General features: G+C 44.0%; 1 protein-coding gene and 1 long non-coding RNA gene across 3 annotated transcripts; one reads left to right on the top strand and one right to left on the bottom strand.

Moving 5' to 3' along the window:
• Positions 1 to 31,361: 31,361 nt before the first annotated feature.
• LOC311115052 lies at positions 31,362 to 38,659 on the top strand. Its single transcript, XR_014611190.1, has 3 exons — positions 31,362 to 31,715; positions 37,721 to 37,815; positions 37,955 to 38,659. It is a non-coding gene; the product is annotated as an uncharacterized lncRNA (long non-coding RNA).
• Positions 38,660 to 44,982: 6,323 nt separating this feature from the next.
• On the bottom strand, positions 44,983 to 59,317 carry LOC311115047 (dnaJ homolog subfamily A member 3, mitochondrial-like). 2 transcript variants are annotated; one of them, XM_084190259.1, is made up of 12 exons: positions 59,087 to 59,297; positions 58,473 to 58,612; positions 58,147 to 58,230; positions 57,636 to 57,851; positions 57,157 to 57,309; positions 56,625 to 56,772; positions 53,743 to 53,807; positions 53,080 to 53,208; positions 52,105 to 52,220; positions 46,835 to 46,932; positions 46,425 to 46,560; positions 44,983 to 45,789 (listed from the first exon to the last, which is right to left on the bottom strand). In XM_084190259.1, exons 1-11 carry the CDS (start codon positions 59,289 to 59,291, stop codon positions 46,439 to 46,441), a joined length of 1,476 nt encoding a protein of 491 aa, XP_084046385.1. In that variant the 5' UTR covers positions 59,292 to 59,297; the 3' UTR covers positions 44,983 to 45,789; positions 46,425 to 46,438. The 2 variants fall into 2 exon arrangements, with proteins under 2 accessions (XP_084046385.1, XP_084046386.1); XM_084190260.1 differs by lacking the exon at positions 46,425 to 46,560 and having other exon boundaries at positions 59,087 to 59,317.
• Between the last annotated feature and the right edge of the window lie 12,772 nt (positions 59,318 to 72,089).

Here is a 72,089-nt window from a genome sequence, read left to right as displayed (position 1 = left end):
ACCCCTACCTTAAATGACGTTTGGAACAACTTCGAAATTTGACTTTAAAAAAAACCATAGTTGAACATCTAATTCGTACGTGAGACTGTGAGAGATTGTTGAGGCTACTACCTTGGCTTTGTACCTAATAGGCTCAACTGTGATAAATAGATACTAGTGCATATGCCTACTCCTGACATTTCCTAGGATCCATAAGGTAATGGTGATTAGCAAACTGAACAAAGTTTCCTAACCAATTTTTGCACCAGTTCTGTCACACCAATTTTGGAGAAAAAAAGTACACTTGTTAGTAATTTATTTGACTTCTATCACATTCATGTTTTTTTCTTCCTTGATGGTCCCACTAGCTCTGGGAGCTGTTGGTCATCCTACTAACAGAACAACCCAAAGGAGGAGCAGTATCGAATTGAATCCCCCTGAAAGTAAGAACACATGATGTCATATTACAAGTGTATCTTGTCCACAGCTTATTTGATGCAAGTGGCCAATCATGACTGAATTACTGTACACACATAATTTCTCACTCACCTGTAACACTCTAATCCTCTATAGACTGCTAAAAATGCTAACTATTACATAAAGTAACAAAGGAGATCCATCATCACTTGTGGTGATTAAGAGATTCACAGTAGGCTACACTGCACTAAATCTTTCACCACTCACGATCTACTGTCTGCTCTGAAGTTACTTCATGCTATTCCCTCTTTGTCCACCAGGTGATGACCCTTGGCCACACATAAATGGTTTAGGGCGTGGTTTTGTTTTAACTGCATGTGGAGAATATAGAAAAGAAAGGCGGGGAACGCGGTAGCTATGTATTCAGTAGGAAGTGGGGATTGGCACGTCATGACTGGTGGGGGTTGCTACGTCATGACTGGGGCGTGTGATTTGCTAAAGCATATACATGTCGGCTCGTGGATAGCGCTTCACATCGCAGACTGAAAGTCTCATCCGGTGAAACTAACACAAAGTAGCCCTTTCATCGCTCTGATATTGACTGAAATAGCCGACAATGAAGACGACTATATTTTGCTTCTTTCTTTAAGTCTCAGATGAAAGTTATAGACCCAGTCAACATTGATCTTACTGAACTGGGCTTCCCAAAGCCTTCCTAGCTAATGGAGTAGGATACAGGACGAGGTAGCGTGTTATTATGCTTTGCAATGTTAATGGTTTCGTGATCTACTAGTGGCACGCGTGACAATTTTAATCACGCGTTTTGCGAGTGTCTACTTGACAGGAGTAGGTTTCAACGTGAAATTGACAATGGGCTGCATATCAACTGCAATCATTTATGTAATCAGCGCTGTGCCTCTGGCCCTTATCGCACTGCAGCTCAATTCCACCTTTGCATTTCATCGCCTTACTTTTACATTTTAGTCATTTAGCAGATGCTCTTATCCAGAACGATTTACAGGAGCAATTAGGGTTAAGTGCCTTGCTCAAGGGCACATCGACGGATTTTTCACCTAGTCGGCTCGGGGATTAGAACCAGAGACCTTTCGGTTACTGGCACAACGCTCTTAACCACTAAGCTACCTGCCGCCATCTCATTTAACTTCTAAGTAAGTAGCCTATTGCCATACAGGACTTCGCTGCTGTTGCTTCCCTGTCTCACTCTCTGTCATTTTTCAAACCGTTAACGACGATTACCTGCGGAGCACTTCACTTTATATCCGTGGGAAATAAATGTCAAAGATCTCCTAACGTTACAGCATTGTTGCATTAGGTATTAATTACATTTTTTTCTCTCCCCCTGTATGATGATGATGATGATGATGATCGGGGTCTGTTAGGGGTAGTTTTGTGGTAACTACTGTGATTTTTTTTTTCCCGCTATGGACTTTTTCAAAATGTCAAAGATACCAATGTAATTTAAAGTTAAAAATTTCACACCCCTACCTTAAATGACGTTTGGAACAACTTCGAAATTTGACTTTAAAAAAACCCATAGTTGAACATCTAATTCGTACGTGAGATTGTTGAGGCTACTACCTTGGCTTTGTACCTAATAGGCTCAACTGTGATAAATAGATACTAGTGCATATGCCTACTCCTGACATTTCCTAGGATCCATAAGGTAATGGTGATTAGCAAACTGAACAAAGTTTCCTAACCAATTTTTGCACCAGTTCTGTCACACCAATTTTGGAGAAAAAAAGTACACTTGTTAGTAATTTATTTGACTTCTATCACATTCATGTTTTTTTCTTCCTTGATGGTCCCACTAGCTCTGGGAGCTGTTGGAGGTCATCCTACTAACAGGACAAACCAAAGGAGGAGCAGTATCGTATTGAATCCCCCTGAAAGTAAGAACACATGATGTCATATTACAAGTGTATCTTGTCCACAGCTTCTTTGATGCAAGTGGCCAATCATGACTGAATTACTGTACACACAGAATTTCTCACTCACCTGTAACACTCTAATCCTCTATAGACTGCTAAAAATGCTAACTATTACATAAAGTAACAAAGGAGATCCATCATCACGTGTGATGATTAAGAGATTCACAGTAGGCTACACTGCACTAAATCTTGCTTCTACCTTTTGTCACAGTGAGATCAGAGCAGACAGAGATCGGTCAGAGTGATCAACCTTGTGGCCCCCTCGGCACTGTGATGCACTGGAGGACGACTTTGACAAAGTCGATGATTATCAACTTTATTGTGATGTTCGACCAGGTTCTACATTGGATATACCATTTATTTAAAAAATGAGAAGCTGAGTTTATCAGTTTTTCTGCCGGAATCACTGAATCACTGGACCTTTAACTCCGGATTCATCGCTACCAGCTAGCTTCAACTAAATGGACGCTGTGGTCTGGCTAATCATCCTGAGCTAGGCCCATCTCCCGGCTATCTACCTCTCTGTCAACCGGACGGGACCACCTAGTGTTGACACGGAGCCCCGCCGATCCTACACGACTGGTCTGCCAACGAAATCGTCTGATGTGGTTACGACGACGTCGATCACGAAGATTCCATCTGCTAGCCCCGGCCCGCTAGCACACGCTAGCCATGGCCTCTTACCTGCTAGTGCTTTAGCAGCCTCCGAACTATCCTATTGCTGTTCACCTGTACAGCTGATGTCTGCTGGACTGTTCCTTTTTACGGTACTACATCCTGTATGTTTAGCCTCAGCCCAAACATGGTTAGCTTATTGTTGTTTCGGTTATTTCTAATTGTACTATTTCACTGTAGATCCCCCAGCCCAGCTAAACCTGCCTTAGATAGCTCCTTTGTCCCACCCCCTATACACGCAGAGATCGACTCAATTGGTGCCTCTAGTGATACTATCTCTTTCATTGTTACCCAACGCTTAGGTTTACCCCCACTTTACTCATATCCTTCCATATCCTTGTCTGTACATAATGCCCTGAATCTTTTCTACAACACCCGGAAATCTGCCCCCTTTATTCTATGTACCCAACGCACTAGAAGACCAGTTCTTAAAGCCTTTAGCCGTATCCTTATTCTAGTCCTCCTCTGTTCCTCTGGTGATGTAGAGGCTAACCCAGGCCCTGCAGCCCTCAGTATCACTCCTACTCCCCAGGTGCTATCATTTGCTGACTTCTGTAATCGCAAAAGTCTTGGTTTCTTGCACGTAAACATCAGAAGTCTACTTCCTAAGTTTGAGTATTCACTGCGTTAGCACACTCCGCCAACCCTGATGTTCTAGCAGTGTCTGAATCCTGGCTCAGGAAGGCCACCAAAAAATCTGAAATTTCCATCCCCAACTATAACATTTTCCGTCTAGATAGAACTGCCAAAGGGGGTGGAGTTAGCCTGCAGAGCTCTATCATACTATCCAGGTCTGTGCCCAAACAGTTTGAGCTTCTACTTCTAAAAATCCACCTTTCCAGAAATAAGTCTCTCACTGTTGCCGCTTGCTACAGACCCCCCTCAGCCCCCAGATGTGCCCTGGACACCATATGTGAATTGATTGCCCCCCATTTATCCTCAGAGTTTGTACTGCTTGGTGACCTAAATTGGGATCTGCTTAATACCCCGGCCATCCTACAATCCAAACTAGATGCCCTCAACCTCACGCAAATTATCAACGAACCTACCAGGTACAACCCTAAATCCGTAAACATGGGTACCCTCATAGATATCATCCTGACTAACATACCCTCTAAATACACCTCAGCTGTCTTCAACCAGGATCTCAGCGATCACTGCCTTATTGCCTGCGTCCGTAACGGGTCCGCGGTCAAACGACCACCCCTCATCACTGTCAAACGCTCCCTAAAACACTTTAGCGAGCAGGCCTTCCTAATTGACCTGGCCCAGGTATCCTGGATGGATATAGATCTCATTCCGTCAGTAGAGGATGCCTGGTTGTTCCTTAAAAGTAATTTCCTCTCAAAAAAATACAGAACTAAGAACCGCTATAGCCCCTGGTTCTCCTCAGACTTGACTGCCCTTGACCAGCACAAAAACATCCTGTGGCGTACTGCATTAGCATCAAATAGCCCCCGCGATATGCAACTTTTCAGGGAAGTTAGGAACCAATATACACAAGCAGTCAGGAAAGCAAAGGCTAACTTTTTCAAACAGAAATTTGCATCCTGTAGCACTAACTCCAAAAAGTTTTGGGACACTGTAAAGTCCATGGAGAATAAGAGCACTTCCTCCCAGTTGCCCACTGCACTGAGGCTAGGAAACACTATCACCACCGATAAATCTACAATAATCGAGAATTTCAACAAGCATTTTGCTACAGCTGGCCATGCTTTCCATCTGGCTACCACTACCCCGGCCACCAACTCTGCACCCTCCACTGAAACTTGCCCATGCCCCCCCCGCTTCTCCTTCACACAAATTCAGACAGCTGACGTTTTGAAAGAGCTGAAAAATCTGGACCCCTACAAATCAGCTGGGCTAGACAATCTGGACCCTTTTCTTTCTAAAACTAGCCGCCGAAATTGTCGCAACCCCTATTACTAGTCTGTTCAACCTCTCTTTCATAACGTCTGAGATCCCCAGAGATTGGAAAGCTGCCGCGGTCATCCCCCTCTTCAAAGGGGGTGACACTCTAGATCCAAACTGCTACAGACCTATATCCATCCTGCCCTGCCTTTCGAAAGTATTTGAAAGCCAAGTTAACAAACAGATCACCGACCATTTCGAATACCACCGTACCTTCTCCGCTATGCAATCCGGTTTCCGAGCTGGTCATGGGTGCACTTCAGCCACGCTCAAGGTCCTAAACGATATTATAACCGCGATTGATAATAGACAGTACTGTGCAGCCGTCTTCATCGACCTGGCCAAGGCTTTCGACTCTGTCAACCACCGCATTCTTATTGGCAGACTAAATAGCCTTGGTTTCTCAAATGACTGCCTCGCCTGGTTCACCAACTACTTCTCAGATCGAGTTCAGTGTGTCAAATCGGAGGGCCTGTTGTCTGGACCTATGGCAGTCTCTATGGGGGTGCCACAGGGTTCAATTCTTGGGCCGACACTTTTCTCTGTGTATATCAATGATGTCGCTCTTGCTGCTGGTGACTCTCAGATCCACCTCTACGCAGACAACACCATTTTGTATACATCTGGCCCTTCATTGGACACTGTGTTAACAAACCTCCAAACGAGCTTCAATGCCATACAACACTCCTTCAGTAGCCTCCAACTGGTCTTAAACACTAGTAAAACTAAATGCATGCTCTTCAATCGAACGCTGCTTGCACCCGCCCACCCGACTAGAATCACCACTCTTGACGGGTCTGACCTAGAGTATGTGGACAACTACAAATACCTAGGTGTCTGGTTAGACTGTAAACTCTCCTTCCAGACTCACATAAAGAATCTCCAATCCAAAGTTAAATCTAGAATCGGCTTCCTATTTCGCAACAAAGCCTCCTTCACTCATGCTGCCAAACATGCCCTCGTAAAACTGACTATCCTACCGATCCTTGACTTCGGCGATGTCATTTACAAAATAGCCTCCAACACTCTACTCAGCAAATTGGATGTAGTCTATCACAGTGCCATCCGTTTTGTCTCCAAAGCCCCATACGCTACCCACCACTGTGACCTGTACGCTCTTGTTGGCTGGTCCTCACTACATGTTCGTCGTCAAACCCACTGGCTCCAGGCCATCTATAAATCACTGCTAGGCAAATCCCCGCCTTATCTTAGCTCATTGGTCACCATAGCAGCACCCACCCGTAGTCTGCGCTCCAGCAGGTATATCTCACTGGTCATTCCCAAAGCCAACACCTCCTTTGGCCGCCATTCCTTCCAGTTCTCTGCTGCCAATGACTGGAACGAATTGCAAAAATATCTGAAGCTGGAGACGCTTATCTCCCTCACTAACTTTAAGCGTCAGTTGTCAGAGCACCTTACCGATCACTGCCGCTGTACACAGCCCATCTGAAATTAGCCCGCCCAACTACCTCATCCCTATATTGTTATTTATTTTGCTCTTTTGCACCCCAGTATCTCTATTTGCACATAATCTCTGGCACATCTAGCATTCCAGTGTTAATACTATTGTAATTATTTTGCACTATAGCCTATTTATTGCCTTACCTCCATAACTTGCTACATTTGCACACACTGTATATATATTTTCTGTTGTATTTTTGACTATGTTTTTTACCCCATATGTAACTCTGTTGTTTTTATCGCAATGCTTTGCTTTATCTTGGCCAGGTCGCAGTTGTAAATGAGAACTTTATATAAAGGTGAAATAAATAAAAATAAAATAGAGAACTTCTTGATTTGGAGCCTCGCAGTCCTGTGATTCGCTAAGATCAAATAATGAAAAAAGTCACACACAAAAAACATGTACAGTCTATTGCAATGCACTGGTTGTCTGGAACCAACAGAACCCTGATCAGCTTCTACCCCCAAGCCATAAGACTGCTAAATAGTTAATCAAATAGCTACCAGACTATCTGCACTGACCCTTTTAACTCTACCCACACACTCATACTGACATTCCAACACATATACACACACGTACACACAAGCATTGATAGATTAATTTGTGTATTAAAAATAATGACTAAAGGATTTCACCCCAAATACAGTAGAAATGTGTATACGATATTCGAATTATCATGTAGTGTCAACCCACTAACAGAGGGGGTACTAAACATTCAAGGGTAAAGGAGGAGGCGGGAACTGTTTAAGAAAGCCACCTAAAGGTGGGAGGAGCATAGTGCCTTTGTTTGTCAAGAAGTATAAAAACAGTATGTATGTGTTTTTAGCGCCAGAGCTCTCTCCATGAATAAAAATACAGATATGAGTTGTGGACCGTGAATCATTGATGATTAAAACCAGAGCCTTACAACCTCTGGTAATGATTCAAGCTTAGGTTGAATTAGAGATAGAAATTCACTTGACAAGCATACTGTCGAAACACATACTTAACCACTCATCACATACTGTACGCTGCTGCTACTATTTAAATAGTCAAATTATCGTTACTCATTATGTATTTAATCCTTGTTACTATTTTTCTATTATAATTTTGTATTCTCTACGTTGATGGGAAGGGCCCGTAAGCATTTGATTTGAATGGAAGGAGAAGGTTCAGAGAAAAGTGATTGTGACAGGAGATCGCATGGGAAACCTACAAAATAGTTATTATTTTTGTGTATATAGAAATTGATTTGTGGTGTTATTGTATATATTGTGGTGTTATTGTTGTAGATGTGTTAACGTATATGTACTATATACAGTGGGGGAAAAAAGTATTTAGTCAGCCACCAACTGTGCAAGTTCTCCCACTTAAAAAGATGAGAGGCCTGTAATTTTGATCATAGGTACACGTCAACTATGACAGACAAAATGAGAAAAAGAATTCAAGAAAATCACATTGTAGGACTTTTAATGAATTTATTTGCAAATTATGGTGGAAAATAAGTATTTGGTCAATAACAAAAGTTTCTCAATACTTTGTTATATACCGTTTGTTGGCAATGACACAGGTCAAACGTTTTCTGTAAGTCTTCACAAGGTTTTCACACACTGTTGCTGGTATTTTGGCCCATTCCTCCATGCAGATCTCCTCTAGAGCAGTGATGTTTTGGGGCTGTCGCTGGGCAACACGGACTTTCAACTCCCTCCAAAGATTTTCTATGGGGTTGAGATCTGGAGACTGGCTAGGCCACTCCAGGACCTTGAAATGCTTCTTACGAAGCCACTCCTTCGTTGCCCGGGCGGTGTGTTTGGGATCATTGTCATGCTGAAAGACCCAGCCACATTTTATCTTCAATGCCCTTGCTGATGGAAGGAGGTTTTCACTCAAAATCTCACGATACATGGCCCCATTCATTATTTCCTTTACACGGATCAGTCGTCCTGGTCCCTTTGCAGAAAAACAGCCCCAAAGCATGATGTTTCCACCCCCATGCTTCACAGTAGGTATGGTGTTCTTTGGATGCAACTCAGCATTCTTTGTCCTCCAAACACGACGAGTTGAGTTTTTACCAAAAAGTTCTATTTTGGTTTCATCTGACCATATGACATTCTCCCAATCCTCTTCTGGATCATCCAAATGCACTCTAGCAAACTTCAGACGGGCCTGGACATGTACTGGCTTAAGCAGGGGGACACGTCTGGCACCGCAGGATTTGAGTCCCTGGCGGCGTAGTGTGTTACTGATGGTAGGCTTTGTTACTTTGGTCCCAGCTCTCTGCAGGTCATTCACTAGGTCCCCCTGTGTGGTTCTGGGATTTTTGCTCACCGTTCTTGTGATCATTTTGACCCCACGGGGTGAGATCTTGCGTGGAGCACCAGATCGAGGGAGATTATCAGTGGTCTTGTATGTCTTCCATTTCCTAATAATTGCTCCCACAGTTGATTTCTTCAAACCAAGGTGCTTACCTATTGCAGATTCAGTTTTCCCAGCCTGGTGCAGGTCTACAATTTTGTTTCTGGTGTCCTTTGATAGTTCTTTGGTTTTGGCCATAGTGGAGTTTGGAGTGTGACTGTTTGAGGTTGTGGACAGGTGTCTTTTATACTGATAACAAGTTCAAACAGGTGCCATTAATACAGGTAACAAGTGGAGGACAGAGGAGCCTCTTAAAGAAGAAGTTACAGGTCTGTGAGAGCCAGAAATCTTGCTTGTTTGTAGGTGACCAAATACTTATTTTCCACCATAATTTGCAAATAAATTCATTAAAAATCCTACAATGTGATTTTCTGGAGAATTTTTTTCTCTCAATTTGTCTGTCATAGTGGACGTGTACCTATGATGAAAATTACAGGCCTCTCTCATCTTTTTAAGTGGGAGAACTTGCACAATTGGTGGCTGACTAAATACTTTTTCCCCCACTGTATCCTCCAAACACCGGCTTCGAGGGCATTATCAATTTTATACAAGGGGTTACCAACATATTCAAATAATGATTGACATATTTTCATTAAAAACATTATTTTGATTAATTTATTCATACTATTTATCCTTCCACAAGAGTAGTCCCGACACAAATCTTGGGTTAATACATGGCTGTTCATTCTAATTGTATAACCTGGTTATTAATCTGTTATAACCGCACCTCTGCTGTTGAAGTCTCCCAACCCTCGTGCTCCATTTCAAACAAGCGCGCGCTCCCTTTCTCCCGGATTCGCATTTTCTTTATTTTTTTTATCACGTGGTCAAAATCACGCTCAACACCAATCTGCGTGGCTTTAAGGGTTTCTCCGTTTCTACTAGGGGTGGTTTTGACCAAAGTTTGGCGTGGATAAAAAGGACGCATCACTGACCTGGCGAAACCAGCACACTTTCATCGCTCTGATATTGACTGAAATAGCCGACAATGAAGACTGATGAAGGTGACTATATTTTGCTTCTTTCTTTAAGTCTCAGATGAAAGTTATAGACCCAGTCAACATTGATCTTACTGAACTGGGCTTCCCAAAGCCTTCCTAGCTAATGGAGTAGGATACAGGACGAGGTAGCGTGTTATTATGCTTTGCAATGTTAATGGTTTCGTGATCTACTAGTGGCACGCGTGACAATTTTAATCACAATGGATTAGTCATCTTCTAGTGGCACGCGTGACAAAATGTTTACTAACCATTTTTTTTTGGTGTGCAAATTGAATTAGGATCCCTTACGTTTCACTGTAATATACAGTAAACTGGTATTTTCCCAATCTTTTAGCAGACGGTGACAAACGGTGCCAACAAACTGTTAGGGCCTACATAAAGCTGTCCCAACATCTTACTACTACTACTGTGGTCCTCTGTAGCTCAGCTGGTAGAGCACGGCGCTTGTAACGCCAAGGTAGTGGGTTCGATCCCCGGGACCACCCATACACAAAAATGTATGCACGCATGACTGTAAGTCGCTTTGGATAAAAGCGTCTGCTAAATGGCATATTATATTATATTATTACTACCACTGCTCCAGCTGGCTATCAACGAAGCCTTGTCTGGCAGCGAAACAGTTCATTCAGCCTCATTTACTGCCTTTAAAAAATATATAGCTGATATGGCTGACTTGCTTAAACAAATGTTGTTTCTACTGACAATTGAGATGTACAAACTATGGCATAAGGGGACGACGACTGGATAAGGGGCCATCCGTAATTTCGATTAAGACATTAATGAGCGAGCTAGGACGGACATAGTCAATATAACTATTTGTTCAGGACTTTTGAAATGTACAGCGACAGAATTCAGAACATGGGCCGTTCTTACAGTGTTCTCCCTGTACACCAAGTCAGAACTGTAGGATAAATAAAGGGGGCATATAAGCAGACAATGAAAGCTCTTACAATATTCAATGATTATATTTCTCTAAAACAGGCAATAGGCTACACGTGCACCACCAAGTCAGAACAGTAGGCGAAATTGGGAGGGGAAACGGGACCAAATTATTAGGGTGAGGCACATGGGCTACTAACAGCCTACTACACAACATACACTTAGTATTACTTTCTTAGCTACAGTATACATATCTCCCTGGCATATTACATCATTTAGGCAGCAGCATACAATAAATTTTTGGACTCACATTGTTGTGCTGTGCTCACAACTAGAGGACATTACCAACCCATACGCTCCGTATTTTCCGCTGGCTGCCCCACCACCACATAAATCACTGAGCTAGGCTGAAACACCTGCATTTGGAGCTGCCTTACTCAAAAAAGACTCCCAATGTTAGGGGCGGAGAGACAGGCACATCAATACTCTTTGAGCGGAATCAGTTTCCAGAAAACACGCGAGACCGTAAAATGTTGTGTGTTCCGGAGGAAACGGAAGAGCGGCTGGCTTGACCGCGTTTTGCGAGTGCCTACTTGACCGGAGTACGTTTACCCCGTGCTATTGATTTCAACGTGAAATTGACAATGAGCTGCATATCAACTGCAGTTGAAGTCGGAAGTTTACATACACCTTAGCCAAATACATTTAAACTCAGTTTTTCACAATTCCTGACATTTAATCCTAGTAAAAATTCCCTGTTTTAGGTCAGTTAGGATCACCACTATATTTTAAGAATGTGAAAGTTCAGAATAATATTAGAGTGATTTATTTCAGCATTTATTTCTTTCATCACATTCTCAGTGGGTCAGAAGTTTAAATACGCTCAATTAGTATTTGGTAGCATTGCCTTTAAATTGTTTAACTTGGGTCAAACGTTTCAGGTAGCCTTCCACAAGCTTCCCACAATAAGTTTGTTGAATTTTGGCCCATTCCTCCTGACAGAGCTGGTGTAACTGAGTCAGGTTTGTAGGCCTCCTTGCTCGCACACGCTTTTTCAGTTCTGCCCACACATTTTCTATAGGATTGAGGTCAGGGCTTTGTGATGGCCACTCTAATACCTTGACTTTGTTGTCCTTAAGCCATTTTGCCACAACTTTGGAAGTATGCTTGGGGTCATTGTCCATTTGGAAGACCCATTTGCGACCAAGCTTTAACTTCCTGACTGATGTCTTGAGATGTTGCTTCAATATATCCACATAATTTTGGGGGAAGTTAAATGAGGACGGCTCATATGGAACGGTATCATACAAACAATATTTGGAAACCACACTCCATTTACTCCACTGGGGTGTGTGTGTGTGTTTGTGTGTGTGTGTGAGAGAGAAAGAGCGAGAGAGAGAGAGACAGAGACAGAGTATGTTCAGGTCTCAGTATTTCTATGTACAGTATTTATGTGACAATACATGTGACCAAGGTATGTGACTAAGTGTTAGATTCCGCATCACTATGACTTGAGGCCAGTCTTACCTATTTTTCACAGGGATCTCTCTGTACTGTGAGTACGCACTCTCAGGCCTGTGGTTGGTTAGTGTGGGGCAGAGCTAAGGGAGGGATTTTAGCCCTGTTTGTACCTGCTTTATGGCAGTTTTTTCTGGAGCCACACTAGCTGGTCGGTGCTGTGGTGGTGGAGGGGGACCCTGGGCTTGTCAAGAGGGCCTAAAGCCTCTTCATCTCTGGGCTGAGGTTGGAGATGAGGCCTGGGAGAGAAGGAGATGGACGGATGGATGAGATGGGGGGATGAGATGAATGGAGGAGTAATCGCACCAGTCAATGAATCATAAGCAGCATCAAGCCCCGTGTAGCTCAGTTGGTAGAGCATGGCGCTTGCAACGCCAGGGTTGTGGGTTCGATTCCCACGGGGGGCCAGTATGAAAAATAAAAAATAATGTATGCACTCCCTAACTGTAAGTGGCTCTGGATAAGAGCATCTGCTAAATGACTAAAATGTAAATGTAGGCCAGGCTGGTTGACAGTCAGAGAGACTATACTACAGAAGCACCCAAAGCCATAATCACCGGGAACCAAGATACAGGCCTGTTAAATGAGCTTTACTGCTGATCTAGTAATCATTGGCCATTATGAGGGAAGTGAGGGTGGAGAAGTGTGTGTGTGACTTGGTTGGATTATTCACAGTTTAGCAGCGCCACCTACTGTGTACATAAGGTGTAGGCCTACCGACGTCATTGACTTTTAGTAAGGGTCAATTCAATAAAATAATTGTTACAAAGACCAAATATGTGTTTTAATAAAGGTTATAATATTTTTAAATGTGTTTTGGGACACGACACCATAATGCAAAAGCAGTGGGTTTATAAGCATGTCTTTTTTTTGCAAACTCACTCAACGCTGTTTTCACTTTCACCATGTTGGTGTTTATGATATGGCATAAGGAATCTAATCTGTCACATAAAGACCAATGGTACTAAAGTCCAGACTCTATTGTGAACCTCTGGATCAGAATCTCTACAGCACTGGATCAAGTGTCGGCACTTAAAAACACCAAAACATTTAATGCGGTCGCACAGCAATTGTCTGAATCACCATGGAGACCCCTTTCCTTTTCACTCTCTCCTTTTATTCTACGCTTACAATAGTCTTACCTAGAACAGATCAGAGTAGTAGACTATACTTGGGAGAGGCGCAAGCAACAGTCAAGTCCGCAATGAAGAAGTAGGCCTATGTACATACAACAGTGTTAGATACTGGAGCTTTGCAGTGATCAAGCTTGTGACTCTACAAACTTGTTGGATGCATTTGTTGTTTGTTTTCATGTGTTTTGCCCAATAGGAACTGAATGGTGAATAATGGATTGGGTAATTTGGAGTCACTTCTATTGTAAGTAAGAATGAAAATATGTTTCTGAACACTTCTATTCATGTTGATGCTAATATGAATATGAATAATCATGATGATAATTTGTTGTAGTCTCTGTAACCTCACTAATCATTATGAATGTTTTGTTGTAGTCTCTGTAACCTCACTAATCATTATGAATGTTTTGTTGTAGTCTCTGTAACCTCACTAATCATTATGAATGTTTTGTTGTAGTCTCTGTAACCTCACTAAGCATTATGAATGTTTTGTTGTAGTCTCTGTAACCTCACTAATCATTATGAATGTTTTGTTGTAGTCTCTGTAACCTCACTAATCATTATGAATGTTTTGTTGTAGTCTCTGTAACCTCACTAATCATTATGAATGTTTTGTTGTAGTCTCTGTAACCTCACTAATCATTATGAATGTTTTTTCTTCATGGCATTATTTTTAATTTTACAAGTGTCCAGAAACATCTTATTAACTCACTTAGTTCATTTTGGGCAAAACATAGCCCGAAACACAACCAAAACAAACTGCAAATGCATCCAAAAAGTTCCCAGAGTAACAAGCTTGATGTAGTCATTGCGTGCCACGAATATGGGACCAAATACTAAACTTTTGACTTCTTTAATAGACATATCCTCCTGAGACCCAGCAATTCATTGTTGTCCTCTCTAGTGGACATCAGTTCTTGGTCTGTATCTCTGAGGCCATACAAGCCACTGTGTTAAGTCCTGTTGTCTATTTGAGAGGACATTCTGGGCTTTTCAGTGATATCATAGGTGGGGGTGTGACCTTGACTTGATCTTCCTGGTTCTTAAAAATAATTGTGCCATCAAAATGGGGGGGTCTCAGGAGGATATAAGTGAATTTGTCCCAATACTTTTGGTCCCCTAAAATGGAAGGACTATGTACAAAAGTGCTGTAATTTCGAAACAGTTCCCCCAATATGGATGAAAATACCCTCAAAATAAAGCTGACAGTCTGCACTTTAACCTCGTAGTCATTATATCATTTCAAATCAAAAGTGCTGGAGTAGAGAGCCAAAACAACAACAACATTGTCTCCTGAGTGGCGCAGTGGTCTAAGGCACTGCATGACAGTGCTAGCTGTGCCACTAGAGATCCTGGTTCAAATCCAGGCTCTGTTGTAGCCGGCCGCAACCGGGAGACCCATGGGGCGGTGCACAATTCGTCAAGTGTAAGGGAGGGAATGGCCGGCAGGGATGTAGCTCAGTTGGTAGAGCATGGCATTTGCAACGCCAGGGTTGTGGGTTCAATTCCCACGGGGGGACAGTATAAAAAAATTAATAATAATGTATGCACTCACTAACTGTAAGTTGCTCTGGATAAGAGCATCTGCTAAATGACTAAAATGTAAACATTGTCACTGTCCCAATACTTTTGGAGCTCACTGTACACTAACAGTGTAGTGTAGAACCAGAAACCTTGAAAATGATATTTGCTTAATACAATCTGTGCATTTGTGCTTTAAACATTTTTATCCTTCATAATCCCACTAGCTGAGGTGGTGTTCCTGGAGGATGGGGCTGATGTTCCTACTGAGGGGCCTATCCAACGTAGAAGTTATGATTATGATACCCCTAATAGTAAGAACATTTAATCCATATGCCATAAGGATATAGTGTACAGTGCATTTGGAAAGTATTCAGACCCCTTGACTATTTCCACATTTTGTTACGTTACAGCCTTATTCTAAAAAGAAATATTTTTATTTTTTATGTCCTCATCAATATACACACAATACCCCATAATGACATCCAAAAACAGGTTTTTAGAAATTTTTGCAAAGGTATTAAAAACAAAAAACTGAAATATCACATTTACATAAGTATTCAGACCCTTTACTCAGTACTGTGTTGAAGCACCTTTGGCAGCGATTACAGCCTTGAGTCTTCTTGGGTATGACGTTACAAGCTTGGCACACCTGTGTTTGGGGAGTTTATCCCATTCTTCTTTGCAGATCCTCTCAAGCTCTGTCAGGTTGGATGGGGAGTGTCTGCACAGCTATTTTCAGGTCTCTCCAGAGATCTTTGATCGGGTTCAAGTCCGGGCTCTAGCTGGGCCACTCAAGGACATTGAGACTTGTCCCGAAGCCACTCCTGCATTGTCTTGGCTGTGTGCTTAGGGTCATTGTCCTGTTGGAAGGTGAACCTTCGCCCCAGTCTGAGGTCCTGAGCGCTCTGGAGCAGGTTTTCATCAAGGATCTCTCTGTACTTTGCTCCGTTCATCTTTCCCTCTATTCTGACTAGTCTCCCAGTCCCTGCCACTGAAAAACATCCCCACAGCACGATGCTGCCACCACCATGCTTCACCGTATGGATGGTGCCAGGTTTCTTCCAGGCATTGAGGACAAAGAGTTCAATCTTGGTTTTATCAGACCAGAGAATCTTGGTTCTCATGGTCTGAGTCTTTAGGTGCCTTTTGGCAAACTTCAAGCGGGCTGTCATGTGCCTTTTACTGAAGAGTGGCTTCCGTCTGGCCACTCTACCATAAAGGCCTGATTGGCAGAGTGCTGCAGAGATGGTTGTCCTTCTGGAAGGTTCTCCCATCTCCACAGAGGAACTCTGGAGCTCTGTCAGAGTGACCATCGGGTTCTTGGTCACCTCCCTGACCAAGGCCCTTCTCCCCCGATTGCTCAGTTTGGCCAGGCGGCCAGCTCTAGGAAGAGTCTTGGTGGTTCCAAACTTCTTCCATTTAAGAATGATGGAGGCCACTGTTTTCTTGGGGACCTTCAATGCTGCAGACATTCAAAACTTCGATTCGTCTGTCCATAACACTTTTTTCCAATCTTCCTCTGTCCAGTGTCTGTGTTCTTTTGCCCATCTTAATCTTTTATTTTTATTGGCCAGTCTGAGATATGGCTTTTTCTTTGCAACTCTCCCTAGAAGGTCAGCATCCCAGAGTCGCATCTTCACTGTTGATGTTGAGACTGGTGTTTTGCGGGTACTATTTAATGAAGCTGCCAGTTGAGGACCTGTGAGGCGTCTGTTTCTCAAACTAGACACTCTAATGTATTTGTCCTCTTACTCAGTTGTGCACCGGGGCCTCTCACTCCTCTTTCTTGTCACGTTCGTTTATAGACGGGACGGACCAAGGCGGAGCGTGATATGCGTACATGTTTATTTCAATGAATAAACAACCGACAAAACAATAAACAAACTAAACGTGAAGTCCAAGGCAGCACAACACAACATACCTTAACTGGAACAAGATCCCACAACTAACTAGTGCCAAATGGCTGCCTAAGTATGGTCCCCAATCAGAGACAACGAGCGACAGCTGCCTCTGATTGGGAACCACACCGGCCAACATAGATCTAGACATACTAGAATGTACAACATGGACAAACACAACAAGGAATATACACACCCTGACTCAACATATAAGCGTCCTCTGAGTCAGGGCGTGACAGTACCCCCCCCCCCAAAGGTGCGGACTCCGACCGCGCAACATAAACATAACAGGGTAGGGGCCGGGTGGGCATTCCGCCTCGGAGGCGGATCCGGCTCCGGGCGTGACCACCACCTATTCTCCGCCTCCCTGTTGCGCCCCTGGTCTGGTCTGGACCTCGGCGCGCTGCTTCCCCTCTCCTTCCTCCCACGAAGTACCAAGCCCTGTCTGGACCCTGGTGTGGGAGACCCCGATCCTGGAGAGGGGCTGACGTCTGGGTCTGGACTGGAACCGCTGACTGGAGCTGGACCCGACGACGGTGGAGCGAACTGCTCTGGCTCCGGAGTGGAGCCGCTGACCGGAGCTGGATCAGGCACCGGTGGAGCGGACTGCTCTGGCTCCGGAGTGGAGCCGCTGACCGGAGCTGGACTGGACCCCGGTTGAGCAGATTGCTCTGGCTCCAGAGTGGAGCAGCTGACCGGAGCTGAACTGGGCACCGGTGGAGCGGACTACTCTGGCTCCGGAGTAGATCCGCTGACCGGAGCTGGACTGGACCCCGGTGGAGCGGACTGCTCAGGCTCCGGACTGGAGCCACTGACCGGATCTGGACTGGACCCCGGTGGAGCGGACTGCTCTGGCTCCGGAGTGGAGCAGCTGACCGGAGCTGGATCAGGCACCGGTGGAGCGGACTGCCCTGGCTCCGGAGTGGAGCAGCTGACCGGAGATGGATCAGGCACCGGTGGAGCGGACTGCTCTGGCTCCGGAGTGGAGCCGCTGACCGGAGCTGGACTGGACCCCGGTGAAGCGGATTGCTCTGGCTCCGGAGTGGAGCCGCTGACCGGAGCTGGACTGGACCCCGGTGGAGCGAACTGCTCTGGCTCCGGAGTGGAGCCGCTGACCGGAGCTGGATCAGGCACCGGTGGAGCGGACTGCTCTGGCTCCGGAGTGGAGCCGCTGACCGGAGCTGGACTGGACCCCGGTGGAGCGGATTGCTCTGGCTCCGGAGTGGAGCAGCTGACCGGATCTGGACTGGACCCCGGTGGAGCGGACTGCTCTGGCTCCGGAGTGGAGCCGCTGACCGGAGCTGGATCAGGCACCGGTGGAGCGGACTGCCCTGGCTCCGGAGTGGAGCAGCTGACCGGAGCTGGATCAGGCACCGGTGGAGCGGACTGCTCTGGCTCCGGAGTGGAGCCGCTGACCGGAGCTGGACTGGACCCCGGTGAAGCGGATTGCTCTGGCTCCGGAGTGGAGCCGCTGACCGGAGCTGGACTGGACCCCGGTGGAGCGAACTGCTCTGGCTCCGGAGTGGAGCCGCTGACCGGAGCTGGATCAGGCACCGTTGGAGCGGACTGCTCTGGCTCCGGAGTGGAGCCGCTGACCGGAGCTGGACTGGACCCCGGTGGAGAGGATTGCTCTGGCTCCGGAGTGGAGCAGCTGACCGGTGCCGGACCAGGCACCGGTGGAACAGGCACGGGCCGTGCCGGACTGGACACACGCACCACTGGCTTGGTGCGAGGGGCAGGAACAGGCCTTGCCGGGCTGGCGACGCGCACCACTGGCTTGGTGCGAGGGACAGGAACAGGCCGGGCCGGGCTGGCGACGCGCACCACTGGCTTGGTGCGAGGGGCAGGAACAGGCCGGGCTGGCGACGCGCACCACTGGCTTGGTGCGAGGGGCAGGAACAGACCGGACCGGGCTGGCGACGCGCACCACTGGCTTGGTGCGAGGGACAGCAACAGGCCGGGCCTGGCTGCGAAGGCAGACTGGAGGTCTGGAGCGGAGAGCTCGCACAACCCATCCTGGCTGGCTGCCCACTTTCGCACTACACGTGCGGGGCGCTGGCACAGGCCGCACTGGGCTGTGCACGCCCCCTGCGATACAGCTCGTAGAACTGGCGCAGGATATGCGGGACCAAGGAGGCGTACTGGAGACCAGGAGCGTTGAGCCGGCACACCCCGTCCTGGCTGGATGCCCATCTTCGCACGGCACGTGCGTGGTGCAAGCACAGGACGTACAGGACTGTGCCGGCGCACTGGCGACACAGTACGTAGCTCCGCATAACATGGAGCTTGCCCAGTCATACGCCTTCTCGCGTGAGTACGGGGAGTTGGCTCTGCTCTAACCCTAGGCTCCGCCAACCACCCTCTTAGTCCCCCCCCAAAATGTTCTTAGGGCTGTCTCTCGGGCTTCTTCCTCGACCGGCCTCCTCTGTGCTGCCGTTGCTCCTCTCCTGCCTGGGCATCTACCTTTGCCCATGGCTCTTTCCCCGCAAATATCTCCTCCCATGACCACCATTTGCCCACCTGTGACATGGCAATTCGCTCTTCCTGGGCACGCTGCTTGGTCCTCGTTTGGTGGGATCTTCTGTCACGTTCGTTTATAGACGGGACGGACCAAGGCGCAGCGTGATATGCATACATGTTTATTTCAATGAATAAACAACCGACAAAACAATAAACAAACGAAACGTGAAGTCCAAGGCAGCACAACACAACATACCTTAACTGGAACAAGATCCCACAACTAACTAGTGCCAAATGGCTGCCTAAGTATGGTCCCCAATCAGAGACAACGAGCGACAGCTGCCTCTGATTGGGAACCACACCGGCCAACATAGATCTAGACATACTAGAATGTACAACATGGACAAACACAACAAGGAATATACACACCCTGACTCAACATATAAGCGTCTTCTGAGTCAGGGCGTGACATTTCTATTCTGGTTAGAGCCAGTTTGCGCTGTTCTGTGAAGGGAGTAGTACACAGCGTTGTAAGAGATTTTCAGTTTCTTGGCAATTTCTCGCATGGAATAGCCTTCATTTCTCAGAACAAGAATAGACTGACGAGTTTCAGAAGAAAGTTATTTGTTTCTGGCCATTTTGATCCTGTAATCAAACCCACAATTGCTGATGCTCCAGATACTCAACTAGTCTAAAGAAGGCCAGTTTTATTGCTTCTTTAATCAGCACAACAGTTTTCAGCTGTTCTAATTCTAATTATCAATTAGCCTTTTAAAATGATCAACTTGGATTAGCAAACACAATGTGCCATTGGAACACAGGACTGATGGTTGCTGATAATGGGCCTCTGTACGCCTATGTAGATATTCCATTACAAATCAGCCGTTTCCAGCTACAATAGCCATTTACAACATTAACAATGTCTACACTGTTTTTCCCCTGTCTGGGGTAGGCCATCTCAAATAGTCAACAGATGAAGGTAAATGTATAATCAATCACTGAACTACATATTTTTATTGCAGTGAGTTTGGAGCAGTGAGAGGCTCTGGATTGAAGAGAACATTCCTGCTGCAGTAAACACTGACCAGAAACATGAGGCGGAGGAGATTGAAATATTGATCCATGTAACTAATCTTCTTGTCTTATTCTAGACTTCTTGTCTTATTACAGACGTATTGTCTTATTCTAGACTAATTGTCTTATGTATTTGGACCGTAGTCACTTATTTTCACTTTCATGGCAATTAAGTATCTGATACCGCTGGGGCAGTCATACATGCAGAAAACAATGAAGTGTAGAGAATGATTGTACCATTTGAACTCTCTGTAAACCCTGATGCTTGTCTATTGTAAGATCCATAAAATAACTTGTGGAGCATCTACGACCACCACTGTGCTGGAGTTTTTTTCCTCTTCATATACCCTACTGTTTTTCCCCATGCCCCTGCATTATTGATGAGCCCATAACACAGGCCAACCTTACAATTGGTGCTTGTTGCCTCCATTCATTACCTACTAAACTCAGCAAAAAAAGAAACGTCCCTTTTTCAGGACCCTGTCTTTCAAAGATAATTTGTAAAATTCCAAATAACTTCACAGATCTTCATTGTAAAGGGTTTAAACACTGTTTCCCATGCTTGTTCAATGAACCATAAACAATTAATGAACATGCACCTGTGGAACGGTTGTTAAGACACTAACAGCTTACAGACAGTAGGCAATTAAGGTCACAGTTATGAAAACTTAGGACAGTAAAGAGGCCTTTCTACGGACTCTGAAAAACACCAAAAGAAAGATGCCCAGGGTCCCTGCTCATCTGCGTGAACGTGCCTTGCATGCTGCAAGGAGGCATGAGGACTGCAGATGTGGCCAGGGCAATAAATTGCAATGTCCATACTGTGAGACGCCTAAGACAGCGCTACAGGGAGACAGGACGGACAGCTGATCCTCCTCGCAGTGGCAGACCACGTGTAACAACACCTGCACAGGATCGGTACATCCGAACATCACACCTGCGGGACAGGTACAGGATGGCAACAACAACTGCCCGAGTTACACCAGGAACGCACAATCCCTCCATCAGGGCTCAGACTGTCCGCAATAGGCTGAGAGAGGCTGGACTGAGGGCTTGTAGGCCTGTTGTAAGGCAGGTCCTCACCAGACATCACCGGCAACAACGTCGCCTATGGGCACAAACCCACCGTCGCTGGACCAGACAGAACTGGCACAAAGTGCTCTTCACTGACGAGTCGCGGTTTTGTCTCACCAGGGGTGATGGTCGGATTTGGGTTTATCGTCGAAGGAATGAGCGTTACACCGAGGCCTGTACTCTGGAGCGAGATCGATTTGGAGGTGGAGGGTCCGTCATGGTCTGGGGCGGTGTGTCACAGCATCATCGGACTGAGCTTGTTGTCATTGCAGGCAATCTCAACGTTGTGCGATACAGGGAAGACATCCTCCTCCCTCATGTGGTACCCTTCCTGCAGGCTCATCCTGACATGACCCTCCAGCATGACAATGCCACCAGCCTACTGCTCGTTCTGTGCGTGATTTCCTGCAAGACAGGAATGTCAGTATTCTGCCATGGCCAGCGAAGAGCCCGGATCTCAATCCCATTGAGCACGTCTGGGACCTGTTGGATCGGAGGGTGAGGGCTAGGGCCATTCCCCCCAGAAATGTCTGGGAACTTGCAGGTGCCTTGGTGGAAGAGTGGGGTAACATCTCACAGTAAGAACGGGCAAATCTGGTGCAGTCCATGAGGAAGAGATGCCCTGCAGTACTTAATGCAGCTGGTGGCCACACCAGATACTGACTGTTACGTTTGATTTTGACCTCCCCTTTGTTCAGGGACACATTATTCAATATATGTTAGTCACATGTCTGTGGAATTGTTCAGTTTATGTCTCAGTTGTTGAATCTTGTTATGTTCATACAAATATTTACACATATTATGTTTGCTGAAAATAAACGCAGTTGACAGTGAAAGACTCCAGCCACCCTAGTCATAGACTTTTCTCTCTGCTACCGCACGGCAAGCGGCACCGGAGTGCCAAGTCTAGGTCCAAAAGACTTCTCAACAGCTTCTACCCCCAAGCCATAAGACTCCTGAACAGCTTATCATGGCTACCCGGACTATTTGCACTGCCCCCCTCCACCCCATCTTTTTACGCTGCTGCTACTCTGTTAATTATTTATGCATAGTCACTTTAACTCTACCCACATGTACATATTACTTCAACTACCTCAACTAGCCGGTGCCCCCGCACATTGACTCTGCACCGGTACCCCCCTGTATATATAGCCTCCCTACTGTTATTTTATTTTACTTCTGCTCTTTTTTTCTCAACACTTTTTTGTTGTTGTTTTATTTTACTTTTTTATTAAAAATAAATGCACTGTTGGTTAAGGGCTGTAAGTAAGCATTTCACTGTAATGTCTGCACCTGTTGTATTCGGTATTCGGCGCATGTGGCCAATAAAATGTGATTTGATTTGATTTGATGAGGACGTTTCTTTTTTTGCTGAGTTTATTATCATTTGGAGTAAATTGTATTTTTAATGACAAAAACATCTAAACAACAATGTCAATTTAAATGCACCTGTACAATTGACTTTTTCCCTCCAAAACATCAACATGGTACAATATTTTTATTTAACCTTTATTTAACTTTATCTTACAGTATCCTCTATCTCCTAGATGGCGGACAGAAGACAGGGTGGTGCGGCAGGTGCCGCTTCTCATTCGAATGCTGTAATTTTATCTAAACCATCAGGTGTACGCCGACCCCAGCTAAGTAACTCATGCAAAGAGTTAAAGCGCAATTATGTGTTTTGTCTCCAGTACTCTGCCATGATTGTCAGTTATGTAGCTGCTCTACTGATAATCTCAGTGCGTCCTTGCTGGGATGACACAATCAGTCTACTACCGGAGAATATTAACACCAAACACAAACACATTGGTTCACCGTTCCACGGGAGCGGACAGTACACAGCATACCATAATGTTCTGAATAATGGCCAAGTCTACCTCGCTCCTTATTCTACTGAACCGCTTAGGAGCAACAAACACAAGTCCAACATTTATCGGAAACTGTTAAACTACCTGTTCGCTACCCTCCTGCTCTCCGGGGATGTGCAACTCAATCCTGGGCCCAACATCACCGAGCCAGCGATACGCACCGGAGTGGAGGGCGGTGGATGGCCTCGTCCACTGATCGTCGCCGCTGTGGAGGTGGGTGAGTGCTATGGTCCTGTGGTTTCTCTCGACTCACCTGGCTCCAGGATGGATTTTGACTCTTCAAACATACCAAAGTCGCTATATGCGATCCCTGACTCTGCTTCTGGTATGCAAGCTGTTGTAATTAGTTCCCCGTATCCAGTGCAGGCGGGAGGGATTGTTAATTGCGCTACCGAGCTGCCCCTAATCAAAACGAAACAAAACGGCCTAAACCCAGCCGTCAGAAAACACCGAAAATTTAACTTTTTTCAATGTGTCAATCACTCTCGAGTCATCTGGGACCCACGAGCTAAGCCCAAAGGACTACTAGGGGGGCACTTGAACATTCGTAGTGTCATTCCAAAAAGTGATCAAATTCAACATCTACTCACAGACTCCAACCTTGACTTTCTCTGCCTCTCAGAGACATGGCTCCATAGAAACTCTCCATCTGCTGCTTTGATTGTGCCTGGCTACAATGTTTTCAGGAGAGACAGGACTGAAGGAAGAGGAGGGGGTGTGATGATTTATATTAAAGAACATATCCGATGTAAACAAATTGAGTGGTCATGTGATAATGAACTAGAATGTATTGGTCTGAACATTACACTGTCTCCCCAAATGTCTTTTACCCTCATTGGAATGTATAGGCCACCTTCCACCAAAAGTGTGTTTTTTGATCAGTTTAATAACATGCTTAGGGAATGTGATTTTGGGAAAGAGGTCATCTTAATGGGAGATTTTAACATTAATTATGAAGACAAGTGTTGTAGGAAAACCCTCAAACGGATCACTAATACCTTTGACCTTACACAGCTAGTTAAAGGGCCAACCAGGGTGACTTGTTGCTCTAAAACACAGATTGATTTGGTGTTCAGTAATAAACCAGAGAGAGTGACTAAATCATTCAATATGGTTACTGGGCTATCTGATCATAATCTGACACTTATAGCCAGAAAGCTGTCTAAGAGCAGGTTTAACCTCTCTACTGTTAGAAAGCCTGATCAACTAAGAATACCTAAGAGTGAATTAAGCTATTTTGAAAATGCAATTAAGGGAATTAACTGGAATGATCTCTTGTCCTATGCAGACGTGGAAGCTGATAGTCAAGTTTTTCTATCCACAATCCAGACTACATTAAATGGTTTCCTAAAGAAAATCAAATCCAAACCTGGCCAAAAGAGCACTCTTCCTTGGCTAAATGGAGAAATCTGGAAATTGATGAAAGAACGAGATTATTATCTAAAAATAGCCCTAAGATCCAAATTAGAGCATGACAGACGTAGGTTTACCATGTTGAGAAATAAGGTGATGAAAGAAATCAGACAGGCCAAGGCAAACTTTTTTATTAACATAATTGGTGAAGCAAAGGGAAATTCTAAACTGATCTGGGAGAATCTAAAAAAGTTAACAGGGAAAGACCATAGTAACACTGCAAAAAGACTAGAAATCATGGTGAATAACAATCTAACACAGGATGCAGTCGAAATAGCAATAGCCTTCAATTCCTACTTTATTGACTCTGTCAGGGTACTGACACAGAACCCCTCCACTGGTTTCTTGGGCTCAGTGCTAGTAAATGATGCTCAACCTGTCTTCATCATAAGGGAGGTTTCTGAGTCAAAGGTAGACAAGGTGATTAGCTCACTAAAGAACTCTAAAGCCAAAGATGTGTTTGGGATGGACTCTACCTTTCTTAAAAACTACAAAGAGTCACTCATTGGCCCCATTACTAAGGTCACCAACACATCTATTGGTCTCGGGGTGTTTCCAAGGGTATGGAAGTCGGCCATAATAACGGCCATCTTTAAATCAGGCGACCCTGCTGACGTGAGTAACTACAGGCCCATTAGTATACTACCTGTGGTGTCAAAGGTTGTTGAAAAGTGTGTAGCAGAACAACTGATTGCCCACCTCAACAACAGCCCCTTCACATTACATTCCATGCAGTTTGGCTTCAGAGCGAAACACTCCACAGAAATGGCCAACTGCTTTTTTCTGGAAAATGTGAAGTCCAAGATGGACAAAGGGGGCGTTGTTGGGGCTGTGTTTCTGGACCTAAGGAAGGCTTTTGATACTGTTAACCATGAGATTCTCATCACAAAATTGTCCAAGTTCAACTTTTCCCCCGATGCCTTGAGATGGATGAAATCATACCTTGAAGGCAGAACTCAGTGTGTCAGAGTGAGCAATGAGCTATCGCCCACTCTTAGCTATGATGTGGTTGTGCCCCAAGGGTCAATACTGGGGCCCCTCCTGTTCAGCCTGTACATTAATGATCTGCCTTCTGTCTGTACTGGGTCTGAAGTTCAAATGTATGCAGATGATACAGTGATATATGTGCATGCAAAGAGCAAACAACAAGCTGCACAAGAACTCACTACTGTAATGGTCCAGGTTACAAAGTGGCTCAGTGACTCGTGTTTGCATCTCAATGTGAAAAAAACTGTTTGCATGTTCTTCACAAAGAGGGCAACAGATGCTACTGAGCCAGAAGTCTATGTGTCAGGGGAGAAGCTCCAGGGGGTATCTGATTTTAAGTACCTTGGCATCATACTTGATTCCAACCTCTCTTTTAAAAAGCATGTTAAAAAGGTAATTCAAATAACCAAATTCAACCTAGCTAATTTCCGATTTATACGAAATTGTTTGACTACAGAGGTAGCAAAACTGTACTTCAAATCTATGATACTCCCCCACTTAACATACTGCTTGACTAGTTGGGCCCAAGCTTGCTGTACAACAGTAAGACCTATTCAGTCTGTCTACAAACAGGCTCTCAAAGTGCTTGATAGGAAGCCCAATAGCCATCATCACTGTCACATCCTTAGAAAGCATGAGCTCCTGAGTTGGGAAAATCTTGTGCAATACACCGATGCATGTCTTGTATTCAAGATCCTAAATGGCTTGGCTCCCCCTCCACTCAGTATTTTTGTTAAACAGAAAACCCAAACATATGGCAGCAGATCCACAAGGTCTGCCATGAGAGGTGACTGTGTAGTTCCCCTAAGGAAAAGCACCTTTAGTAAATCTGCTTTTTCTGTGAGAGCTTCCCATGTCTGGAATACACTGCCATCAGACACACACAACTGCACCACATATCACACTTTCACAAAATGCTTGAAGACATGGCTAAAGGTCAATCAGATTTGTGAACATGGTTCCTAGCTGTGTGTTGCCGCTTTCCATGTCTGTTGTCTGTAACTTGTGAGGTGTGGAAACATTTTGTTGCTTTTTATGAATTTTGTCTTGCTGCTTTTTGTTCTATGTTGCTCGGTCTGTATGCTACGTCTTGCTTGTCCTATGTTGCTATGTCTGTATGCTATGTCTTGTTCTATGTTGTTATTGTCTATATTGTAATTGTTTTTAATAACCTGCCCAGGGACTGCGGTTGAAAATTAGCCGGCTGGCTAAAACCGGCACTTTTACTGAAACGTTGATTAATGTGCACTGTCCCTGTAAAAATAAACTCAAACTCAAACTAGGCAAGTCAGTTAAGAACAAATTCTTATTTACAATGACGGCCTACACCGGCCAAACCCGGACGACGCTGGGCCAATTGTGGGACTCCCAATCACGGCCGGTTGTGATACAGCCTGGAATTGAACCAGGGGGTCTGTAGTGACGCCTCAAGCACTGAGATGCAGTGCCTTAGACCGCTGCGCCATTCGAGAGCCACTAATTAAAATAATTAAAAAAGTACAATTAAAAAAGGATGGATATAAAGGGTGTTCCATGCTGAAACTCTCATTTTAAACAGCTTTAAGATATGAATGGTTGATAGGTTATATTCAGGATAACGCTTTTGAGCTTTACATCTGTAAAGTTCTAGAAGTAAATCTGAGTAGTCCATCCTCACTGCATTGTAACATTTAGTTATTGCATTGCATCTGTCATTTATTTTTCTCCTCTACAGTATGATGGTCCCACAAGCTCTGGGGGCTGGAGGAGGAGATCCTGTCATGGGGCCAATCAGAAGAAGGAGTTTCTCACATATTCCCCCTCATAGTAAGAACACATGATTTCATCCATAACATTTCATTCTACACTATACATAACATTTATTAACAAAACAGAAACCTTTTTTACCCGTACTTTAACAGCTACTCTAGAGACATTCTCATACAGCACTTAATCCTCCCATCTTTTGTCACAGTGAGTTCGGAGCAGACAGTTATGGCCATCAACAACCCTACAGCTGTGTCATGGGGGACTCTGGGGCGTGCCATAAGGCTCTGAATATGACTAGTACAGTTTCAGTTACAGTGTCCCTCCCTGCAGTAACCACCACCCACAGACAGCAGGTGCTACAGCAGAAGATCGACTCCATTTTGGCTCAAAGCACAGACCACTCCTCCACCATGGCGATGAACCAGTATGTTTTAATGGAATTAGTGGAAATGATTAAGGAGATTCTGCGTAGTATCTTTAGAAAGATGTTTAATAACATAGTGGATGAGCTGTGGAGGATAGGAACATTTGGGAGAAGGCAGAGAAAGAATGGGAGCTTCAAAAGTTCAGGGAACAGCTAGAGAGACTAATAAACAACATGGGAGAGGAGGATTCTGCCAGGACCTTGGACTGGAGCTCAAGGGGAGGAAAGAGCATGTGACACCTCCTCTCTTTAGTCAACATCCCGGGTGCAGTAACTAACAACCACAGCCAGGGGAGCTCTACAGGACTGGGCTGTGGAGTTGTCTGAATGGGACCAGGCTTTCCTATTAGAGACATTCATTGTACTACTTACTGTATATTATATGGTGGCACTACTTGGAGCTAAAACCTGTGACCTGCTGTTGTTGAATGTCAATGAATGACATCCTGGTTTGATATGACAATATGAATGATTACTGTTGAGAATGTCAATAGTTTGTATATGTTTCTGTAAATACTTTATCCTCAATATGCTGGGGTGTTGCCGTTGTTCAGTTTGTATATTTTAAACATGAAATCTTGTACATATTGCACATTCTTTCATTTATTCATACAGTACCAGTCAAAAGTTTGGACGCACCTACTCATTCCAGGGTTTTTCTTAATTTTTACTATTTTCTACGCATATGGAATCATGTAGTAACCAAAAGTGGGAGAATGCCAAGAGTGTGCAAAGCTGTCATCAAAAGGCAAAGGGTGGCTACTTTGAAGAATCTCAAATATAAAATATATTTTGATTTGTTGAACCCTTTTTTGGTTACTACATGATTCCATATGTGTTATTTTATTTCATAGTTTTGATGTCTTCACTATTATTCTACAATGTAGAAAATAGTTAAAATAAAGAAAAACCCTTGAATGAGTGGGCGTGTCCAAACTTTTGACTGGTACTGTACATATAAAGTTCAGCCAGCAGGTGGTGGTGTAGGTACACTATTCTTTCTATATTGCTTACTACTAGGACAATACAAAAAGTTTGTAAGTGCAGCTAGAACATGCCTGCCCATACCACCATGCATGAAGTTTTATATTAAACACAATGTCTGGACGCTATACTATATTTCTGACAGCATAAAGGTTGTAGTAGTGTATGACAGAGGTGTGGACAGAGTGAATACTGGGAGGATCCTGGACAGGGTGTAGTCACTACAGAGGTGTGGACAGGGTTAATACTGGACCCAGTACAGGGCTCCATCAGCCTGAAAACAAGAACGTTCCCCAACTCAGTCAGATGACCAGGGAGGGTTATGCTCTGGTTCACTTTGAAACAGAATGTACTGTTATCCTAGTCAACATAACCAGAGATGATTTATGATGATTTGAGATGATCAGAGGTAGCCATGTGAGCTTAACGTAGCCTATCAGAAGTCACCTAAAGGTGAAAAGTTGTTATCTCTACTTTTGCAGTGCTTTTCATGAAGTTACTGAATACTGGTAGGGGCCTCTAGGGTGGACAGGGTGTAGTGTCCACCCTAGAGGGGGTACCAAATGGTGGGAATCAACGCAATTGCGCAATAGATCCAGTGGAGGCTGCTGAGGGGAGGACGGCTCATAATGTCTGAAACGGCGCAAATGTAATGGCATCGAACACATTGAAAACATGTTTGATACCATTCCACTTATTCCGCTCCAGCAATTACCACAAGCCCGTCCTCCCCAATTAAGGTGCCACAAACCTCCTGTGGATGACAGATTCTCAGTATGGATGCGGCTCTTATATATATTCATGTTGCTTACTGAATTTGATTTGACTAAACAGTTGGTTCTAAATAGTAAATAGTATGTAGCATGATTAGTACAAGTAGTAGGCAAGACAGATTTCGGACAAGGCCTGGGTGTAGTGTTATGACAGGGGTTTGAACATAGTGAATACTGGGAGGGGCCTTTAGGGTGGACATGGTGGACAGGGGAGGGAGAGAAAGAGAGAGAGAGAGATTCAAACACTTGTGTGAATCGTTCAGTGGCCCACATGTTTTTTCTGTAAGGGTCTCCAACCACACTAGGAGAAAAGGAAAGGAAAGGGGGAGGAGATGGTGGAGAGCCCTGGTTCTGGCCGCCCTGACAAACGAGTGTGGTTTTGAACTCACCACGCCCCATTACCAAAATCCTGAAGTATCCCTTTAAGGCAACAACTTGAGTACTCCACTGCTTCCTCCAAGCACACTCCTGGGACATCACAGTCACAAAATAATGGACCCAGGTTCAAACCAAGGTAGACTCTCTCTCAGTGAGCGTTTACTATAATCAGCACTTCTCCCTAGCCATCTACCCATAATACCCAGGGTGGTAGGTTGTCCATCGGCTAAGGCAATTGTAAAATATAAGGATTTATGGCTGGACTGCATGAATGATACTGCATGAATGATTCACCTCAGACATTGATCATCTTATCTACAACAGCAACAACACCACACCTTTTATCTCCAGGAGATTCTTTTATTGGTCTCCTCCCAACAGTATTGCTTTCTTCCCTCTCCTTGTCCCAACCTGCCCTTACGGAAACCAAATTAACTTCACATGTAGTGCTTTTGTGGAGCGTCAGGTAACAATGTTTAATGGGTGACAGTTGTCGATGTGGTCAGAGGGTCCCTGGTTCAAGCCCAGGTTAGGGCAAGGAGAGGGATGGAAGCAACACTGTGACCAAACCAGGGAAGATGGAAGTGAGGGGCTACATGGATGAGATTGATGGGCAACAGTATTGCTTCTGTCCCTCTCCTTGCCCCAACTTGTGCACGGTCCATGGATACATGGACATCGACATGGTTAATGTTAATGTAATGTAAAAACATAAACTCAGTGGCCTTGTAGTTAGTGTCTGCCCTGAGATTGGAAGGTTGGGGTTTCGATCCCTGGTTGAGTCATACCAAAGACTACAAATGGGAACGATGCCTCTCTGCTTGGCACTCAGTATTAAGAAGATGGATTGGGGGTAAGGCTCTGCAACAGACTAGCATCCTGCTCAGGGGGTGTACTTGTACATCAAGCTGTTGCATGCTATAGAAACAGGAGATCGGCTCCTGTCCAGCCATTCTGGCTTGGACAAGGCTTATGTTCAAAGCTTACTTTACTATGCTTTCGGGATTCATCGAAGTCTGAGTTCCACTAACAATAGGTCTTTAAATAGGACACTTTAACTGAATGTGGTCATACTGGTATTGTCTGAATATCTGTGGAAACTCCCCTCTGATTTAATATTTTGTCTAAAATCACATTAGTCTCATTCAGAATGAGCTGACTTCTTGGCCCTGAACCAAGTACCATTATAAGGCTGTGTTTGAACATCTAGCAGATAAGCGCCTGATTTTGTTCATGTGTAACCAGCCTGGGTGAATTTGTGTACATGGCAGGTTAATATACTGTCTAACCAGAGAGATGGTTGGTAACATAGCCCTAGGAACCGTAATCAATCACATGGGAAATGGTAGCCTATCAGAGGGCATGCCTAACAGAAAGGGTTTAACTTTCTGTGTCAGACTTTGTCTAAAAGCATTGTGCTTCTCAAAACTTTGCTTGTTCAACTGAGCTTCACTGTTCATAGCGCTGGATATATCTATACTTTTACAGCACTTTATACAGAGCTACATTTTAATTGCTCTGAAATTGATTTAAATACTATGGAGACTGATTTAAATACTACGTACTCTGATTGAAATACTATGGAGAATGATTCAAATACTACGGAGACTGATTCAAATACTATGGATACTGATTCAAATACTATGGAGACTGATTCAAATACTATGGAGACTAATTGAAATCTTATGGAGAATGATTGAAATACTATGGAGACTGATTGAAGTACTATGGAGCCTGATTCAAATACTATGGAGACTGATTCAAATACTATGGAGACTTCTGATAATGGTGACTATATGATTTGCTTCATTCTTTAAGTTTGAGATAAAAGTTATAATTGAAGAGATGTTAAATTAAGCTGTCAGCAGTGTTGGGTAATGGGCTAGTTTCATTACACTAGCTGTAGTTTCTTTTTAAATACATTTCTCAGTAGCTTGACTGTTAAATTAATTTCAAAATAGTTTTAGTTTCAATATACGATACATAAAATATTGGCCGTCCTTTTGGCCTTGTAACAACGGTTAATAATAACACAGGATAAAGTAATAACTTCTCATGTAATAGCTTTTTTCATTTATAATGTAATAAAACCAGCTAATGTAATAACACCGGATAACGTAATAACTTCAGGACATACATTCAGGATTAATCAACTCAGTGGCCTTGTGGATAGAGTGTCAGCTATGAGATTGGAAGGTTGGTGGTACTGGTAAGTAATCACATGGGAAATGGTAGCCAACAGAGGGCAAGCCTAATAGAGAGGATTTAACTTTCTGTGTCAGACTTTGTCTGAAAGCATTGTGCTTCTCAAACCTTTGCTTGTTCAACTAAGCTTCACTGTTTACTGTTCTGACTTCATTCAACATTGCATGATCAGCCAGTTAGTGCACTGCATTTGTTTTGTGACCTTGCCTGGGCACATAACAAAGAAAGCGATTTTGGGTCACAACATGATTAGCAAATTTAACAACTTTTCCTAACTTTATTTTTGGCACCGGTCACAGGTAACACCTTCTTGAAGAAGATTGTTGATCATTTATTTGACTGATATATTGCATAAATGTTGTTCTTAACTTTATTGTCCTGTAATCCTGCAAATTACCTAACTTGGCTGTGGAAGAATAATAGCTTACACTGAATCCTAATGGATCATAGGGCAGGATTTCTATTGGGCACCTCTTTATGACAGTGGTTTATGTGTGATTACTTTATGGACATACAATGACTCATAATAAACTGTATGGTTATACTAGAAAAATTACACTGCACATGACAAAGTACATAACATTCCTTCCCTTGTACAACAATCCGAGTTCACTTTGACCAAACTACAATTTCTCAGAACTGAATGTAGTCATCTTCGCCACACCATGTCAGGGCTCACTTGAACTTGCTAAATTCTGGGTCAAGTTTGTGTGTGTACTGTGGCTGAGATTGACTGAGTAGAGTACCCTCCCTGGTTACATCTATTGTCTAAGATCAAATAGTCAGCTGACTGTATTTGGCCATGAACCAAGTTTATATCTGCCGTAGGACACCAGTTTATTATACAGTTTATTACATTGTCTGTTGAGCATATGACATTTCTTTTACATCACTGGTGTACTGGAGTTTCTTCCTTATAAACCTGGATATATGATTGGTGTCCACTTCGAACTAAATACCATGGCTTTCAGGGGAATATTTACCTAAAGCATGTTGTACTGATTACGGTCAATGAGCATGTGAATACTCTGATTTCTCTCAACATTCCATTATGAGACAGTTTAGTGCGGGTCTGGATCCAGAATTCGAAGTAATGTCATGGGTCTGGGTTGCTTGACCTGAGCAGCAGATCACCAGAGCTGAGTACCGGCACCTCAAATGTTCTACTGCTCTGTTCCTCACAGAATATTAGCTCAAAAATATTGTGGAGCAGCTGCACCTACATATAAACAGTACCGACACCCAAAATTAGCACAGGCACCTATTTCAGTCCAAGTCGAGCACTAATCTGATATGATTGTCTTGTGTCTTGGGTCTTGGGTAGGCTATATGCAATGGCGATTTTAGCATGTAAATCTTGGTGGAGCAAACTCCCCCCAAAAATGTTTTATGCATGCCAGCAAAGCCACTACGCAACACAGCACTAAACAATACATGAATTGCACTATAATGATGACAAACGGTGCCTACAAACTGTTAGGGCCTACATAAAGCTGTCCCAACAGCAGAGCTTTCTTTTCAGCACCATGGAGTGAATCCTTAACACCACTTCACCTGGCTATCAGTGGAGCCTTGTCTGGCAGCGAAACAGTTCATTCAGCCTTACTTACTGACTTTAAAAAAAAACATAGCTGATATGGCTGACTTTCTTAAACAAATGTGGTTTCTACTGACAATTGAGATGTACAAACTATGGAATAAGGGAACAATGAGCGGATAAGAGGCAATCAGTAATTTTGATTAAGACATTAATGAGCGAGCTAAGACGGACGTAGTCAATATGACTATTTGTTCAGCACTTTTGAAATGTACAGCGTTCTTACAGTATTCTAATTGTACACCAAGTCAGAACCGTAGGATAAATAAAGGGGCATATAAGCAGACAATGAAAGCTCTTACAATATTCAATGATGTAGAATGCCAACTTGATGCATGATGATGACTGCTAAGATTTTGAAAGTATGATGTTGACATGATCAGACCAGTCAAAGCTATGGTAGATATAACGTGATTTTACATCATTTTATCTGTGGCCAATTACCTTGAGCCTTCTTGGAAGGGCACTTCTAATGTAAATCTATGGCAGCACCCAAGGGGCTGAGCTATGCTGAAACACCTGCATTTTGGAGCTGCCTTCCTCAAGAAATCAAAAAAGAGACCATGTTTTGTATGTGGCTTTATTAACACAATTATTAATTTTTTTTACATTTTTTGCAAACTGATATGTGACAATAACATGCAAAAAAAGTATTGTATTTGTCCTTTTTTTGCTAAACAGGTGGGGCTCAAATTAGTAAGGTCATTCTACTGCCAATGTTTGTCTATAGAGATTGCATGGCTGTGTGCTCGATTTTATACACCTGTCAGTAACGGGTGTGGCTGAAATAGACGAATCCTCTAATTTGAAGGGGTCCACATACATTTGTTTATATATATATATAGTGTATGTTAAAACATGATGCAGTTTTAGGTAGAGAATTGAGAGAGAGGGGTTTGGATGTGTCGAAAGGACATCCATATAGTTCCGGAACCGGCCATCAAGAAACCAAGCCCAGCCACACACTGTCCATTCATTCCCCAAAGAGACTTGGTGGTGTTGGGTTGAGAAACTAAGAATTTGTATCAAGTGGAGGGGGATAAAAATGGACGCCTGCCTGCTGGGCAAGGAATAGAGAAGAGATGATTAGTGAAGAGAAGCGAGGAGAAGAAAATAAGGGAACAATAGAATTTGAGCGAGCACTTCACAATGAGTGCGTTTCAGATTCACAAATTCTGTGCAGATTATCGTATCAATGCCTGGTTGAGTGTTAAACATGTCAGGGACCATGTCCATATGATATAATAATCTGCATAGTATTTGTGTATCTAGAACACACCCATTGGCATCAGTCTGTTGTGGTCTGATACAGGCCAATGCATTTAGTTGTATTGTCATTGTAGTGTTGAGTGACAACATGACTGTGCAAGACTTTGGTTTAAATAAATGGCAAGACAGTCATTATTATGGCATTTTTAATTGAATGGTCAACCCATTACAGATTACTTTATTTTGATACTTTATTTTCACATGGTGTATTATATATATATTTTTTACAATTATGACAATTCCAATTCTCTTCAATGCTTTTCAATGAGGAACATTTGGAATTGGAATGTGGTTTACTTTCTGAATTGACTAGAATTGAAATAGAATTCACCCAACCCTACATGAAAATGACAACATAACCATTTGTAGTTAAAACATGAAAACAACAATATGACCATTGGTAGTTAATACATTAACACAACAACATAACCATTGGTAGGTAATACATGAAAACAACAACATAACCATTGGTAGATAGTCTCTAGGTTCTCTTAAGTTCCCTTAAATTCTGATGCTCTGACTTCCTCCACTTTGTCCATTACAGTATGTCCCTATCCTCCACAGCATCTTCCTAAGGATACTACACAGAATTTCCCTTTCTCATTCACATGTTAGGCTACACCCCAGTAAGCAGGAGCCGACGTCTTTTGGATGTCTTTTTTTGGTCCTGCCCGGACATCGTTTTTTGGTGTTTTACAACCGGTAGACTTGCCACATAGATGGATTGGCATTCAAAAAATTATATTTCAGGCAACACTGTAGGCTACACCTGAGTAAGCACGGACTGACGCCGACGTATTTTTTGGTGCAGTTCTGGACCGGCCTTGATTTCCACATCCACAGACATTGAGTTTTGGTCTGGTCCGGATCAAATCTGAACCAATCATAGACGTCTATGTTTGGTTCAGATTTTGTCCGGTCTGGACCAGCCTTGATTTGGCCCAAACATAGACTTCTATAAATTACTTATTTTCAACTTTCATTCAGAACCGAAAATGAACCTGATTTCAACGTCCGGAAAATACGTATTTTTAACATCTGGAAAAGATGCCTTTTCAATGTCCTGGAAAATATGTATTTTAAACATACCAAAAATACCTTTTCACCTTTCATTCAGAACCTAACTTCAACGTCTGTAAAATACGTCTTTTAGACCTCCGTTCAATGTCATTTTACTTACTGGGACTCTTCTAGTTATGCAGGGAGCAGCATTTTTTGGTCTCCCTTATGGCGCAGAATGGCGCGGACCTGCCCTGCCTGCTAGAGGCGATGCCTGATGAGGGTGTGAACAGCCTCTGACTGGAGGTTATGTAGTATTTCACAGTCTATTGTTCTCAAGTGGATGGGACTCCACAACAGGATCAGGGAATACTTGTTTGTATGTCCCTACTTGAACATGAAGTGGTGTGTGTGTGTGTGTGTGTGTGTGTGTGTGTGTGTGTGTGTGTGTGTGTGTGTGTGTGTGTGTGTGTGTGTGTGTGTGTGTGTGTATATATACTGATTCACGGTTCGCCAAGAGATAACACATTCACTGTACATAGCCCTGGATAGATCTGTACTTTTACATAACTTTTCACGAAGCTTAATCTTCATCACTCGGAAATTGACTGAATACTATGGAGACCTGATAACGGTGACTGTTTTGTTTTATTCTTTAAGTCTGAGATGAAAGTATTGAAGTGATGTTGAGTTAAGCTGTCAGCAGTGTTGGGTAGCGTGCTAGTTACATTTCACTAGCTGTAGCTTCAGTTGACCTACATTTCCCAGTAGCATGACAGTTAAAATAATTTGAAAATGTGTAGTACTTAAAATATACAATATATTGTCCTTTCTTTTGGTCTTGTAAACAACAGTTAATGTAATATCATCAGATGACTTGTTGTAAGATCCATTAAATAGCTTGTGGAGCATCTATCATCAATGTGATGGTGGTTCTACCTTTTTATACACCGTTTTTGGATATATGACAATGATGGTTTTGTATACATCACTGATATATGATCGGTGTGCAAACTTTACTTTTAAAAAATCCACACCAAATATCATAGCCTTCAAGGGAATATTAACCAATTAGAATCATTATTTTTGTTGACCATCATTGCATCGGTTTTGTGGTCTGCTGATTCTATAACACAGGCCATACTAGTTTTGGGCCACATAATTTGCAAATTGTCCGACTTTTCCTAACCTTACCGTTGGCACCTGTAGCACCCATCTAAAAATGATTAATCCACATTCATATATACTACTAATATTTGTTCTTTAAGGAGAAAATAGCCTAATTAATGAAGAAAAATCTGATCAACAATATGATTTGAATGTTTTTTTCTAAACTGCCACCAGTGCAGCCTCAAAACATTTAAAACAACAATATATTGACATAGCTAGTAAATTAAAATAAAAACAACAAAATATATAAAGGATGTTCCATGCTGAATCCCTCACTCATCAATGATTTTTTATTTTTTTTTAATATACAGGATAATGTTTTACATTTTGGTACAGTCTTTTTACTGCCTTTTAAATGTTCCTGCTTTAACATTTAGTGAGAGCATTGCATCTATTTTGTGACCTGGCCAGCTGGCCTGAACCCATAATACAGGCCACAACTTTAGGCTACAACATGATTAGCAAATGTAACAACTTTCCCTAACCTTACTTTGGAACAAGTTACACATTTGTTAATGCCTATTTGTCTGACTGTCATTTATTTATTCTACAGTATGATGGACCCACTAGCTCTGGGGGCTGGAGGAGATCGTACTGTCACGAGGCCAATTCAAAAGAGGAGGAGTCTCTCACTTATTCCCCCTAACAGTAAGAACACATGATTTCATCCATAACATTCCATTCCATCCATAACATTCATTAACAAAACAGAACCCCTTTTTATCCATACTTTACCAGCTAGAGAACATTATCATACAGCACTTAATCCTCCAATCTTTTGTCACAGTGAGTTTGGAGCAGAGTGATGTCATCAACAACCCTACAGCTGTGTCACGGGGGACTCTAGGCCGTGCCATAAGGCTCTGGGGTATGACGGTACAGTTTCTGTTACAGTGACCCTCACTGTGGCCAACATGCTGGGTGCAATAGCCACCACCCACAGACAGCTGGCGCTACAGCAGAATATGGTCTCCATTTTATCTCAAAGCACAGACCACTCCTCCGCCATGGCGAGAATTAGTGAAAGGGAAATTCTGTGTAGTATCCTTAGGAAGATGCTGTGGAGGATAGGGACATACTGTAATGGACAAAGTGGAGGAAGTCAGAGCATCAGAATTTAAGGGAACTTAAGAGAACCTAGAGACTATCTACCAATGGTTATGTTGTTGTTTTCATGTATTACCTACCAATGGTTATGTTGTTGTGTTCATGTATTAACTACCAATGGTCATATTGTTGTTTTCATGTTTTAACTACAAATGGTTATGTCATTTTCATGTAGGGTTGGGTGAATTCTATTTCAATTCTAGTCAATTCAGAAAGTAAACCACATTCCAATTCCAAATGTTCCTCATTGAAAAGCATTGAAGAGAATTGGAATTGTCATAATTGAAATATATATATATATATAATACACCATGTGAAAATAAAGTATCAAAATAAAGTAATCTGTAATGGGTTGACCATTCAATTAAAAATGCCATAATAATGACTGTCTTGCCATTTATTTAAACCAAAGTCTTGCACAGTCATGTTGTCACTCAACACTACAATGACAATACAACTAAATGCATTGGCCTGTATCAGACCACAACAGACTGATGCCAATGGGTGTGTTCTAGATACACAAATACTATGCAGATTATTATATCATATGGACATGGTCCCTGACATGTTTAACACTCAACCAGGCATTGATACGATAATCTGCACAGAATTTGTGAATCTGAAACGCACTCATTGTGAAGTGCTCGCTCAAATTCTATTGTTCCCTTATTTTCTTCTCCTCGCTTCTCTTCACTAATCTTCTCTTCTCTATTCCTTGCCCAGCAGGCAGGCGTCCATTTTTATCCTCCTCCACTTGATACAAATTCTTAGTTTCTCAACCCAACACCACCAAGTCTCTTTGGGGAATGAATGGGCAGTGTGTGGCTGGGCTTGGTTTCTTGATGGCCGGTTCCGGAACTATATGGATGTCCTTTCGACACATCCAAACCCCTCTCTCTCAATTCTCTACCTAAAACTGCATCATGTTTTAACATACACTATATACAGTGGGGAAAAAAAGTATTTAGTCAGCCACCAATTGTGCAAGTTCTCCCACTTAAAAAGATGAGAGAGGCCTGTAATTTTCATCATAGGTACACGTCAACTATGACAGACAAATTGAGAAAAGAAAATCCAGAAAATCACATTGTAGGATTTGTAATGAATTTATTTGCAAATTATGGTGGAAAATAAGTATTTGGTCACCTACAAGATTTCTGGCTCTCACAGACCTGTAACTTCTTCTTTAAGTGGCTCCTCTGTCCTCCACTCGTTACCTGTATTAATGGCACCTGTTTGAACTTGTTATCAGTATAAAAGACACCTGTCCACAACCTCAAACAGTCACACTCCAAACTCCACTATGGCCAAGACCAAAGAGCTGTCAAAGGACACCAGAAACAAAATTGTAGACCTGTACCAGGCTGGGAAGACTGAATCTGCAATAGGTAAGTAGCTTGGTTTGAAGAAATCAACTGTGGGAGCAATTATTAGGAAATGGAAGACATACAAGACCACTGATAATCTCCCTCGATCTGGGGCTCCACGCAAGATCTCACCCCGTGGGGTCAAAATGATCACAAGAACGGTGAGCAAAAATCCCAGAACCACACGGGGGGACCTAGTGAATGACCTGCAGAGAGCTGGGACCAAAGTAACAAAGCCTACCATCAGTAACACACTACGCCACCAGGGACTCAAATCCTGCAGTGCCAGACGTGTCCCCCTGCTTAAGCCAATACATGTCCAGGCCCGTCTGAAGTTTGCTAGAGTGCATTTGGATGATCCAGAAGAGGATTGGGAGAATGTCAGATGAAACCAAAATATAACTTTTTGGTAAAAACTCAACTCGTCGTGTTTGGAGGACAAAGAATGCTGAGTTGCATCCAAAGAACACCATACCTACTGTGAAGCATGGGGGTGGAAACATCATGCTTTGGGGCTGTTTTTCTGCAAAGGGACCAGGACGACTGATCCGTGTAAAGGAAAGAATGAATGGAGCCATGTATCGTGAGATTTTGAGTGAAAACCTCCTTCCATCAGCAAGAGCATTGAAGATGAAACGTGGCTGGGTCTTTCAGCATGACAATGATCCCAAACACACCGCCCGGGCAACGAAGGAGTGGCTTCGTAAGAAGCATTTCAAGGTCCTGGAGTGGCCTAGCCAGTCTCCAGATCTCAACCCCATAGAAAATCTTTGGAGGGAGTTGAAAGTCCCAGCAACAGTGTGTGAAAACCTTGTGAAGACTTACAGAAAACGTTTGACCCGTGTCATTGCCAACAAAGGGTATATAACAAAGTATTGAGAAACTTTTGTTATTGACCAAATATTTATTTTCCACCATAATTTGCAAATAAATTCATTAAAAATCCTACAATGTGATTTTCTGGATTTTTTTTCTATGATGAAAATTACAGGCCTCTCTCATCTTTTTAAGTGGGAGAACTTGCACAATTGGTGGCTGACTAAATACTTTTTTCCCCCACTGTATATATATAAACAAAAGTATGTGGACCCCTTCAAATTAGAGGATTCGTCTATTTCAGCCACACCCGTTGCTGACAGGTGTATAAAATCGAGCACACAGCCATGCAATCTCTATAGACAAACATTGGCAGTAGAATGACCTTGTTGCAGGTGTTTCAGCATAGCTCAGCCCCTTGGGTGCTGCCATAGATTTACATTAGAAGTGCCCTTCCAAGAAGGCTCAAGGTAATTGGCCACAGATAAAATGACGTAAAATCACGTTATATCTACCATAGCTTTGACTGGACTGATCATGTCAACATCATACTTTCAAAATCTTAGCTAGCAAGCTAGACAAGCAGTCATCATCATGCATCAAGTTGGCATTCTACTGGCAAATCCTTTTCAATCCTTGTCATATGAAGAGAAATTATAGATAAAACGTATCGTGCTCATCGGCCATTGGACACAAATATTACACAACAAGTTGGAAATCGCAAATTCAACAATGAGTGATAAGGCGCCACTGTAGCCCCGGGTTCGATCCCAGGCTGTGTCACAGCCGTCTGTGACCAGGAGACCCATAAGGCGGCACACAATTGGCCACAGTGTCGTCCGGGTTAGGTTAGGGTTTAGCCGGCCTGGATGTCCTCGTCTCATTGTGCTCTAGCAACTCCTTGTGATGGGCCGGACACCTGCAAGCTGACTTCGGTCGTCAGTTCGATAGTGTTTCCTCCGACACATTGGTGCGGCTGGCTTCCGGGTTAAGCGAGCAGTGTGTCAAGAAGCAGTGTGGCTCTCGACCTTCGCAGTGTAGGGGAGCTGCAGCGATGAGACAAGATCGTAACTACCAATTGGATATCACGAAAAAGGGGGTAACGCCGTGGGCCAGAAATGTTTGAATACATTGGCCATGCTGTCAATCCAGCATGACTTCTGCCGCATTCAAAACACCTGGAAACTCGGAACTCTCAGACTTCAGTGAGTTCAAGACAACTGGGAACTGAGAAAACTAGCTCAGACTGGGAAAATACAGAAAAAAATGTTGAACGGTCATACCACTTGGAATTCCAAGTCAGAATTTTGGGCCTATTTCTAGAGCCCACAAGAAGGACCGCCGCGCCAAGTTCCTGTTCAAGTGAGCAAAGCACAGCAAGGTGAGTGCAAAAATGTATTGTATGCTGCTGCATAAATTATGTAATATGCCAGGGAGATATGAACAGTGCATTCGGAAAGTTTTCAACCTCTAAGCGCTTCAACACTCAGTGCTCTTGTTTTGTGAGCTTGTGTGGCCTACCACTTTGCGGCTGAGCCGTTGTTGCTCCCAGACGTTTCAACTTCACAATAACAGTACTTACAGTTGACCGGGGCAGCTCTAGCAGGACAGAAATTTGACGAACTGACTTCTTGGAAAAGTGGCATTCTATGACGGTGCCACATTGAAAGTCACTGAGCTCTTCAGTAAGGCCATTCTACTGCCAATGTTTGTCTGAAACCTACAGTGCATTCGGAAAGTATTCAGACCCCTTGACTTTTTCCACATTTTGTTATGTTACAGCCTTATCATGAAATTGATTAAATATATTTTTCCCTCATCAATCTACACACAATACCCCATAATGACAAAACCAAAACAGGTTCTTAGAAATGTTTGCAAATTTATAAAATAACAAAAATGGAAATATCACATTTACATAAGTATTCAGATCCTTTACTCAGTACTTTGTTGAAGCACCTTTGCCAGCGATTACAGACTTGAGTCTTCTTGGGTATGTCGCTACAAGCTTGGCACACCTGTATTTGGGGAGTTTCTCCCATTCTTCTCTACATATCCTCTCAAGCTCTATCAGGTTGGATGGGGAGAGTCGCTGCACAGCTATTTTCAGGTCTCTCCAGAGATGTTCGATCGGGTTCAAGTCCGGGCTCTGGCTGGGCCACTCAAGGACATTCAGAGACTTGTCCCGAAGCCACGCCTGCGTTGTCTTGGCTGTGTGCTTAGGGTCGTTGTCCTGTTGGAAGGTGAACCTTCGCCCCAGTCTGAGGTCCTGAGCGCTCTGGAAAAGGTTTTCATCAAGGATCTCTCTGTACTTTGCTCCGTTCATCTTTCCCTCGATCCTGACTAGTCTCCCAGTCCCTGCCGCTGAAAAACCTCCCCACAGGATGATGCTGCCACCACCATGTTTCACTGTAGGGATGGTGCCAGGTTTCCTCCAGATGTGACGCTTGGCATTCAGGCCAAAGAGTTCATTCTTGTATGGCCTGTGTTATAGAATCAGCAGACCACAAAACCGATGCAATGACGGTCAACAAAAATAATGATTATAATTGGTTAATATTCCCTTGAAGGCTATGATATTTGTGATAACTGCATTGTTGCGTTAGGTATTCGTTACATTTGTATTTTTCCCTTTATGATGATGATCCGGGCCTGTTAGGGGTAGTTTTGTGATAACTGCACTGTGATTTTCTTCCCCACTGTGGAGTTTTTCTAAGCGTTAACGATCCCAATGTAATTTAAATGTTTAAAATGTCACACCCCTACCTTAAATTGGACGTTTGGAACAGCTTCTAAAAAAAATACAAATAATAATAACAACAATAATAATAATAATAATAACATAAATTAACGTCCGAGACGTGAGACTTTGAAAGCTTGTTGAGGCTACTAACTTGGCTGTGTACCAAATAGGCTGAACTGTGATAAATAGATACTAGTGCATAGGCCCTACTCCTGACATTTCCTAGGATCCATAAAGTAACTTTTCCTAACCTATTTTTGCACCAGTTCTGTCACACTAATTTTGGGGGAAAAAGTACACTTGTTAGTAATTTATTTGACTTCTATCACATTCATGTTTTTCTCTTCCTTGATGGTCCCACTAGCTCTGGGAGCTGTTGGAGGTCATCCTCCTAACAGGACAAACCAAAGGAGGAGCAGTATCGTATTGAATCCCCCTGAATGTAAGAACACATGATGTCATATTACAAGTGTATCTTGTCCACAGCTTCTTTGATGCAAGTGGCCAATCATGACTGAATTACTGTACACACAGAATTGCTCACTAACCTGTAACACTCTAATCCTCTATAGACTGCTAAAATGCAAACTATTACATAAAGTAACAAAGGAGATCCATCATCACGTGTGATGATTAAGAGATTCACAGTAGGCTACACTGCACTAAATTTTGCTCCTACCTTTTGTCACAGTGAGTTCGGAGCAGACAGAGATCGGTCAGAGTGACCAACCTGGGGGGCCCCTCGACACCGTGATGGATGCACTGGAGGACGACACTGACAACGTCAATGATTATCAACTTTATTGTGATGTTCGACCAGGTTCTACATTGGATATACCATTTATTTAAGAAAATGAGAGGAGATGAGAAGCTGAGTAAGAGAACTTCTTGATTTGGAACCTCGCAGTCCTGTGATTCGCTAAGATCAAATAATGAAAAAAGTCACACAAAAAAACAAACATGTACAGTCTATTGCAATGCACTGGTTGTCTGGAACCAACATAACCCTGATCAGCTTCTACCCCCAAGCCATAAGACTACTAAATAGTTAATCAAATAGCTACCAGACTATCTGCACTGACCCTTTTGACTCTACCCACACACATACTGACATTCCAACACATACATACATACATACATATACATATATATATATATATACATATATATATATACATACATATACATATATATATATACACACACACACACACACGTACACACAAGCATACTGTCGAAACACAGACACACTTAACCACTCATCACATACTGTACGCTGCTGCTACTATTTATATAGCCAAGTTATCGTTACTCATTGTGTATTTATTCCTTGTGTTCCTATTTTATTATAATGTTTTATTCTCTACGTTGTTGGGAAGGGCCCGTAAGCATTTGATTTGAATTGAAGGATATAGAGAAGGTTCAGAGAAAAGTGATTGTGACAGGAGATCGCATGGGAAACCTAAAAATAGTAGTGTTATTTTTGTGTATATAGAAATTGACTTGGTGTTATTGTATACTGAATATTGAATATGTTATTGTATATATTGTGGTGTTATTGTTGTAGATGTGTTATAGTATTGTATATGTACTATATATCTACTACTTTGTTACTATGTTTTCTGTTTGGTACCAAATAAACACTGTCCACCTATACTGTATTCCAGAAGGGTTTAGAGATGCACTGATACAACTATGATTATCAATTACGTTTACATTTTAGTCATTTAGCAGACGCTCTTATCCAGAGCGACTTACAGTTAGTGAGTGCATACATTTGTATTTATTTTCAAACTTTACCATAATTAAGGATTTTTATGTATGATGAAGTTGTATTTCAGCTTCAATAATTTATTAATGACATAAGTCTTGCACAGCTGTGTTGTCACTCACACATACAACACCACAATGAAAATACAACTAAATGCATGGGCCTGTATCAGACCACAACATGATGCCAATGGTGTGTTATAGACACATTCTGCACAGATTATACAACCACTAGATCTTATGGATGTGGTTCCTGAGGTGTTAAGACACTTCTCCAGGCCAGACATTGTAAGATCAGGGCCCATATTCAGAAAGCGTCTCAGAGTAGGAATGCTGATCTGGGATCAGTTTTGCCTCTTAGATTAAAATCAATGGACAAGGGGGAACTGATCCTAGATCATCACTCCTACTCTGAATACAGGCCCTGATCATCTGTGCAGAAATGTGTGTATCTGAAACACTCATTGTGAAGAGCTTGCTGAAATTGTCTCCTCCTCGCTTCTCTCCGCTAATCTTCTCCTCTATTCCTTGCGAAGCAGGCAGGTACTTGCTGGCGTCCATTTTGAATCCCCTCCAGGTAAAACAAGTTCTTAGTTTCTCAACCCAACACCTGTGTCATTTGGGACTGAACAGTGTGTGGCTGGGCTTGGCTCTCTTGGTGGCCCATTCTGTGTCTAAATGGATGTCCTTTCGATACATCCAAACCCCCATCCCCTCTTTCTCTCTCCCTCTATCCAGGCGGTAGGTGAGGGAGGGTAGTGAGAGGGACAGAGGGCCAGTAGCTTACCTTCTCCCATTATGGTCCTGTTGATCTCTTACCTGGGGAGAGGAGATGATAAATAGGGGTCAGACAAACTCTTCATGGGGTGACTGTTTTGGTCAGGGTTAATGGGAGGGGTGGGAGACAGGTGTGAGGCTGGTTCTATAGAATAGGCCTGAGGAGAGGAATTAGCAGCAGGTATTATCTACTATAGCAGCAGTTCCCACATTTTTTCACTCTGGGGCCCCAGCATTAGGGAATACCACGCGCCCCCCACAGCGTGCGTGAGTGTGCAACGTCTATTTCTATGGGCACAAGCACTGTTCATGACACAAACTGTTCACACCCCTCTTGTTGGTGGAGGTTTTGCAGGTTTAAAGCTTATTTCCTGCAATTCTACACATTTTGTCATGGGGTGCAAACAACATTTTGCAGTTTTAAAGCTAATTTTCTTGCAATTCTATTCATTTTGCCGTGTCTAATGTGTATTCATGTGATATATACCCGCGTCCTCCCTGACAACCCCTAGAGGGGGCGCGCCCCACAGTTTGGGAACCACTGTACTATAGGACAGCCACAATGCAGGTGGGAGAAATGATCTGTTAGAGTGTGTATCCTGAAAGTATAGTATTCATGTTGTAATCAGACAAATACTCATTACACAGCTAACGTTAAAGGGGTTGGGGGGTCCAACCTGAGGTGTGGCTGTCAGATAAAGATGTTCTTTATTTTGGAAAGGATGCCCTCCTCCTCTTTCTTCTTCTTCTCCTGCCCCTCTGTTCTGTCCTGTCCTGCCCCAGACTCAGAGCGCTGACCACTCCTGCCCCCACCTGGACAAAAACAGGTACTATATGAATCAGCCAAAATATGACCCATGTTTACATCATGTTTTAACATGTGTGTGTATGTGCTTGGCGTGTGTGTGTGTGAGAGTGTTTGAAATGTTTGAATCCTTCTTTGCAGTAATGTGATTTGTAGATTAAGTAAAGTATTTAAAGTGTGTGTGTGTGTGTTGAGAGGGGACAGGCTAGCACTGGCAGGAGAAAGACAAGGTGATCTGGATGTGGAACTATATAGTATAATTCCCAGGTAAAAACAACCTACCTGTGGTAGTAGCAGTAACGCCGTTGACAGTCCCCAACACGTCAGTCTCTTCCTCTGCATAGCTCAGGAGCAGGGAGCGCTGTCTATGGGTTAACTTCCTACAGCGGTAGAAGACAAGAGGGTTGGAACACTCTATTCTAACCATGAACAAGTGAAAACAGTGGTCACACAAAACCATGCTAGCTAGACAACAGTGTTAAGTGAATGTGTCTGTTAACGTCTGTGAGACAGACTCTCCGCAAGATGGCACCAACAGACACGATCACCCTGTTTCTAAACTCAGCAAAAAAAATAACTTTTTCCAGGACCCTGTCTTTCAAAGATAATTTGTAAAATCCAAATAACTTCACAGATCTTCATTGTAAAGGGTTTAAACACTGTTTCCCATGCTTGTTCAATGAACCATAAACAATTAATGAACATGCACCTGTGGAACGGTCGTTAAGACACTAACAGCTTAGACGGTAGGAAATTAAGGTCACAGTTATGAAAACTTAGGACACTAAAGAGGCCTTTCTACTGACTCCGAAAAACACCAAAATAAAGATGCCCAGGGTCCCTGCTCATCTGCGTGAACGTGCCTTAGGCATGCTGCAAGGAGGCATGAGGACTGCAGATGTGGCCAGGGCAATAAATTGCAATGTCCGTACTGTGAGACGCCTAAGACAGCACTACAGGGAGACAGGACGGACAGCTGATTGTCCTCGTAGTGGCGGACCACGTGTAACAACACCTGCACAGGATCAGTACATCCGAACATCACACCTGCGGGACAGGTACAAGATGGCAACAACAACTGCCCGAGTTACAGCAGGAATGCACAATCCCTCCATCAGTGCTCAGACTGTCCACAATAGGCTGAGAGAGGCTGGACTGAGGGCTTGTAGGCCTGTTGTAAGGCAGGTCCTCACCAGACATCACCGGCAACAACATCACCTATGGGCACCAACCCACCGTTGCTGGACCAGACAGGACTGGCAAAAAGTGCTCTTCACTGACGAGTCGCGGTTTTGTCTCACCAGGGGTGATGGTCGGATTCGCGTTTATCGTCGAAGGAATGAGCGTTACACCGAGGCCTGTACTCTGGAGTGGGATCGATTTGGAGGTGGAGGGTCCGTCATGGTCTGGGGCGGTTTGTCAGCATCATCGGACTGAGCTTGTTGTCATTGCAGGCAATCTCAACGCTGTGCGTTACAGGGAAGACATCCTCCTCCCTCATGTGGTACCCTTCCTGCAGGCTCATCCTGACATGACCCTCCAGCATGACAATGCCACCAGCCATACTGCTCGTTCTGTGCGTGATTTCCTTCAAGACAGGAATGTCAGTGGTCTGCCATGGCCAGCGAAGAGCCCGGATCTCAATCCCATTGAGCACGTCTGGGACCTGTTGGATCGGAGTGTTAGGGCTAGGGCCATTCCCCCCAGAAATGTCAGGGAACTTGCAGGTGCCATGGTGGAAGAGTGGGGTAACATCTCACAGCAAGAACTGGCAAATCTGGTGCAGTCCATGAGGAGATGCACTGCAGTACTTAATGCAGCTGGTGGTCACACCAGATACTGACTGGTACTTTTGATTTTGACCCCCCCTTTGTTCAGGGACACATTATTCAATTTCTGTTAGTCACATGTCTGTGGAACTCGTTCAGTTTATGTCTCAGTTATTGAATCTTGGTATCTTCATACAAATATTTACACATGTTAAGTTTGCTGAAAATAAACGCAGTTGACAGTGAGAGGACACTTCTTTTTTTGCTGAGTTTAGTTCCTATCAGATTATGTGTGTATTATGTTTCAGTTATAATGCCAGAGATGCCAGTGTTTGTAGGATATATTGGCATGGGTGTTGTTAGTGTTAATACCAGAGTGGGCACATTCGCTATGCCTTTGCGCAACATTTTTAGTGACAAAACCATCAGTAGGCCTAGAGTTGAAAACGCAACGGAAACCCATTTAATTAGTATTTTTTATTTGGTACATGGGAATGTAACCTCAAGTTCTTTTTATGTGCACTACATGTTTACACTGGTAGGCCTAGTTGCCGGCTTTTGGCCACCCAACAAAATATAAAGACGATAAAATCATAGCTGGCCAAATTGTCCAGGAGAGGCTGTCTATCATCAGTTTAATATATTATTTAATATTGTAGAGGACTAAGATGAGAAGGCCTTTGGAGCATCCAAATGCAGGCTACTGTGCAAATCCCTATTCAGGTAGGATGCAATTTTCAAACATACATTGATTTATAATAATTCGTATTATTAATCATGGTTATTATTGTAAGCCTATTTATTAAACAAAACCAGTTTTTTTAAATATGCAAAACCTGTTTTCTTTAATTCTGACATTTTCATTAAATTCGATCCGTCTTTTTAATTGGTGCTCTCTGGACAAATTATGTTCCAACTGTAGGCCTAATGCTGTGTTTGCCACAATATAATAGCCTGCTCATATTTCAGTGATAATGCTCTCGAAACCGGTGTTTGGAGGATATATTGGCACGGGTGTTGTTCGTCTCGGGCCGGCAAACCGTGCCAATATATCCTCCAAACACCAGCTTCTTGGGCATTATCACTTTTATACAACAGGTACCAACATACAGTGGGGAAAAAAAGTATTTAGTCAGCCACCCACTTAAAAAGATGAGAGAGGCCTGTAATTTTCATCATAGGTACACGTCCACTATGACAGACAAATTGAGAAAAAATAATCCAGAAAATCACATTGTAGGATTTTTAATGAATTTATTTGCAAATTATGGTGGAAAATAAGTATTTGGTCACCTACAAACAAGCAAGATTTCTGGCTCTCACAGACCTGTAACTTCTTCTTTAAGAGGCTCCTCTGTCCTCCACTCGTTACCTGTATTAATGGCACCTGTTTGAACTTGTTATCAGTATAAAAGACACCTGTCCACAACCTCAAATAGTCACACTCCAAACTCCACTATGGCCAAGACCAAAGAGCTGTCAAAGGACACCAGAAACAAAATTGTAGACCTGCACCAGGCTGGGAAGACTGTATCTGCAATAGGTAAGCAGCTTGGTTTGAAGAAATCAACTGTGGGAGCAATTATTAGGAAATGGAAGACATACAAGACCACTGATAATCTCCCTCGATCTGGGGCTCCACGCAAGATCTCACCCCGTGGGGTCAAAATGATCACAAGAACGGTGAGCAAAAATCCCAGAACCACACGGGGGGACCTAGTGAATGACCTGCAGAGAGCTGGGACCAAAGTAACAAAGCCTACCATCAGTAACACACTACGCCGCCAGGGACTCAAATCCTGCAGTGCCAGACGTGTCCCCCTGCTTAAGCCAGTACATGTCCAGGCCCGTCTGAAGTTTGCTAGAGTGCATTTGGATGATCCAGAAGAGGATTGGGAGAATGTCATATGGTCAGATGAAACCAAAATAGAACTTTTTGGTAAAAACTCAACTCGTCGTGTTTGGAGGACAAAGAATGCTGAGTTGCATCCAAAGAACACCATACCTACTGTGAAGCATGGGGGTGGAAACATCATGCTTTGGGGCTGTTTTTCTGCAAAGGGACCAGGACGACTGATCCGTGTAAAGAAAATAATGAATGGGGCCATGTATCGTGAGATTTTGAGTGAAAACCTCCTTCCATCAGCAAGGGCATTGAAGATGAAACGTGGCTGGGTCTTTCAGCATGACAATGATCCCAAACACACCGCCCGGGCAACGAAGGAGTGGCTTCGTAAGAAGCATTTCAAGGTCCTGGAGTGGCCTAGCCAGTCTCCAGATCTCAACCCCATAGAAAATCTTTGGAGGGAGTTGAAAGTCTGTGTTGCCCAGCGACAGCCCCAAAACATCACTGCTCTAGAGGAGATCTGCATGGAGGAATGGCCAAAATACCAGCAACAGTGTGTGAAAACCTTGTGAAGACTTACAGAAAACGTTTGACCTGTGTCATTGCCAACAAAGGGTATATAACAAAGTATTGAGAAACTTTTTTTATTGACCAAATACTTATTTTCCACCATAATTTGCAAATAAATTCATTAAAAGTCCTACAATGTGATTTTCTGGATATTTTTTCTCATTTTGTCTGTCATAGTTGACGTGTACCTATGATGAAAATTACAGGCCTCTCTCATCTTTTTAAGTGGGAGAACTTGCACAATTGGTGGCTGACTAAATACTTTTTTCCCCCACTGTATTCAAATAATGATTGACATATTTTCATTAAAAACGTTATTTTGATTAATCTATTCATACTATTTCATCCCTCCACAAGATATAGTCCCGACACAAATCTAGGGTTGCTACCTAAGCCGGCTGGTCGTTCGTTCTATCGGTTCGGTTGCTAGAGACGCGATCCAGTCCTTCAGTCTCTTTGTTCTGTATCTATGGACGCGACCCAGTCGTTTGTTCTACATGTTCCATTGCCATACTGGCTGGCAACGTTCTTATCCCTTGCTTGCTAGCTAGCTAACTACGGCTAACTTAGTCATGTCAAAAAGTGCTGCCAGAATAACATTAAAGTAGCTGCATTTGTGTTTGTTTAAGCTGTTTTCTAGTGACATTTATTTGTAGACATCCATAACAATGAGCTAATGAGGCGCGATTTCGCCTGGCACAGAAAATGTGCTCACTCGTCAGGATACTGTTGTTCAGAGGAGATAGCCAACAACACAACTAACGCAATCACTTCAAACTGAAGCAGGAAAGATTGCAAACTAGCTGCACTGCGTTTCATTGTACCTTTTTTCTATACATTTCTTTGTATATATCCATAAAAATGATTTCGACTGGCTGAGAAACGCTGCCTGCCTGTCTGTCTCATCCCGACTCCCAACACGTACATTACTATGGGACAGCTGGAGATTGAATTTGAATATTGAAACCATGTTGCAAATGTTGGAGAGACAGACAGCATGGTGTTAGTCTAAAATAAATGTGAGATAATGTCTAGATGCTTTTTATAGTTGATATCAAGTTTATAAATTGCCTGGCTGGGCTGATGAGACAGTGGATTGCGCAGTCAGATGGAGCAGAGTAAATAGGCATTTTTAACTTTATAGATTTAGCCAGTGGTAACTTGTGGAATAGACACTGGAATGCGGTTTTAACCAATCAGCATTAGACCCACCCGTTGTATACATTTTTATATTGTATTGCTAGGTATTACTGCACTGTTGGAGATAGAAACACAAGCATTTCGCTTCAACTTCGATAACATCTGCAAATCTATGTATGCGACTAATAAAAGTGGATTTGTGTGTGTTCTTTCTCTTTTACTCTTACTTTGGTACTCTGATCTTGATGTGAACGTAGTGATCTCCATAACTATAGCTGTTCATCCTCTGGATCCCCTTTCCCTGCAGACGGATCTTCTGGTCCGCCTGGCAACCCGGAGGGATCTACAAAACAAAGGGCAGTGGTTCGGTCAATCCAGCCTCTTTTCACATCTGCCAGTGAGTCTAGCAACACAAGCCAAGTAGACCCATCAGCTTGGGCAAGCAAGACTAGGGTAAGTGTAACATGTATCTAATGTATTATTTCCAGATGGTTGCCAGATTGACTAGGGTCAATGTAACATGTATCTAATGTAATATTTCCAGATGGTTACCAGATTGAAAGATGTGGTAATGTAATACATGCTGAACAGAATTACACCCAAACATTGAAATATTTCATATAGATACATTCAATAGTCAGGGATACAGTTCCTCTTTACCTCCCTCCCTCACCTGGATGTCTATACTGTTGTACAGTCCCTGTGCCCGGGCAGAAAACAACTTATTTCTCTCTCCTCCCTCACCTGGATGTCTATACTGTTGTACAGTCCCTGTGCCCGGGCAGAAAACAACTTATTTCTCTCTCCTTCCATCCCCCTTCCCTCACTCCCCCCCCCCACCCCCTCACCTGTAGACCCCCCCTTTGCCTCCAGAACAGCCTGAATTCTTTGGGGTATTCTACAAGGTGTCAGAAACGTTCCACAAGGATGTTGGTCCATGCTGACACGATGGCATCACGCAATTAATGCAGATTGGCCTGGCGGTACATTCATGCTGCAAACATCCCGTTCCATCTCATCCCAAAGATGCTCTATTGGGTTGAGGTCTAGGGACTGCGCAGCCCACTCAAGTAAACTGAACTAGCTGTCATATTCCAGGCGATGTTTTTCCACTCCTCAATTGTCCAGTGTTCACATGCCCACAGAACCCCCCCAGTATAGCCTGGGCTACAGAGATCTATCTAACTCTTTCTCCCCCTCACCTGTATATCTATGGTGTTGTAGAGTCCCTGTGCTCTAGCAGAGCCCCCCAGAATAGCCTGGGCCACAGAGATGTGGACATCAGAGTGGATGTTGATACCATCACGTCTGAACACTGAACTCCTCTGGACCTGGAGAGAAGAGGAGATACTGGACCATCAGAACCGTCACAAATATAACAGTGTGATAATAAGTGTTTCACAAATGAGAAAAATAACATTGTTTCCCCAATGTTTTTTATATTTGATAGGTCTCAAGAATATTAGAAAGGCTTCAGGTTGATCAGCCAAAGCAAAACTGGATTATCAGAACCACAATCAATCAAACATTGATTGACATGAATAATACTTTAGACATCTATGCACCCAAACCCCGAAAGAGAAAGCAAAAGCATACAGGAGTATAACTGCCATGTCTGGGAGCTCATTGAAGGGTAGACCAGGGTTTCCCAAACTGGGTCCTGGGGCCCCTCTGGGTGCACATTTTGGTTTTTGCCCCTAGAACTACACAGCTGATTCAAATAATCAAAGCTTGATGATGAGTTGGTTATTTGAATCAGCTGTGTAGTACTACAGCAAAACCCAAAGATGCACCCAAGGGGGACACCATGACCGACTTTGGGAAACCCTGGGGTAGACAACTAGCTCAATGCTGTCCATACTTACTCTAAATGTGATGTGGATTTCCTTCTTCCCCACTGGCATTCGTACAGTCTGTCCATCGTCTACTCCTGCAAGACAACAATATAAAAACACATCAGTCCATGTTCTGTAGTCAATCTGCATTTTCATCATATCATTTCATCAATGAGCTTGACGCCTTGATAAGTTCCTTTCCTGAGGATGGCTCACCCTTCACAGTCTTGGGGGATTTCAACCTCCCCACGTCTACATTTGACTCATTTCTCTCTGCCTCCTTCTTTCCACTCCTCTCCTCTTTTGACCTCACCCTCTCACCATCCCCCCCCACTCACAAGGCAGGCAATACGCTTGACTTCATCTTTACTAGATGTTGCTCTTCTACTAATCTCACTGCAACTCCCCTCCATGTCTCCGACCACTACTTTGTATCCTTTTCTCTCTCGCTCTCCTCCAACACTACTCACTCTGCCCCTACACAGATGGTAACGCGCCGCCGCAACCTTCGCTCTCTCTCTCCCACTACTCTCTCCTCTTCCATCCTATCATCTCTTCCCTCTGCTCAATCCTTCTCCCTCCAATCTCCTGATTCTGCCTCCTCAACCCTCCTCTCCTCCCTTTCTGCATCCTTTGACTCCCTGTGTCCCCTATCCTCCCGGCCGGCTCGGTCCTCCCCTCCAGCTCTGTGGCTTGATGACTCATTGCGAGCTCACAGAACAGAGCTCCGGGCAGCTGAGCGGAAATGGAAGAAAACTAAACTCCCTGCCGACCTGGCATCTTTTCACTCCCTCCTCTCTACATTTTCTTCATCTGTTTCTGCTGCTAAGGCCACTTTCTACCACTCTAAATTCCAAGCATCTGCCTCTAACCCTAGGAAGCTCTTTGCCACATTCTCCTCACTGCTGAATCCCCCCCCCCCCCTCCCTCTCTGTGGATGACTTTGTCAACCACTTTGAAAAGAAGGTTGACGACATCCGATCCTCGTTTGTTAAGTCTAATGACACTGCTGGTCCTGCTCACACTGCCCTACCCTATGCTTTGACTTCTTTCTCCCCTCTCTCTCCAGATAAAATCTTGCGACTAGTGACTGCAGGCCGCCCAACAACCTGCCCGCTTGACCCCATCCCCTCCTCTCTTCTCCAGACCATCTCCGGTGACCTTCTCCCCTACCTCACCTCGCTGATCAACTCATCCTTGACCGCTGGCCATGTCCCTTCCGTCTTCAAGAGAGCGAGAGTTGCACCCCTTCTCAAAAAACCAACACTCGATCCCACTGATGTCAACAACTACAGACCAGTATCCCTTCTTTCTTTTCTTTCCAAAACTATTGAGCGTGCCGTCTTTAGCCAACTCTCTTGCTATCTCTCTCAGAATGACCTTCTTGATCCAAACCAGTCAGGTTTCAGGACTGGTCATTCAACTGAGACTGCTCTTCTCTGTGTCACGGAGGCTCTCCGCACTGCTAAAGCTAACTCTCTCTCCTCTGCTCTTGTCCTTCTAGACCTGTCTGCTGCCTTTGATACAGTGAACCATCAGATCCTCCTCTCCACCCTCTCCGAGCTGGGCATCTCCGGCGCGGCTCACTCCTGGATTGCGTCCTACCTGACCGGTCGCTCCTACCAAGTGGCGTGGCGAGAAGCTGTCTCCGCACCACGTGCTCTCACCACTGGTGTCCCCCAGGGCTCAGTTCTAGGCCCTCTCCTTTTCTCCCTATACACCAAGTCACTTGGCTCTGTCATATCCTCACATGGCCTCTCCTATCATTGCTACGCTGACGATACACAACTAATCTTCTCCTTTCCCCCTTCTGATAACCAGGTGGCGAATCGCATCTCTGCATGTCTGGCCGACATATCAGTATGGATGACGGATCACCACCTCAAGCTGAACCCTGGCAAGACGGAGCTGCTCTTCCTCCCGGGGAAGGACTGCCCGTTCCATGATCTCGCCATCACGGTTGACAACTCCGTTGTGTCCTCCTCCCAGAGTGCGAAGAGCCTTGGCGTGACCCTGGACAACACCCTGTCGTTCTCCGCCAACATCAAGGCGGTGACCCGATCCTGCAGGTTCATGCTCTACAACATTCGGAGAGTACGACCCTGCCTTACACAGGAAGCGGCACAGGTCCTAATCCAGGCACTTGTCATCTCCCGTCTGGATTACTGCAACTCGCTGTTGGCTGGGCTCCCTGCCTGTGCCATTAAACCCCTACAACTCATCCAGAATGCCGCAGCCCGTCTGGTGTTCAACCTTCCCAAGTTCTCTCACGTCACCCCCCTCCTCCGCACACTCCACTGGCTTCCAGTTGAAGCTCGCATCCGTTACAAGACCATGGTGCTTGCCTATGGAGCAGTGAGGGGAACGGCACCTCCGTACCTTCAGGCTCTGATCAGTCCCTACACCCAGGCGAGGGCATTGCGTTCATCCACCTCTGGCCTGCTGGCTCCCCTTCCTCTGCGGAAGCATAGTTCCCGCTCAGCCCAGTCAAAGCTGTTCGCTGCTCTGGCACCCCAATGGTGGAACAAGCTCCCTCACGACGCCAGGACAGCGGAGTCACTCACCACCTTCCGGAGACATTTGAAACCCCACCTCTTTAAGGAACACCTGGGATAGGATAAAGTAATCCTTCTACCCCCCCAAAAAATAAAAAAAAAAAATAAAAAAGTGTAAAGTGGTTATCCCACTGGCTATAGGGTGAATGCACCAATTTGTAGTCGCTCTGGATAAGAGCGTCTGCTAAATGACGTAAATGTGCCCTTGAGCAAGGCACTTAACCCTACTTGCTCCTGTAAGTCACTCTGGATAAGAGCGTCTGCTAAATGACTAAAATGTAAATGTAAAATATCATTGAACAATTGGTTCCTTGTACATGGCCTGACCTGATGGATGGAGATATCTCTCTCACTCACCCGCAGGTACAGGCACGGTGACGGTCTGTCTCTGTTTGGTCTGTCCCGAGCCACGACACATCACACAGGGCGTGGTCATGATGGAGCCCCGCCCTCCACATCGACGACAAGTGGAGCGCATCATGAACGGGCCCGTGTTTATAGACTCCTACAGGGGGCAGCACAGAGACTAACATTTAGATGATCATACATTTTTAATATGGCTGTTATGACAGTATAGAGCTAATAAAGGTGTCTTAATAAGTTATGGGAGTGTGGATCAAAAAGGTAAGCCCTGAAGTCAATTGCTACTAGCTCCCTGAGATTTCTGTTTTATAAAAGGGATACGGTCATGGTGGAGACAACCTTGTAAAACATCAGGGACTGTACTCATAAAGCGTCTCAAAGTAGCAGTTCTGATCGAGGATCAGTTTTTTAAATCATAATAAATAAGTTGGAGGGGGGCTGATTCTAGACCAGCACTCCTACTCTGAGACGCTTGGTGAATACAGGCCCTGGCCCCTGACGGTGACAGTTGGTTGACATCACTCACCATGCCGGTGCCGTTGCAGTAGTGACAGTGTTGGACCTTGGTTCCTGGCTCACTGCCTTTACCGTCACATCTCTGACACGCATTCTCCAGGTTCACTGTCATCTCCTTGTTCACTCCCTTCGCTGCCTGGGTGAACGTCAGCTCCATCACAAACTGAGAGAGAGAGGGATGGAGGGAGGGAAGCAGAGAGAGAGAGAGAGGAAAGGGGAGAGAGAGGGAGAGACAAATAAAAGGGTAAAGAGATGGAGGTATAGCATGAGAAAAAGGGGGGTGAGGTAATAAAAGTGGGAGAGAGAGGGAGAAAGAGAGTTACAGATGAAAACATATGGCTGAATATGTATAACTGAGCAAGCTCTAAACATTCACATGAAATCATGTAACATTGCTGTTGATTGGAACTTATACATTCTACCAATTCTAATTCTATGCTGAATCATGAAACCTGTTATAACCTGGTTATTCATCTGTTAGAACCACACCTCTGGCCTCTGTTCAAACATGCTGTTAAAGTCTCCGAACCCCCGTGCTCCTGTGAACTCCCCGAAGATCTTCCTGAACATTTCCTCTGGGTCGACACTGGCCCCCCCGGACCTCCAGTACTGCTGCCCCCCCGCCCCCCCTCCCGCCTGGCCGGGGTCGAAGCCTGCCGCCCCGTACGTGTCATACTGCTTCCTCTTCACCTCGTCACTCAGCACCTTGGGGGAACAATATCAGGAACAATATCAGGAACGATATCCCAGCCATTGCTAAGGGGTTGTGTCTCACTGTCCATCTACAAATAATATAGAAGAGAGTAGAAGTTGCTTAAATAGGTACAGATCTAGGATCAGCGCCTCATCAGATCCTATGCCTGGCTTGGCAGAGCCTTTTGATTTATTGGAAATTGAAGTTCTGGACAGTCGAAAGCGTGCAGGACTTGAATTTGTAGAATTAGGCCAGGGACCAATTGAATGTGTCTCTGCCTGATCTGGCACGACAAAGGGTGTGTACCTCGTAGGCTTCTGCCAGCTTGGCAAACTTCTCCTTGGCCTGAGGGTCATCCTGGTTGGTGTCTGGGTGGTACTTCTTAGCCATCTGTAATAGGATAGACCAATGGTATTATATAGCCTACCGAGCTAATTTCACTGAACCAATGAGACGAGGCCATGTACTATTTCAATGTTTACAACTGAAGTTTGAATCAATGTTTATGAACATTCTAGAACTCCATACATGTAGAACTCCATAATGACAACAGTCTAGGCCTATATTTCTGCAACAACCCACACAGCAACAGAGCTACAGGTGCAGGCTTTCCTAATAGACAACCCTCTCACCTGATAGTAGGCTTTCTTGATCTCTTTCTGAGTGGCCGAGCGAGGCACCCCCAGAACATCATACAAGTCCTGTTTGTTAGCTGAGGAGCAGCTAGTGTGGAAGGAGTGACTACTGCTGACAACATGGGGGGACCTCAGTCCTGTGGTGAGAAGAGGGAGATATGAACTGCGTCAAAGAGCCATAACTTCTGTCCTTGTATTGAAGCAAAGCATTCTGGGTAATGGTACTTAGCATGTTTGTTAGACATAGCTAGCTAACGTTAGCTAAACAAATAATGAAGAATGAGAAGAATGCATTTAGAAGTGTACTAGCTAGATGTACGGACTAGCTAGCTAGTAGTTAACTACCAGTGCAGACACTGTAGTTTGTGTCATGTAAATTTTGTGCTTGAGCATTGAGGACAGTTACATCATGCACGTCCAGCTACTGTACATTGTTGTTGCAGCAGTACCGAGCAAGTGTCTAATGTCTGATCGTGACATGAAACACATAAATAAACACAATGTCAACGACATTTACAGAATGATTGACAAATAAAATAGCTTTCTATAGCAACCAAACTTTTACCTAGGTTTATACTGACACCAACTCCAGACAGTTCTCCCTCTCTCACCTGTGAGTCTCAATGTCACTGCATTTCCAGGTCTCAAACATCCAAAATTGCCCCCTATCCTGCACCGTTGTGTCTCCAAGATCGCCGTGGCACAGGCTTCTCCATGTCTAGCCGAGGCAAGCAGCAAGCAAGCCCGACGTTGGCCAGAAGACACTCCTACAGAGTTGAGTAAACGTGCTGTGCAGATAGCCACGGAGGACGCCATCTTTGCATCACTACAGAGGCCGGGGGTGCACTGCGCATGTGCGGGATGTACAGGTCAGAGGGGCAAGGCAAGCACTGAGAGTTGTTACATTTTTTTATTTCTATGATTATTTGCGTCTTTATTTTTAAGTTATTATGGATGTGCAGTATTGTTTTTTGTTCATGTTTGGATTCATCTTTATTGAATTCAAGTTCAGCATGGTAAGCATATGATTAATGCATGAATGATACATGGTAAAGTTATCTGTTGATTCTCTAGTCCTATGACGAATTAGTAACACATATTCAACAGTTAATCATGCAGCAACGTGACACACACAATATCATCAACATTCATTGATATGTTTAACATCTAATGCATCATAGATTGTCATCCATTAAAAATAATTTATTAAATCAATGTAGCCAATAGCTAGTATCTATAGATAATTTTCATCACCCTTTTTATCACCTTTTCCTTTCCTCCAAGCTCCTCTCCTCTTTTTCCTGATATTCCCAATATTCCCCAACTTCTGCATCATTCCCTTAAACTCCCATACGTAAAAATGTATGCACGCATGACTGTAAGTCGCTTTGGAGAAAAGCGTCTACTAAATGGTATATTATTATTATTATTATTATTATTATTATTATTAAACTGTTGACCCATGTCAAACCCTGCCCCTTCATTCCCTCCCTCCGTGTTTCCCTCCGGAATCTCTCTCTCTTCCTCATCCCACCTTCCTGTCCCCTTCACAAACTCATTTCCCCATTCTCATTCCCGTTCCCTCTCTTTTCTGTCTTTTTCATGTTGTTTTTCAGTCTTTCTAGCTGTTCCCTGAAGTTCTGAAGCTCCCACTCTCCTTCGACCTTCTGTCTATTCTTGTGTTTCAGGTTGGTAACCATTTCATCCACCATCCTCCCCAACTCCTCCCTAAATCTCTGCACGTCCTCTCTGCTCTTGTGTTTGTCCTCGACTGCTCTCGCTCTTTTTAGGGCAAGCCTGTCAACTAACCTATCCAACTCATATATAAAACTCAGCGCCTCTACCTCCATCCCTCTGTCTCCTTCTTTCTCCACATGCTTCAACAAGAGCTCATCTTGAAGCCTCGCTAGCTTCTCTCTGAAGATCCTGTGTTCCAAATTCTCCACGTTAACTCGCATTCTCTCCCTTTCATTGATCCTTTCCTTAAGTCTGATAAAGCCGTCCAATAGGCCCCTAAGCTGCTCCCTAAACTCCACCAATAGCGGTTGAGCTTCTGGGTGCATCTCCACGGTGTAGCAGCGGTCTGCGCCCCGATCCAAAATGGCGTCGATCTTCTCCAGTAACCCTGTGACTTCCACCTCTTCACCAATGCTCTTTGGGCAGATGTGAAAACGTCCCCCAAACTCCTCAACCAGCCTCTGGGCCTCTCTCTCCTTCAGTAGATCCTCCAGACTGTCCTTCTGCTCCGGCTTGTAGGTGAAGAGGACCTGAGTGAAACCGTGGGCCTTCTCTCCGAACATCCTCCGGATGCACTGAGCCCCCCTCCTCTCCTGCTCTGTGAGCCGACCCAACGGAGCCACCAGGAGAAAAGAGTGGACCCCCTTGGAACACTCAGACAGGGACAGACACTCCATAGCCCAGTCCTGTAGACAAGTCATCACAATTTATTTGAAGTGCCTTTCACAGTGGGTGAATCTCAATTATATTTCCTTTATTCCTTATGTCCTCCCTCCTTGTCTCCATCTCAAAGCAGATTGGAGCAGAAGATCTGATGTATTTTCAGAACGAGGCAAGGATACGTGACACGTGGAATCAAGGACGTACAATTGAGATTCACCCAGTCTCAACACACTTTACAGAGAAAAACAGAATATAAATAAGAACAAGAAACAACAATAGAGAAATCCAAAACAGACAAACAGCAGACACAGATACAGTACATTGACACAAAAACATGGGTCCCTGCTATTCAGAATCCTTGGGACGTCCCTACCCCCACTGAAGTTAAAATGTAAAATGGTTATAGTACGGGTTAAGGTTAGGGTAAAAGTAGGGGTTACGGTTAGGGTTTAGGGTAGGGACCTCCCAAGGAACCGTGATAGCACATGACGAGGCAGACACAAGCGCAGCAGACTATGCCACATTTACCTGTAGCGCCTTCTGGCTCTGGGTGGTGGTTACTGCACCAGGCATGTTTACCACAGTGAGGGGGCGTCCTGAGATGGTTCCTGTAGTACCCCAGAGTCTGGTGGTCCCCAGGGGCTTCTCTTCACCTCCTTCCAGGGAAGCCCATGACACAGCTCCAGGGTTGCCGATGACGACCAATGTACGTTCTGGACACGAAAGAGGGAAGGATTTAGAACTATTAATTATTGAATATTTTACATCCACATACAAGTTGTCTGGTAGGGGTAATATGAACACTATTTAGACTTGACTTGCAATAATTTTACACATTCAAAAAATAAAGCAGACATTATAATGGGTGTCAGCTTGTGTAACAGATAGATTGTCAACATAAATCTGAGCCAAGGCATGAGTATGCCGTATTGAGTAAGCTAGTAATCGTGCATATCTTAGATATCTATATTTGAAGCAAAATAATATACAGAACTAAACTCACCAGATGGGGTTTTCATATTGAATCAGTCAAACCACATTCACTTCAAATGTCCCTTCAACGACCTTTTACCAGCAGTTCTCAAGTACTGACAAGTTTTAGACGGCTTGCCTGGGAATCTGTACTTTGTACAATAGCAGTAATATAAAGCACTAATGTTTTGTATAAATCTGGCCAATGAATGGCTAGGGGCAATAAACAGCCACATGCATAAATGTGAGAGGAAAGCTTCAGGTAAAATATTTTCAGATGTGATTTTTTAATTTTTTTATTTAACCTTTATTTAACCAGGAAGGCCAGTTGAGAACAAGTTCTCATTTACAACTGCGACCTGGCCAAGATAAAGCAAAGCAGTGCGATTGTCAAGGCTGAGGTGTATGATGTGTGGAAGTCAGGCGCAGGACACCGAAGCATAGTTCAACAAAGTTTACTGTGGAAAATAACCAGGCAAGGATACAGTAAACGGCCTCGACAAAACAGAGGCGAGCAATACGCAAACTATGCGTATAACCAAATAAACAAAGAAACAGATACAAAAACACGCAGCACTACGGACAGGCAAAAAACAACACACAATCTAACCAAAGCAAAACAGGGAACTTATAGGACACGTAATCAGACACAAACGGACACAGGTGTAAAAGACAGACCAAAGCAATCACACCAAGAAACATTCAACGGTGGCAGCTAGTACTCCGGGGACGGCGAACGCCGAAGCCTGCCCGAACCAGGAGGAGGAGCAGTCTCGGCAGAATCCGTGACTGTCACGATCGTCATACATAGAGGAGGACCAAGGCGCAGCGTTGAAGGCGAACATATTTATTTATAGAATGATCACACGATCAAAACAACAAAACGATGACGTGACAGTCAATGGTAATACACAAACCAAATACGAACAAGAAACCACAATGAATGAGTGCCAAACGGCTACCTAAGTATGACTCCCAATCAGAGACAACGAGCTACAGCCGTCTCTGATTGGGAGCCACCCTGGCCAACATAGATCTACAAAACCAGAAAGTGAAACCTAGAACACACATAGACTATACACACCCTGGCTCAACATATTAGAGTCCCCAGAGCCAGGGCGTGACAGTACCCCCCCCTAAAGGCGCGGACTCCGACCGCGCCCACCAAACACCACAGGGGAGGGACCGGGTGGGCACTCCGCTTAGGCGGCGGATCCGGCTCCGGGCCTGATCCCCGCTCCCTCTCCAACCCCCCAAAGTACCCCTGGTCCGGTCTGGCCCCGCTGGCCGGAGCTGGACTGCACACTGGTGGAGCGGTTGCTCTAGCTCCGGCGTGAAGCATCTGACCGGTGCCGGACCAGCCACCGGTGGAACAGGCACGGGCCGTGCCGGACTGACGACGCACACCACTGGCTTGGTGTGGGGAGCAGGAGCGGGCCGAGCCGGGCTGTCGAAGCGCACCACTGACTTGGTGCGGGGAGCAGGAACGGGCCGAGCCGGGCTGACGAAGCGCACCACTGACTTGGTGCGGGGAGCAGGAACGGGCCGAGCCGGGCTGACGAAGCGCACCACTGACTTGGGGCGGGGAGCAGGAACGGGCCGAGCCGGGCTGACGAAGCGCACCCCTGACTTGGTGCGGGGAGCAGGAACGGGCCGAGCCGGGCTGACGAAGCGCACCACTGACTTGGTGCGGGGAGCAGGAACGGGCCGAGCCGGGCTGACGAAGCGCACCACTGACTTGGGGCGGGGAGCAGGAACGGGCCGAGCCGGGCTGACGAAGCGCACCACTGACTTGGTGCGGGGAGCAGGAACGGGCCGAGCCGGGCTGACGAAGCGCACCATTGACTTGGTGCGGGGAGCAGGAACGGGCCGAGCCGGGCTGACGAAGCGCACCACTGACTTGGTGCGGGGAGCAGGAACGGGCCGAGCCGGGCTGACGAAGCGCACCACTGACTTGGTGCGGGGAGCAGGAACGGGCCGAGCCGGGCTGACGAAGCGCACCACTGACTTGGTGCGGGGAGCAGGAACAGGCCGGACCGTACTGGGGACACACACCACTGGTCCTACGCAGGGATCTGGAATGGGCCGGACCGGACTGGTAACACACCCCAGTACCTCTCGCCGTGCCTCTACACCTTCCACCCCCTCTTCGACCAGTGGCCCCCGTAACCTGGCGGCCTCCTCTGCCAATCCGCTGGGCCGCTCTGCCGCGGTCTCCTGCTGGCCCGTCGTCCACGGCGTTAGCCCCCCCTAAAAATTTTCTGGGCGTCTCTCCTACCCGTGGACCAGGTCTCCATGTCCCTCGCCAGCCTTTCGCCCTTCTGCCACAATGTCAAGCCCTTCTCTTCCTCACTCGGCTTGACCCAGTCGAGGAGGCGAAGGAGATCTGCTAGAGATCTCCCTGGCGATGGCTCCTGGACACGCTGCTTGGTCAAATCTTGGTGGTTTCTTCTGTCACGATCGTCATACATAGAGGAGGACCAAGGCGCAGCGTTGAAGGCGAACATATTTATTTATAGAATGATCACACGATCAAAACAACAAAACGATGACGTGACAGTCAATGGTAATACACAAACCAAATACGAACAAGAAACCACAATGAATGAGTGCCAAACGGCTACCTAAGTATGACTCCCAATCAGAGACAACGAGCTACAGCCGTCTCTGATTGGGAGCCACCCTGGCCAACATAGATCTACAAAACCAGAAAGTGAAACCTAGAACACACATAGACTATACACACCCTGGCTCAACATATTAGAGTCCCCAGAGCCAGGGCGTGACAGTGACAGCGATTAAAACAACAGCAACACAGAGTTACATATGGGATAAACAAAAACGTACAGTCAATAACACAATAGAAAAATAGAAAATCTATATACAGTGTGTGCAAATGTAGTAAGTTATGGAGGTAAGGCAATAAATAGGCCATAGTACAATATTGTCACGGCCGTCTACGGAAGGAGTGGACCAAAGCGCAGCGTTTGTAGCGAACATGACTTTATTAAAGTTAAAGTGCACGAACGAGAAAACAATAAACAATGACGGATAGTGAAGTCCTCAGTACACAGACTGAAACATGGAACAAAAACCCACAACCCTAAGGTGAACATTGACAGTTTAAATATGGCTCCCAATCAGAGATAACGAGCCGACAGCTGACACTCGTTACCTCCGATTGGGAGTCACATGACGAGACAAGACACTACAACCAAAACCAAACACAACCAAATGAACACACCCTGGCTCAAACTACACAGTCCCGGAGCCAGAGCGTGACAAATATAATTACAATTTAGTATTAACACTGGAGTGATAGATGTGCAGAAGGTGATGTGCAAATAGAGATACTGGGGTGCAAAAGAGCAAAATAAATAACAATATGGGGATGAGGTAGTTGGGTGGGCTAATTACAGATGGGCTGTGTACAGGTGCAGTGATCAGTAAGCTGCTCTGACAACTGTTGCTTAAAGTTAGTGAGGGAGATAAGAGTCTCCAGCTTCAGAGATTTTTGCAGTTCGTTCCAGTCATTGGCAGCAGAGAACTGGAAGGAATGGCGGCCAAAGGAGGTGTTGGCTTTGGGGATGACCAGTAAGATATACCTGCTGGAGTGCATACTACGGATGGGTGTTGCTATGGTGAGCAATGAGCTAAGATAAGGCAGGGATTTGCCTAGCAGTGATTTATAGATGACCTGGAGCCAGTGGGTTTGGCGACGAATATGTAGTGAGGGCCAGCCAACGAGAGCGTACAGGTCACAGTGGTGGGTAGTATATGGGGCTTTGGTGACAAAACGGATGGCACTGTGATAGACTATATCCAATTTGCTGAGTAGAGTGTTGGAGGCTATTTTGTAAATGACATCGCCGAAGTCAAGGATCGGTAGGATAGTCCGTTTTACGAGGGCATGTTTGGCAGCATGATTGAAGGAGGCTTTGTTGCGAAATAAGAAGCCGATTCTAGATGTAACTTTGGATTGGAGATGCTTAATGTGAGTCTGGAAGGAGAGTTTACAGTCTAATCAGACACCTAGGTATTTGTAGTTGTCCACATATTCTAAGTCAGAGCCGCCGAGAGTAGTGATTCTAGTCGGGCGGGTGGGTATAAGCAGCGTTCGATTGAAGAGCATGCATTTAGTTTTACTAGCGTTTAAGAGCAGTTGGAGGCCACGGAAGGAGTGTTGTATGGCATTGAAGCTCGTTTGGAGGTTTGTTAATACAGTGTCCAATGAAGGGCCAGATGTATACAAAATGGTGTCATCTGCGTAGAGGTGGATCTGAGAGTCACCAGCAGCAAGAGCGACATCATTGATATACACAGAGAATAGAGTCGGACCGAGATTTGAACCCTGTGGCACCCCCATAGAGACTGCCAGAGGTACAGACAACAGGCCCTACGATTTGACACATTGAACTCTATCTGAGAAGTAGTTGGTGAACCAGGGCATGGGCAAGTTGCAGCGGAGGGTGCAGAGCTGGTGGTCGGGGTAGGGGTAGCCAGGTGGAAAGCAAGGCCAGCCGTAGCAAAATGCTTGTTGAAATTCTCGATTATCGTAGATTTATCGGTGGTGACAGTGTTTCCTAGCCTCAGTGCAGTGGGCAGCAGGGAGGAGGTGCTCTTATTCTCCATGGACTTTACAGTGTCCCAAAACTTTTTGGAGTTAGTGCTACAGGATGCAAATTTATGTTTGAAAAAGCTAGCATTTGCTTTCCTAACTGATTGTGTATATTGGTTCCTGACTTCCCTGAAAAGTTGCTTATCGCAGGGGCTGTTCGATGCTAATGCAGATCGCCACAGGATGTTTTTGTGCTGGTCAAGGGCAGTCAAGTCTGGGGTGAACCAGGGGCTATATCTGTTCTTAGTTCTGCATTTTTTGAATGGGGCATGCTTATTTAAGATGGAGAGGAAAGCACATTTGAAGAACATCCAGGCATCCTCTACTGACGGAATGAGGTCAATATCCATCCAGGATACCCAGGCCAGGTCAATTAGAAAGGCCTGCTCGCTGAAGTGTTTTAGGGAGTGTCGTATCGGATGAGTGGTGGCCAGTTATTGCTGTCAACAAAGAGTCCGTTCAAGCTGCACCGGGTTAGAGGCTTTTATTAAAATCACGAGGTTACAGCATAAGTACAGACCCGCGGTGTCCGGAGAACGGCACCTCAGATTGCCATGGCCGTTCTGACTTTCTTCTTCGTTTAACCCCTATTTATAAACAATGCAAAAAGATGGGTGGCTCCCTCTTCTGGCCAATCACCAGTCTCTCCTGTCTACAACACACTTCCTGTCTGTTGTACGTGACTTTACACTAAAACATATACTAACATAAACATTCCATTTCTTCATGAAAAACATTTAACAAAGACATAATCTTCATATACGATATTCCCCCCTTCGAGACGAACAGTCTCGAAAACAAACAGAATAGGATTATGACTAGTAACAATTTATCTTATTGAGTAGGTTTAACATTAAACCAAAAACATTCTCCTCTAGAGTATATACCTTTCTATGAAATATGAATAACTGTTTATGAAGTGTGAATACATTACTATCTTTATGAAGTGTGAATACATTACTATGACATATGAACAAATCTTTATGGAGTGTAAGAGCGAAAAACTGTCCGGCAACCTTCCATCCATCAATCAAGACAGTAAAATTCTCTCACGGTCCCTCTGCCCCAGGCAACCACCTTCGGTACTCCAGATAACCTCATTAACCATGTAAATGCATTTGAAACTATGATGCAATTAAATACACATGTAAGCCCCTGCAAACAAAATCCTATCCAAAAACATCCATTGTAAGGCTGGTCAACCCATTGGACCTTACAGTGAACCTCTCCCTGCCTAGACTTTCCTGTCCCTAAACATTCACGAAATAAACAAAAACATCTAAGATCCTCACATGTATTCAATAACATCAAACATCATTCTACAAAAATTAATCCCTAAGAATATGACACAATTATGTATTACACATGTCTATATTTCATTGCAGACACTGGAATGTAGTCCACTACACTTCATCTCCCCGTAGTCTCCTCTTCCAATGGACTTGTTGATGATGGAATCGGAATCTTTCCACACCCTCCTTGTTTCATCTCCTCCAGTCATATTGTCCCTTCCCATGTTCCCCCAAATGCTTCTGGAAGAAAAAGAAACGACCAAACAGTATCTTTTGCAAAACAAACACTTTCAAATTAAACCTCAATATCAACTAAGAATATAAAAATGATATATAAATGATGCATGAATCACATAAACCTATTCCCCCCTTTGATTCATAAATCATACCAAAATCACCCCAATATTGAAGAAAAAACATTTGAAAAATGATCAAATAATGAAAAATGATATTTATCCATTCAGTTCCACTTGTCCATCTTTATCCAGATCAGGAACAGTCAACACCGGCATCTGAGTGTTGTCTCCAGGAATCACTCTCCAACCTATCTCAATATCATAGCTTTCTCAAAGGTCAGTAACAAATTACAAACATCACACACAGTGTTATCAAAGCTGAAACTAAAATCTGACCCATCACTGCCCCTACTGGGCCTAACTGATCTTGCAACCAACTCTTCTCAGATCTCCCAAACGCATCCCTTATATTCTTCAATGCATATCTAACTATCTGAACTATCTGGACTCAAAGTATAACTATTATCATCAATAGGATCTTCCCAAATGTTACACCATACCATGGAAAAAATCCCCCCTTCTCCCTTAGATTTATCCTTCAATGATAGGCTTGAAGACTATGACATGTAGTCATGTCACCCTTTTAACCCTAGATTTAGCTGTGTCCGGTGCTATCCCTCTTATAATGGTAATAACCTCATATGGAAGCTTCAACGTTGACATGTAACAAAATCCTGTCCATCCATAATGTAAGAATATATATGCTTTATCACCACAAACCCTCCAAATATCTCCAAAATTCCCCATAGTCACATTGTCAGGCAAAACTAATCCTTTAACCATCAAAGTCCTGCTGTTCTACTACCTGGTACATAAAAAGTAACATATTTGTCATCTCTAACCTTATGTTCATGCTTATCCAAAGTTATCATATAACCTCACAATCTGATATTCCCATAAACATACCCCTTACCTCATATGTTTTATTAGAACAAAAACAACTTTTAGCCCTCAATGGTTACACCTCCAATGTTTCAGGGTTTGCTTGTTACCTGATTTTACTTTCCATCTAACAAATGCACCCAAATTAATTCACTTAACCCAATTACACCTAACCCTATGTCACGGTTTCGGCCGAGGCTGCCTCTCCTCCTTGTTCGGGCAGGCTTCGGCGCTCGTCGTCTCCGGAATTCTAGCTGCCACCGATAGATGTTTCATGTTCGTTTGCTTTTGTCTGTTTGTGTCACACCTGTTTCTGTTTTACGTGATTAGTGTCCTATAAGTTTCTCGTTGTGTTTGTCATGTGTTGTGTATGATTGTTTTTCGTCAGTGTTGTGTTTGCTCGGTTGAGCATATTTCTCTCCACTGCGCTGGAGCTCGATTGCACTTGTTTCGTGCACTACTTCATTTTGTCGCACCTGTTTGTGCGCATTTTGCCTATACGCCTTGTGCGTAGTTTAGCTGTTGGGCTTAGTTGCCTTGTTGCCTGTGTTTGGGCCGGAATACAGCATTTGGAACCTACCGTCTGCGTCCTGCATCTGATTTCCTACACTACACCTACACACGCCCTGACACCCTAGGCTTAAACAAATGTTTTGACAACGACATTATTTTATCTGTTACTGACTGTTGCTGCTGATACAACAGTCATGACAACGCATAAGATTGATACATACTTGATAGAGGTCGAACGACCGTCTCTAACATGTTTGACTGGAATTCTAACCAGACATGGACCCTCAAGATTCCTCACTGATATTACAGAATGAGCTACTGGAACCAAAGATTCCTACCTGCCTATCTATCTCTAATTTTCACAACAGAAGAATCAAACCACTCCCTTTAGTTTCTCTCTTCCCTAACGAGCGGTACTGATCAGATACCTCTCCTTGTCTGTCATTAAAATCAAAGACCTCATCCTGTCCTCCATGATGGATCTATATTCTCTCTACTACTATCTGCTCTCCTATTTTAACCCTATTCGTACTATCATTGACAGCACTCTCCATCCGTAACATAACCCATGAGTCCTTCTTGCTACCCCCTTTAATTTCAGAAAAGTTGTTGTCGGTGTCATACTTCCTAAGATTTGCCATTGCCATCGTATCATTAATCCCTTCCCAAGTTACCATTAAAGTAGTAGATTTAGCTGATGTATTAACCTTAATTATTTCTAGTGGCAAAGTTACCAATATCCTATGTGTATTATCTACTGTTGGAGTGGCTACTGTAATCTACTCCTCCTGAACTCCCTCAATGACTGTGGAACTTCAACAGATTTCAAATCTTCCATCATAAGCGTTACTTTATGAATTACATAGCCTTTTAACCAATAATTCTTAACCTGAACAAATTCTAATGCTTGCACTAGATAAGTATACTTCTTCTCCATAATTATCTCTCCATGTGGGAGGAACGTCCCCATCCTAACCCTAATAAGTATTTTTTCCCCTAAAATTGGTGCTGTATTGGTTGTCTTCGCTTGTACTTCCATCTATCACCACTAGTGTCACTTTTTCCCCAAATCTCAGTCCTATCTCTAATCCCTGACTTTCAAACTTTTGATTATAAACAATACACCTATAATTACCTTGATCTCCCTGCTGGGAACTGTAACTATAGATACTCAATCACCCTCAATATTCTCTTATCATTCAGCAACACATACTTTCTCCATGCAACAGATCTAAACTCCTACCATATCTTCCCACTAAACTTTAACATGTCCTTCACCACTGTTCTCTCTCTCTCTCTTACTACTAACTTTGAAACTTAGCTTACTGTCTTAGAGTTCCCTCAACCTAGTTCTCCTAACTTATTAATCTAATCTTTTCCTCCTAACCTTTTAAAAACCTTTTCCACTGCTTTATTCACAAAATCCCCTTACCACCAAATTTTTAGAATATGTGATAGAGAAAGTCTCCACCTGCCTTTGACTCATTACACACAGACTTGGCAAACTAAACACCTTTTAGCCTAGCCTGAAATCTCTTGGTGTAAGAATGTAACCCAGACTCTTTCAAATCCTCTACCAGACACCATGCATCTCTTCCCAACACTGCAACAGCCTAATATTAGTATGTCTATTTTAAATTCTCCTTGATTTTTTATAGCAGAGCTCCATTGGTTCCCTAAGAGTAATTAGCTGTTTACTACCTCAAATCCCTATCCTAATTAGTCAATTTTACATAGTGAGATGTTTAACCTCTTTAGGCTCAACACAGATAAGTTTTTCCACTATTCACCATTATTTCTAATGGTCAGTTGTTTTTACTTCAATTGTTAGCTATTTTCTCTTCTTCTCTAATCGATGCTATCAGCTAACACCCCCCTCGTATCTTCTAGGCACTCTAGAATCTTTAGGGTTCACCTGGAGAACAGGTGATCTTGAATTGCCCCTGTATCTTCCTTAAAAATGTTCTCTGTTTTTCCTCCTGACTTGTTGCAGTCACAGGTAAAGTACCCAATCTGTCCACAATTATAACAGTCTTCTGAAAGTTGCTGGAAGTGTAGCTGAAATCTTCCTCCTCCTTCTATTTCTTCTCGTCCTCTTCCTCTCCAATTCTGTGTCTGTCCAGAAACTGGCTGTGTATATGGAACATTTGGTACCCCCCTTGGCTGGTACAATTGCATTTGATATTGTTCAGTTGAAGCTGTAACAGTGATTGTTGATTTGGTTCATTCTGATTCTTCATAACCAAAGCTTCTCTTCTCCACCCGTTGTATGATTGAGTTTTCTCAGAGTTTCTTCGTCCTGTTCTTTCTTCTTCTCCAATTCTTGGGATCCTCTCAGCAGTTTCTCCTCTTCTGTATCTTCAGCTGTGTTACTTCTTCTAAACTATTTGCTTTATCCAGGCATGATAAGCATCGGTCTATATCTCCTTCTATTTCTTCTTTGCTAGTCATTGTAGGATAAAATCCTCTTGAACATAAAACACCTTTAATCTCCAAATCTTCATCACTTTCTTCATCTTTGCTTTCATCAGAGATCAAATCTCGTCTATCCTTCTTCCTTCAACTTCCATCAGAGATCAAATCTCTAGTATCCTTCTTCTTTCCTCTCTTGCCAACTTCCTTCTGATCACAGAGTCATCTC

This window comes from Coregonus lavaretus (genome assembly GCF_964263955.1).
Source record: "Coregonus lavaretus genome assembly, contig: HAP1_SCAFFOLD_772, whole genome shotgun sequence".
In the NCBI taxonomy this organism is placed as follows: domain Eukaryota; kingdom Metazoa; phylum Chordata; class Actinopteri; order Salmoniformes; family Salmonidae; genus Coregonus; species Coregonus lavaretus.
The sequence above is the reverse complement of the archived record's forward strand: the minus strand, read 5'-3'. Positions and strand labels throughout refer to the sequence as shown.

Excerpts from the sequence above, each read along its gene's own strand:
- LOC311115047 (XM_084190259.1), bottom strand. The coding sequence starts at position 59,291 with ATGGCGTCCTCCGTGGCTATCTGCACAGCACGTTTACTCAACTCTGTA. Across the intron at positions 58,613-59,086 it reads AGTGACATTGAGACTCACAG|GACTGAGGTCCCCCCATGTT; the intron begins GTGAGAGAGGGA and ends TTCTCACCACAG. Across the intron at positions 53,209-53,742 it reads AAATCCACATCACATTTAGA|GTCCAGAGGAGTTCAGTGTT; the intron begins GTAAGTATGGAC and ends TCTTCTCTCCAG.